Raw genomic sequence first — 72,089 nt, forward strand, 5'->3', positions numbered from 1 at the left:
TAGCATACCTTTTATCTTTAGGCCCGAAGCACCAGAGACAGTGAAATCATTGGTCGAGAAGGTCCAGTAGGCGTTGGCCAGCAAGGGGTGGTCCGAGCCCCGTCTGGGTTAATAATGGGTTTACCAGCAACAGCTACACCTGCACCTGCAAGTAAAGGTACACAACCCTTGAAATTTGTATTTTCAACAATCCAATCCTTTCTTATATGTCGTTTTTTTTTTTTCATCATGCATTTGCCTCCCATTCTTTTTGCCTCACTTGCAGATGTGCAAGGTATTTCATGGGACGGACCAACAGACGTTAGGTCGGTCACTGAATCGTTTGCAGAGGAAGAGCCTCTGTACGCGGTTCCGAGGAAGGAACCCAAATTTACCATTGATGACTTCACACTGCATAAGATGCTTGGGAAAGGCAGCTTTGGCAAGGTACTGGATTTAAGATTTTAAAAAAAGGCAAATCAGATAAACAGCAAAGCAGACAGCACAAAGAGTAAATACATCAAAAGAACAGTACAGAAATGTTGGCTTCACATAGTTCTTGCTGTACTGTATTCCTTGTTGTCAATCTTACGTTACAAAATGTACTTATAAATGTACAAACAGGAAACATAAATGCATGTTTGCCAATTCATAATAAGAGATGTATTGAGAAAATGTGCACCATTTGTCAACTTTTAAGATGGAAGAACAGTGACATAACACCACAAGGTTCCACATGAAGATAAAATCAGAAAGGTATCGGTTATGGGCAAGGGCAACAAAAAAAGAGATACAGCAGTCAAGAGAATGACTAGATATTTCCAGCATTAATACAAAATTACTTATAGTCACAATGTGTTTTTCATACTTGTAGTAAGTGTTCGAAAACACCTTTAGGAAAAGAGCTTTTTCCTTTAGTTTGTCATCAAAGCATGTTTTAGTCACTCTCACAAGCATGAGGCCACCAGCACATTGTGAGGCTTGTGGTCACACTTGTTTGTGCAGCCAGTTTCCACAGAAAACCTCCAACTTCACGTCATTTTCATGTCAGTGGTAGCAAGGGGTTTGCATGAGAAGCAGCATGAGAGGGGGGGGTTTAGAAAATGGGTGGGCAGCATGCAAAGAGAATATATAAGTACCAAATTGCAACGGTTTTTAGATATACTTGCTGTTTTTCCAGGTGTTTTTGGCCGAGTTGAAAAAGAGTGGGCAGTTTTTCGCAGTGAAGGCCCTGAAGAAGGACGTGGTTCTGATGGACGACGATGTCGAGTGTACCATGGTGGAGAGGAGGGTCCTCTCCTTGGCTTGGGAAAACCCCTTCCTCACGCACCTTTATTGCACCTTCCAGACCAAGGTTAAAACTGTATACACTGTAATACAAATCAGCAGTGTTCACTTAAACTCTCCTTAGCAAACTCCAATGAACTTTGTTCATTTTTGTGTCCAGGAGAATCTGTTCTTTGTCATGGAGTATCTGAACGGAGGCGATCTCATGTTTCACATCCAGACCTCCCACAAGTTTGACGTGCACAGATCCACGTACGTATATACACATTTTAGAAGAGGCAATGACTCTTATTTGTCAAACTATTGAATATAAGAATGCCATGCCAATAGTTAGGGCTCTAGTTTCATGGTAGTATGGGGTGGTGGAAAAACCAGGGGCAGTATGTGCATAGCTGGTGGTCAATGGTGGGGCTAATTTTAAAATTCAGCTGTTAAACTTCATCTGAGTTTAATATAACTTAATCTGCTAAATTTTAGCTCATCATTTATATCCATCAGCCTCCAGATAAACATAGTATTTATCTTAAGGAAAAGGTGCTCATTACGCCGTATAGCATCTAATTTCATTAAAGGGTTTATTCAACCCACTCCAATTCCATGTGCATAAAAACAAGCCTAAACATTAAATGTGTTATTGATTATGCTTAATATATTTTTAATGAAGGCATTTTATTCAGCAGCATGGCATCAAAAGTTTTAACGTACTTTAGATAAACTGTAGCTTTTTACTGTTAGAGTATAATAACAGTCACGAGTATCATGTGTTTTTCCTTTTTTGCTATTAAAGTCTGATGAGTCACCAAGTGAGCATCTTTGTTGACTCAGTTTCCATATCTGCAGTGGCTTCTGCTGCTCTGTTCTTCAATTTTAACTTCCAATACAAATAAAGAAAAGAAGATTATTTGAGTAACTAAGCAATCCACTTTCCTCCTGTCCTCGAAGTTACTCCCCGGTGGGAGACAATCGGTGGAGATGAAGGCGATAAACAAGCAGGAGGAAAGAAGTCAGTAACATTCATCCATTCAATTCATTTTATTCTCTTCCTCTTTGTGTCTTCCTGCAGCTTTTATGCAGCTGAGATCATCTGTGGGCTTCAGTTTCTGCACTCCAAAGGCATCATTTACAGGTACGAGTCGCAGCCTGAATGAGACACGGGGGTTGAATTGATGATAAACAAAGAAACACCCATTTGCCAAACTGGAAACAGCTTTTCTCTCTTTCCTCTCTTTCTTGTGTTTGTCTTCCTGTTCCTCTGTAGGGATCTGAAGCTGGATAATGTGCTGTTGGACTCCGAGGGCCATATAAAGATAGCAGATTTTGGCATGTGTAAGGAGAACATGCAGCTCGACTTGCGGACCTCCACTTTCTGTGGGACACCTGACTACATCGCCCCTGAGGTGACCTGCACATTATAATTGAAACAGACATTTTTATTTATACAACATTGTAGACTAAAGGATAAATCAACACAAAATCAAACAGGGTAGAAACATGCTGCTGCACTAATGTCTATGGCCGCAAAACAGTGATGTCACAGCAGCTATTTTACCTTTGACAGGTGACGGAAAACACCTGGTGTATGAGCTACAAAACCGTTTTGTTGTTAGGGCCATATGATAGATACCTGCGGCATAAAGAAAACACTTCCCCGAGTAGCTCACTTACACATTTAACAGGTTTATCATGTTTAACTCAAGTTATAGCCTTAGGAAAGTTCCATGTAATAACTCTGCACAATAGACCTTTTTGTTATGTCATGGTAGGAAAAAAACAGGTGTACATAATAACATGACTGTTGGCTACAGTGCCTAAGAAAGCCATGCCAATGAGACATCATGGAGAGTACACAGGACATAAAGAAATGTATTCATCATTCATTTTATTAATTACACCTGTATGCCCATCATGCCAAATATTCTGCTGTAGTAGAAGTATAACAGAGAATCCGTCCGATGTTATCGAATAAGCGGATCACGGTGCATCAAGAACATGTGTTGGACACTAATTAAATCGTTTTTAAAGTTTCTGTTCATTACTAACAAAGAAAGATAATTTCCGGTACAGCACTACAGTTTCACACCTGTATAAAGAGATACATAGATCAGACTATTTAGGAAAGGTGTATGTTTTCACGTCCTATAGATATCAACTACAAACTTACTACAAAGCCATCACATACACTTCTGAAATAAAACCAGGAACAGGTACCTTGTAAATGAAGGTAAAATCGAGGTGGGTGGCTCGATCACAGAATCCGAAAATTAACTTTAGCAAGACACTGAAACCCAAATTCCTCCTGACTGGCGTGTATGTTGGAGAAAAACAATGCAAGCCGCTGTGCACAAAAGTTAAATGGTTGTAATGTCCTTTAACATAATGCTACGTCGGCATTAATGTCACATGACTGTAGAGCTGAGGCTGACAGGAATTCAATACTTTGTTGTAGAAGTAGTTATAAATCACACTCCACAGAGCAGATGTTGAGATGTTTCAGTTTCAGACTTTTACCTTGGCACACTTTGACTTGTCAAAACAGGAAAAGGAAAAGGTGTGACTCATAACATTAACAATGGTTTCATTTCATTAATCGGCCCAGTCAGACACCTAAAGGAAGCACAGCCATCAATAATGCACCTGTGCTTTTCCTGCTTTGATGAGTCAAAATATCTGCTTTGTCTCAAACTTCCAGCCCTAAACTCAAGTTGCTCAAGATACCTTAAGGAAAGAAAAACCTACATGTTATTTTGCAAATTTCATTGAGAAAGCAGCGATTACAACCCGATTTATCTGAGTCAGATTTAGAAAACTCCTATAAAGACTGAATGTTTAACAGTATCCGTTTGTGTGTCTGTTTGTCAGATCCTTCTAGGTCAGAAGTACAACAGCTCGGTGGACTGGTGGTCGTTCGGCGTGCTGCTGTACGAGATGCTGATCGGTCAGTCTCCGTTCCACGGCCGAGACGAAGAGGAGCTGTTTCAGTCCATACGAACCGACAACCCCGTTTATCCCCGCTGGCTGACCAAAGATGCCAGAGACATCCTGATCAAGGTTGGTCGGTTACTGTGTTTAGTAGGGGTTTTAGAGGTACTAAACTGGTTAATTATTTCTCTAATTCAGTTTTTTGGGGGGGATAACCTAACTGGTCACTAAGTAAGTCTAATGATGAATATGTTTGAAGTTACAATGGAATTTCTGATTGTTAAATCAGAAATTCCATCAAGAAAATCAGCTATACGAAAAAAACTATGGAAGAGTTTTGTTCAATGTGATAATGTCCATAAATCAACACCATTTTGTATTATTTGAGGACTTTACATGCAATTAAGAAGTGTGTGTGTATATACAATTTCAACAGCTGTAATTTACACTGTACAACAAAACAGGGTACACTTTTAAGTATAGAATTTTTAAAATAATATGGCAATGTGGCATTTTAACTTCATGTCTGTATTTACTGTATATTTTCAGCTTTGAGCTACATCCCCTGTATGAAAGGTGCCTTATAAATATTTTTTACTAGTAATATTATTATTATTCAGAAACTCAAACATCAACTAAAACAAAAACCAAAGGAAAAGGTTGTTTGTTTTTTACCTGCTATACTTTATCGGCAGCTGTGCACTAAAAAATCCACTAACAATGGTGTCAAATTTCAAAAGAAACCAAGATTTTGCCGACCGATAAACACCAAAAGCCTGTTTATTGCTTGTAACTGGTGACTCTTAACACTTTGGTTAACTTTGGTTCTGGTGTCATTTTTTGTGTACTGCAGCTGTTTGTTAGAGAGCCTGAGGAACGACTAGGAGTGAAGGGAAACATCAGGCAGCACAGTTTCTTCAGCAGCACCGACTGGGAGGCCTTGGAACAACGGGAGGTGGCGCCGCCCTTCAGGCCAACCTTAGTGAGTACAGCAGGGTCTCAGACTAATCCAGACACATAAGACATACTCACACAAGACGTGCCTATCTTAAGTTTCATCCTAAGTGATTATGCAATCTACTTAAAAATATCTAAAAAAAATGTTATACTTGGTTAAAGGTGGAGAAGATGGAGTTAATGATTGATAAAAAAAAAACAAAAGAAAAACATGCATTAAAGTGTGACGGAGACAGACTGGAGGACCACCAACCTTTACAGGCCTCTGCTACACTAGAAAGACGAGGAAATAAATTATATCATGAAACTAATGTAAAGTATAAATGCTATTTGCAGTATTTAAAGTGGGAAGCAGCAAATTAAATACCATGAAAAACTCTTTTTATAATATGATCCTGCTGTGCCCTCTTCAAAAGGAATTACACTTGATAAAAACAATATGCTTCGTCTGCCACCTTAATAGATTTTTTCAATATTTGGATAGCAGGATCATACTAAATTGTGGATAACTGTTCTTGTGGAGGATAATAAGGAGTTGACAGTAGAAACAGGTCTAGAAAGGAGCTGGATAAGTGTGATGAAAAAGCAAACACACCATCCCAGCTCATACTGAGAGGTTTCTCTGAGATTCAAGTAAAGTAACTCAAACCATAACTGAAGTCGTTTGAAGTTACAAAAATGTTTTGTTTAGAAAGTGAAATATTCATTGAGTCATGTTCCAGTAAAACCAAAGTCACAATCTAAACACAGGTAAAGGTACTCTATTAATGTGTCATTTCATTACCCATTCTGCAAATTTTAACCAAAATCATCTGACTTGACTTATCGTGACAGTCGAGCCTTTCATCTAATTATGAACATGTGAAAATGGCAAGTTGACTTCTTGGTACTGCCATAAAATTATCTTCATGGTGGACGTGAAGAAGTGCAACAACACACCAACACTACATCTAAGGATTATTTTAGTATCAGTTGTCCTTTTGGGTCACAATTGACGCAGCGTGGTTTGACTGTTTGTAAGGCATACATAAATAATCACCCAATTCTGTGTTAGACCTTTTTGGCCAACTTCATTCCAACTTATTACCACAGGTTTTACACGTGTTCTTAGAAATTACAGTCAATATATAGTCAATAGGCCTCATTTAAATTAAACTATACCACTTTTTTGAGTAAATGCCTGTTGCCGTCAAAATTGATGGGAAGATAACAGTGTTACCCTTGCTCTTTTGTTTGGTCTATGAAATCTCAGAAAATGGTAAAAAAAATTCTCAAAGATATTTTGTCATAGAAGACAAAATAAACTAGAAAAAAAATGTAATTTAAGAGGCTGGACTCAGGAGTAAGCACTTAATTTCATAAAAATAAAAAACGTAATCACTCAAAATGATTGATTATAAAAAATACTTGGCTCTACAACACACAATCTGTAGGACAGTGTTTAAGTTTAACAGCTTATGAGACTTACAGATCAGTGTTGTGTTGCTTTAATAAGTTAAACATTTTCTACTCTATCCTCGCAGACGTCGCCCAGTGACTGCAGCAACTTCGACAAGGAGTTCATTAACGAGAAGCCGCGGCTGTCGTGTGCCGACCGGACGCTCATCAACAGCGTCGACCAGACGATGTTCAGAAACTTCTCTTTCGTTAACCCGGGAATGGCTCGCATCACTGTGCGCTGACCAGCTGACCGACAACCTACTACCTACAAAAAGACAAGCCGCTCAGTCACAACCAGCACTTAAACTGAACAAACTAACTGCAGAGACTTTAAACCGTGAATGTTGCAGCAAAACTCAACTGTATCTGATCATTTTAATAATAACCACTAAGGGAGGTGTCCTGGGTGAAACGCACATACTGTATAAAGTAAACTGAGATGGGATATTTGTTGCATGGATTTTCTGGATCTCTCCATTTTCAACTTATAAAGTAAGTAAAACACACACACAAAAAAATCAGCCAGATAACAAAACAACAAGAAAAAAACCTATAATTATAATGCCTCAGAGATTGCTATGTAGTAAGAGGCATAAACGTTTCTAATTTCGTGTAAAACATAATTCAGATAATTCTCTCAGTTGAAAAGTATGTAATTTTACTATAGAAATGTCCCCCTTTTCAGTATTCAACCCCCGTTAACTTGGCTTTGTGCTTTTCAGGATGTATTTGTGATAGAAAATGTGCTCGTAATGAATTTAATGGTGCCTCATAATACTTTATGAAGTTGATTTCTTCAAGTAAAGCAAACACTGGATTTACCTGAAGCCAAATTAGATGTTTTATTTTCCGCCTCTCTTATTCCACAGTATATTGAGTGTTTGGGTACAGATGTTAACAATGTATTTCTTTTAATGTAAATAACTGTAATCTGTTGATAATATTGCACTGTTTGAATAGATCTATTAATGTGTAGCAAAAGGCCAATTACAAGGTTTTTTTTTGTTTACGTGTGTTTTCTTACTGTACCTCAGGAGTTTTATTGAACATGTCATTTAGATCCGTGCATATTGTAAGTTTTATTGTTCTCTCCATTGTGAATCATGTACAATAAAATAAGTGTTTGGGTTTTTTTTACACAGTTGTCAATGTTTTTTTTCACAATAACACAAAACTTGAGTAGTATTAGTCACCAGGTATAATAAAAGAGTGAAAGTGGAGGCGTGGACCGACAACCGAACCATCTCCGTTTTTCCACTTGTTGCCATTTATGGTAGATTTTTCCAAAGCTAAAGAAATTTACTAAGAAAAGCAGAAAAATGTGTCAAACTGTTTCGTTATGTAAGCACAAAAAAAACAACTCAACTTTTTACAACTGTCAGCGCAATCATGAAACCAAACATCATGGTAAAACCTGCAAATGGGGGAAAATAAAAAAATAAACAGGTTTTCACATGTCTTAAAAAGGTACTTCATCAAATTAATGCAAGAATCCTGCAAACATTTTAATAATGACCAAACACAAATACAGATACTGTACTTTAGATATAACGGTGCTCTCCAAATATGAAAAGTCACTACAGTTAACACATCTCTATCATGTCATGGTATATTATGTCATACCACCCAACTTGACATTTAAAGATTCAAATTAACTTTTTATTATTCAGTCTACAATCACTCAAACTGCACTAACTACAGCTGCAATGATTAGTTGATCAATGGAAAATTAATCACCAACTATACAGATAATCGATTAATCATTTAAATTCTCAAAATCACTGATTCCAGTTTCATAAATGTGAATGTTTTCTGATTTCTTTAGTCTTCGAAGACAGTAAACTGGATATATTTGGGTTTTGGACTGTTGATCAGGACGAAAGTAGACATTTGAAGATGTCACTCAGGGCTTTGGGAAACAGTTATTAACATTTTTCACAATTTTCTGACTTTTTTTCCACTTTCATTTCTCTTTTTACATTCAAATTAACTTTGTATTATTCAGGCTACAATCACTCAAATTGTACTAACTACAGCTGCAATGATAAGTTGATCAGTAGAAAATTAACAGTAAACTGGATGTCTTTGGGTTTTAGACTGTTGGTCGGGTCAAAACTAGACATTTGAGGACATTTTGAGGACCAAACAACTAACCGATCAAGATCAAGAAAATAAAATAGATAGAATAGATTATTTTAAAAAACACTTTACATTCATAAACTAGGAAAAACAGCAGTTATCTGAAGAATGATGGAAGTATAAAATTGTTATCTTACTATTTGAGGTCGTCACTCTGGGCTTTTGGAAACAGCGATCAACATTTTCTGACTTTTTTTCCACCTTCATTTATTCAGATAAGTTTCTCTTTTACACCCTGATCATATTTAAATCTGGAAGCTGCCCAGTACAACCAGTCTGATCTGCTAGCCAGTGGCCACTGAGCAGTTGGTGTTGGTGGTGGTAGTATAACTAGGGAGGAAGGGTTACCCCACCCAGATTTATCCTGACGAACCAACAGGATCGAACCTTTATGCCAATGTTTCCCCTTTATAGACCAAACAACTAATCAGTTAATCAAGAGAATCATCAACAGACTTATCAATCATGATAATAATCTTTAGCTGCAGCTGTATTGACTAATAAACTGAAACTAATGCTGAACTGGACTGAAAGAGAAAGCTTATTGAACATGACAAATACAGGAAACAGAAACAATTCACTTTAAATCTTGCTCGAACACAACTTGTTAAGGGTGTTACAGTAAAAGAAACTAAAGGAGAGCACTTCCAAGAAACTGTGTGTTACTCAAACTTCTTTTAAAGCAAAGTTGAAGAGTATTTGTGATGAAATGCAACAGGAATCTGGTTATTATCTGTGAGGGGAGCAAAATTAATATGCTGGTGACAGTAGCAATTTATAATCCAAAAAACTGTACTATAGATGATTAACTACACATAAAACAGTTTCTTTTAATGGTGTTTTCTTTATTTGGACTGTGGTAGTGCCCTCAGTTGACATGTTCCTAGTAATAAAAGATGATTTGGTATCATTTCCTTTAACATGACCTCAGTCACCTCCCCCCCCCCCCCCCACACACACACACACATATATATATTAAAAGGAACTGCTATTTCAAATGAAACTAGCAAATGTGTCATACAAAATTGTGGTGGTACGATGAGTAACAGTGTGATACATGTTGAAATAACAAGCATGTCATTTTTCCACAGATCTGTAACCAGGGGTCAACCACCTCTTAAATTATTTTTTTTCTCCAGTGCATTTCAAATTTTCTATTAAAGAATAACAAAATGAGAACAAACACAAAGCAATAAACCTGAACAATCATTTTGTTAATTAACATAACATAGTGGTGACAAATATTTCAATAAGGTTGTAATAAATCATTGTGACAGGTGTAAAAAACTTAATTAAACATTTACACAATCTCCATTCAGAACAATAACAGGCTAAATGTGAATACTACCATGAGTTATTTATATTATCCATCTCTACATGTTAGGAAACCTTATTTCCAACTATAGCTCCAACCACCAATTGTTTTCATTAACAATTAATCTGTTGTTCTCAAGTAATCAATTAATTTACTCTCCTGTTTCATCTGTCTTATCCTGTTTTAGCTTATTTTTATTTCAAATTGAACACTTTACCACAACATTTTTAATTTTTAAATGTCTTTTTATATTGCTTTTACATTCTGTCTCAATGCATTTTATGTTTTGCGTAAAGCAGTTTAAATTGCCTTTGACAATTTCAGTTTAAAAAAGTCTCAAAACAATTAATCATGTGTCATTTAAAAAAGCTGCCCGTTAAGTTACTGTCAATTGACTAATTCATATTAATCCATATCAGTTTACAGCCATATTCAGCCAGTTGCATTAGACTAAATTTGAAAATATGAGGATTTGTAGCTCTCAATTTACCACATTTCAGTTAATAAATCAAGGTATAAACCCAAGATAAAACCTTAAATGCCTTGTTATGTCCCAACACGCAGTACACAACCCAAAAACATTCAATGTACTATCATAAGGGACAAAAGGACAAAAAAAAGTCACATGTAAGAACCTGGATAGTGACATTGTTTTAGTGTTTTATGATGGCTACCGGAAGTGACATTTCCCTCGTTTTTTCTATTTATTTTTTTTAATTTCCTGGCGCTTCTTTATCGTTTTGTATTGTGCAAGAAAAAACATCTAAACGGTAATATTTTAATTGTATATTAACTATCATATATTTTATTAGTTAATACTGTGCATCAATGTGCAATATAATGTATATTTGTAAATATCTTAATCTGTCTCTCTTATCTTCTTCTTCTTTCCTTTTTAAAAACATTGCATATTTCACTACCTTAACCTGCGTCCTCATATAGGGGCATTACATTTTGGGTTTTGTTGGACCTTATACTTTATTCTGCTTAACTTTGACCTGTTGTCCTAGTCTGTTAACGCCTTTTGTGCCACCTAGTGGTAGAAAAAAACAAAACAAAACATGAATCAGAATTTTTAGCAATAGCAACAAGCTATACTCATTTGAGGACATTGGGACTTCATTATTGTTCGTGCAAAGAGAAAGTGTAAATGTAAGGAAACAGTTTTATACACGGGTGATTTGTGTTTTACAGTAAAATAAACCCAATGTCTCCCATATGCAGACTTTTTCTTTTTTTGCCAAAAACTACTTCCTGTTCGAAGACATGTCCTACTAATCGCAAATAGCTAGGAGAAATTAAAAATGTATACCAAACAAAAGCTCAGGTCTAAGGAGGTTAAACTCTTAAAGATGCAGTGTGTAGAATTTAATGGCATCTAGCCTAAGGGACTTGGCAGAAATTGAATATATATATATTGAATATATATATTCATGTTTTAATTAGTGTATAATCATCTGAAAATAAGAATCATTTTGTTTTGTTGTATGAACTCTCTATATCTTTATCTATTAATCCCAATACAAAATGCCCCTTCTATGGAGCCTGCAATGTTTCTGCAGTAGCCCAGAACAGGCAAACATAACACTGAGTCTAGAGAGGGTCTTCATGTTTTTAATGAGTTTTACGGCCACCACAGGTTCTCCTACTTGCTTGAAAGGGAAGGGTGATGGAGAGGGGTATTCAGTCATCTCTAGATGCCACTAAACACTTAATCCTACACACAAACCTTTAAATCTTGAATGTAATAACCAGAATGAATTGTTCATGCGTTTTTTGCCCAGTTTTGGTGGTGTTCTTGTATGGTTTTTTTTTTTTTTTGCCTTTAATCAGGGATAGTGGAAACAGAGAGGAAGTAAAGGAAGAAATGCTATCTTTGGCTCAACAATAACAGCTGCAACTCTGAAAACAAGCTAAATGTTTTTTTATTATACAGCCCAAAAAATGTTGTATTCCAGCTGCATAGAAGAGTTTTTCAGATCTCTGGAAATGGCTTGTTGTCAAATAACCTGCTTGGTTTTTTAATGTTTGACCAGTATTTTTGAGGGGAAAAAAATAATTTTAATGTTTTGTGATTTAAATGCAGTGATAATAGCAAAATCTCAAAAGTAGAAACAATGACTCAACAATGAGAGGTACAAAGTCTGTTTAAATATGGTCAGACATGTCTTTAAATGTTTAAAAATGGTCATAAACTCTGCTTTCTGAAAAGTTCCCTTTGCTACATCTGTGCCGGAAGCAGATGTTGTGCCGCAGCTGCTACATGTTTTCACTAAGAGCTGGTTGTTGTTTCTCCAGGCCAAGACTTGACTGACCATACAGCCAAGTGAGACTCAGCAGCTGAGTAGTAAATCTCCCAGTAGTAAGAAACCACTTTTGTACTAATTATAAATGCTGGGAATCAACCTTAAATAAGTTCTCAGATGGGGGGGAACTACCCTTCCAAATGCTGTGCAGGTCTATAATTTTTTTGTTTACAGTTCATTTACACAGTATTCATAACTAAATGATCAAAAACACAAAAAGATCTGCACTCCATTCACACATACTTCATTATTTATCGAGACATTACATTCCTCGTGTTAAACAGTACATTTGCAAACAAAGATTACACATACAGGAGTGGTTTTTTTTAACTGTTAGACAAAACAAAAACATTTTAAGTGCTTCAGGACACAGGTTTTAAGAATGGGCCAGTTTTCTCGGCACACACTACCTTCATTTGCAAAAATTCTTAGGCATCTGTTGTTTCTCGTGTTATTTTTTTTATATATATACACTTGGCATAGAAACAACTGGATGGCTATTGTGTAATCTCATATAGGAACGTTACTTCATTATGTGAATAAATGTGGTCCTTGAACCCAGATGGAGACATTTGTCCAGAACAGAATCTCTTTATGTTTCAGTCCTGTTTTTCATCATCACAAACCACCATAGAAGAAATACAGATGCTGTAACTTAGTGTCTCACCCAAGACACTTTGTAGAGTCTGTAAAATATGGTTCAGCTTCACATCTGAGGTCTTTTTTTTTTAATAGTAGACCCATTATGGTCAAGAAGGACCTGCATATGCCACTATAAAGGGCTTGATACTGTAATAATGTGTTTTTCCTGTGTCCAACTCCCCCGTTGTACAGTCACATAGTACCCATGCAGCCGAAACTCTACACCAAACAAACCACAAGTCATTTCCTTTACTAGAAATGCCTTCTCGATGATCACTCGTAGTGTCTTCAGTGGCTTGTGTATTTCAGGATGACCCTTTTCTTAGGTGAATCACAATTTTAACATTCAAACCGTGATAGCCAGTAAATTCCCAAACATAACTTTATATTTCTAGAAGTCTGAATCTAATTCAAATACTATACAAGTTATTTCCTCAATACGCAGGAGGCAACACGGTGTAATTACATAATGATTTTTCATATCATGTAACATCTTTGTGTTTCCAGCAGCAGTTTTTTATCGCCTCCCAGTGGTGCCAGCAGCACTACTACGATTGAGGTTGCGACTCAGCTGGGGAAAGTGTACTGTGGGTGTTCTGGACGTGGGGCCGTAGAGGCCGAGGTTTCTGGCTGCCGCCGATTTCCTGGGCTGCTTTACAGAAGGGAAGGGGGAGTAGATTTGCTGTTTAGACGTGGAGGTGGACGGGAACGCCGGTGTGGACGGGGAGGAGGAAATACGGGATCCAGACGATGAGGCGACGGAGGAGAGTGAACCCATGGAGGGGGATGAGGTTTTGTAAAAGGTGGAAGAGGTGGGGGTGGATAAATTGGACAAACCATTCACCGATAGGGATGATGGGAGGCGGGATGTGGAGTGTGGGGTAGGGGTGGAGGGTGGTGTAGGGGACGAGGTGCAGGACAGATCAACAGAAGCTGATGTAGGGACCGGGGACAGGGACGGACTCGGAGTGGAAGGTGAGGAAGAAGGGATGCAGGAGCTGGAGAAGGGGTGAGGTGGATGGAGAGTGATGGAGGGAGACTGTCTGTCAGAGTCGGTGTTTCTTTCTGAACCAGAGGAGTCGGACTCTTTGTGTCTGTTTGAGGACGGTGGTGGAGGAAGAAGAGGGACGACAGGTGCAGGTTTAGACTCAGGTGGTGTGGGTTGTGTATCTAGGTTTGTGTTGCTGGAGGAGGTCTGGTCTAATTCGCAGTCAAGATCCAGGGAGCCCAGTCGCACCACTACGTCTCCAACTTCTGCTTCTTTTGTCACATCTTCAACCTGTGGAGCCTTTTCACATACCGACCCTGTACCAGAGGGATCAGGAGATGGAGGTACAGAGGAGTCATACTGTTCTTCAGCCCCTTCTTTCTCCTCCTCATCATCTCCCTCTTCTTCCTCAATCTTCATGTTTGTTTCATCCACTGATCCTTTTTCTCCTTCCTCCTCCTTGTCCTCATCCTCGTCCTCCTCTTCCCTTTCCTCTGAATCTCCAAATCCCAGCTGTTCTCGGGCCCTGGCCACATTCCTCCGATGAACCCGGACATGAGCGCGCCAGGGTGACCCTGTGCCTCCTCCAGAGCTCCCTGGAGATCCGCTGCTGTTAGAGCCACAGCGCTGCCTGCATGGGGAGCCTTGAGTCTGGGACAGAGAAGTGAGTTGGGCTCCTGGCAGTGTGGACGTGCTTGTGGATGTTGGCCTGGAGCCCCAGGGACCTTCACACTGTTTCCGACCCAGAAGGAGATGGTTGATCACTGTGCTGGAGGAATTGAGTTGGGAGGCCATGACACGGGTTGCAGGGCACTTGTCTGGAGGAAAGGTGAGAGGTGAGGGGAGAGACACAAAAACAAGTTGAAACATGCTCACAAAAAGGTGCAACTGTAAAGTCCCTCCCAACTCCTTTACAGTCAAGATGGTGGCAAAGTTAAGAAAAAGAGGGATTTAATAATCTTGTGTCATGTTTAACTTTAGTAGACAACATTTATGTAACAGGTGTGGAATTAATCTGCAGATGATTCGGTTCAAGATGACCAAACTTTTGAATGTGTGAGTTTTTGAGCCACTATAAAGGCCAAAATGTGTTCATGTGGCCTGCAACAGAAGAGTCAGCAATAGATTACAGTATAAAATACTGAATTTTTCAATAATATAATATGAATTGCTGCAACCACAAGAGGTTCTTGAGCATACAGTCATGAATATGCACAAAAATATGTTTGGCTGAAAGGTCCAGTAGTATGCAAAATTAGTAACGTACACACACGGACACACAGTTTCATATCATTATCTCCTTTCTCAGTTTCATGATGATATGAATCTGAGAAAAATAGGCTAAAAGTCACATTTGAGAAGGTGTAAACAATAACTAGTTGGTATATTTCTTGATCTAGATTATCTACTGTAAGAGAAATTAACCTATATTTCAAAATGTTCAGATTACTTTCCCGTTGAATGACAAATTGATTAACTTTACCAGCACTTAGTTTATCACAGAAATTGCCAAAAGTGAGAAGTGAGAACCTCCATTGAACACCAGAGGGCATTCAGAGTGTCTGGATTTATTCATCAGGCCTCTGACAGAATGAGACAGCATTTGGGCAACCGACTACTGCATACTTTCTTTTTCTCTGAAAAGTATTATATAATATATACAGTAGAGGTATTTGGGCCTTTCCCCAATGTCAAGAGACCAAGTTGATGTAAACATGTCTTTATGAAAGCTGATTATTGGGTTTAGAGGGTATGTTTTTCTATGGTGATTAGTGTGGATAGAGTGTATGTACAGATGTTTGAATCTGAAGGGGGAAAAGATCAAACCGGCATTTAATACTGTTATACAAGCCTCACAAATCATATGTCAGAATAAAATATTAGAAGTGACACATAGAATTAGAGGATGCAAATGAAGGTTAGTGATGGAATGAATCAGAAAAAAACTCCTGTTTTTCTGAAGAAATATGAATCATTTGCAAAGCTGAAACCAATTGGAGACACCTGTCACTGAATATATCATCAGCACTGTGAATACATCTTATTGCAATTAAGCATAAGTCTGTAGGTGCATTAAAAACAAATAGGCAATTGTAAATATCATTGTAAAAATCATGATAAATATATAAATGGTTGAATTGCTTTTAGGGTGATGGTATACAGTCGCAACCAGACTTTTTTGGCATTATTAAGTAGTAAAAAAGTTGTTTTATACATCTAGTTGATTTATAATTTATTTACTTGCCATCACAAAGCACTTTAAGTGAGAAGCTACTTTTTCTTTAACCTTTTCTTTCACAAAAGCATCAATCACATTTACAGTTTTTATCTTATGTACTGAAGTGAAAGGTGACTCCAAAAAGGTATTCAGACTTTAACTTTGCAATTACCACCTGCACCATAACAAAACCATCACCAGTTGCCCCATCTTAAGTATCCATTATACCATCCATTTTGTTTCTTGTTAAAAAATTAAAAATGAAAGCAGAACCCGTTTCAGAAATGATCTCAAAACACCAGGCAGAGGCTATAGCACTTCATTCATTTGGCGACTGTCTGATAGAGCTAATGGTTTGTTAGGCTTCTTCTGTTTGCTCAGAACAACACTGCAGCTATCTTTGCAGTTTTACTAAATGAGTGATGCATGCATACACCTTCCAGCATTTTGAGGGCATGATATGCATTCAAAGTTGGAACAACCATAACATATTTACAGTTTATTGTTCTAAAATCTGGAAAGAAGTCAACATTTTTGAGCTAGAAGTTCCCTCACCAGATTTCTAATGCCTTTCCCCCACAAAAGGGTTTTTAATTTATCAAGAGAATAATCTCAATGCTTAAATTAGTTTGTTATAAGGATGGGAGAGGTTGTTTTTTTTAATGACATAAAATACCGCTGTTAAAATCTCAATAATGACTTTTTAAGCTGTACAATGCTAGTTACAGTATGTGCTTATATCAACTGTGTGTGGTTGATTGCAAAATGGGTTTTTTCTTAATTTATCATGAATCCAGTTGGAAATCTGCTTTGGGAACCTCTGGTAGATATAAGTCACAGCTCAAGTCTACAAAAAGATATTATGATACAGCTTTTGTTCAAGCACCAATGAATCATTAGAGACCCTCAAATCAGGCCCAGAACACCCAGTTTCAAAAGCCCTGCAGGTTCAACACCAGTACCGTCAGTTTGATGGTCAGAAACATCGCTGTGTTTGTTGGAAAGCTCCTGAAGAACTCCTGGACTTGTGGCCACTTCAGGTCCAGGTCCTACGAGTCACACATTGACGTCAAACACCTTGTGCATGTGTGTATCTGTGCCTATTCCTTTTACTGTTTTCTTCACAAATTTGCTTTTTCTTTGTTTTTGTTTGCTCTCCTGCTTCTTAAAAGGAACAATCCACTGTTTTAATCACAGAAGAAGTACAACCTTACCGGCTTTCTGGGTCTAAATACAAATTTGGATACAAACTGCTGCTGCCAGCAAACAGAATACCAGTAAAATCAAAGTATAATCAAGTGAAAGCACATATTTCTTGTGGCTGTGGTATCTATAAATTCCCAAAAACTGAGTGGGAGCTCACATAACACAGCCTGTGGGTTTCATTCTGTAAATGTATGATCTATTTATTTTATTTCTATTAATAGAGCTAAAACAATACAGGTTTCTGAAGGACAATATCTCTAAATTAAATGTAATTTTGTTCCTACAAAAACAATAGTGTGAGGATATTTCCTGTAAAGCCACTTTGAACAAATTATTATTAAGCTATAATTATTATAAAGTTATTTTTAATTGTATTATTTCTTATATTAATCTCCTCCTACCTGTGCGTATGTAGAGTTGCATAGCCTGTTGCTGCTGCCGTCTCTTGATGCGAGTGTATTGCTTCTTCAGCGCATGGATGTCTGTGCTCATTCTCTCCATCATCATGCTGTTGATGGCCGCTTGATGCTCCGCCCTGGCACCTCCTCCTGCGCTTCCTCCACCTCCTCCACTTCCTTGCCCAACAGCACCCACCGCTCCTGGACTCAGCTCTGCGATGTTGCCCGTCTCTGATCGCTGGTCTGGAGGTAGGAAGAAGAAACACGGGGTCTCAGACAATGTGACACGAGATGTTTAAGATCTCCATTGAAAATCTATAGTTTTTTTTTTTTTTTTCTCAACAAAATGACACTAATATCAGAGGAAATGCAAGGTATTAAATATATACTAAAGCATAAAAATAGTTGAGAATTAAAGCGTTAATAAAGAGAAATACAGCAATACATTTTTTAAGTCTCTCAAGTCTTTTTGCTTGTCCCATAACTGCAATGTTTACTTTAAATTCACACAGAGAAAACAAAATGATTCAAAGGATTAGACTCGAGGGCTTTGGTTTAACATAAATAAATAAATAAATAAAAAAGGGTGACATCCTCCTCAGCATTAAACACAAATCTGACTAAATCCAGTGTGACTTTTTCGGGTCTTCATAAGCTTCTTTTCTTACTTATTTGCTCACCCAGTTTTTTTTGCTTTTATCTTCTTTAACCAAAAATCAGCTCAAGACATAAAGTCAAGCCACATAAAACAACAAGTTTTTTGATGCCATCCAAAGAAAATGATAAAAGAATTGTGTTAGTCTTTGTTGTATGTTGTTTTTTTTTAAACATGAATATCATGTTGGCTCTGAATGAAACCTGCCCAGGAGACTTCCAGTCAGTCCCTCCTGTTAATTGCACTATCTACGTTACGCTTTTACACCAAAGCAGCTTTTGAATATAAGATTAAAAAAACGAACTTTGCTGTCAACATACAGTTTTGATTTTTATGCTTCACTTCAGTTAACATTCCTCTTTGATTTTCTTGATAAAAAAGGTCAATTATCTTTCCATCATCTTCCTGCTTTTGTGCTGCAAACCAACACAATAAAAACACTGCACTGTAGATGACTGTAGCAGCTGGTGGTTTAGTTTGTTTACTGTAATTACACTGGTGTCTCAGAATGACTGCGGTAAAGATTTATTGATGTTCGTTTGCCACCCACAGCACTTAAGAATGAGCGTTGTTTCGCTTTTGAACTAGGTCAAGTCAGCTGTAATGAGATCTACTTACGAGGTTAAACAGAGCAGTCGGTTTTTTAGCTGAAGTTTTCATTTTAGATCTTAACCAATGTTTTTTTATCCAAATCCCTCAGGCTGCGTGCAGTTGTTTTAAAGATTGGGCGAGTCGTTAAAAGATGAGGAAGCAGGGATTTGTCTGGAGGAAACAGATCAGAGACGGTTTGTACTTGGGAGTCAAATTGAGGGCAGAACACGAGGATTTGGGGCAGTAGTTTGTCTGGCGCCACTTGGCTACCGGCCCAGTACCTTCTCCAGTGGCTGCCACTGAAATCCCTGTGTGGTGTTATGGGTGGCTGCACTGACCTTTGAGATGTTTTTGGTATCTGTGCAGCTCGGGGGCCAGCAAGCCACCCAGTGGCCCCAAACAGCCGAGCGCCGTCACCACCGAGTCTTCATCATCCATGTCGGCATCGTCGTCGCTCTCCCAGCCGCCCAGACCACCACTGAAAAAGAACAGGGTCATTATCAGCATCATCACCTACTCTATACTGAAAGCTACAGTGCTGCTGATGAAATGTAATACAATCTCGAAGTGTGGGACAAACCTTCCATTGGATTTGACTGAGGTAGGGAACGGAGTGATGTTGTAGGTGTATTTCTCTCTCAGCTCGGCCAGCTGGGGAAAAGGAAACACTGCCATGGAGTAAACCTCCTGACAGACAATGAGAAATGTCAGTTAATAATGTGACGTTGACGGGGGGAAAAAAGGCAGGACTCAACTGGGAGGGCAGTACAGCACCCACACAGTCTACTGTATAGCACACACAGTTAGTGTAAAGACTAGCGTTAATCTTTACAAAAGGTGGCGGTTGAAAGCATTTTTTGATTTAATGACTAAATTATTACCTTTGTGAGATGAATGTGAAGTTTATTGTAAATACTTTCTATGTCATCACTCAAAAACTGACATTAGTGGAGCAGAGCAGCAGTAATAAACCACACGAGCTGAAGAAAATAACTCAGTCTGCTCAGTCTGTTTCACCTTAAAAACAACCCTGCGCCCGCTCTGTGTCTTGGACAACGATATCGATCCCGTAACTAACGGCGCTAAGATGCTTTCAAATTCATTAATTCATTAATTAAGGCTTCAGACTATTCATCTTATCTGCCAGTTAATTGTTATATTGCATTTCAGTGGATTAAGAACAGAAAAAACTCTATCTATCTTATCATAGTCCCCTTGAATTAAATTATAAGTTGCCAAAATGATTCCCACCACTATAAAAATAGTTAAGTGGTTTTATTTTTGCACTGATCTAACCTGCATGAGTTCAACAGGATCAATGAGGTTGCGCTCCAGCATCTCCTGAGTGAGACAACCCATCGTGCTGTAAAAGTCATCCGCCGTCTGGCAATACTCAATCCGCCTGGATAGAGACAGAAGAGAAAGGCAGGTACCAGTTAAAGGAAATCCAGACAGAAGATAGATAGAAAGAATAGAAAAAGAATAGCAAGAAATAAAGCACAATATAGATATTCTCATTTGGTTTGCTAATAATGTAGCATTTTCCAGATTTTCAGTGATATATATGATAATACACACCAGTATTATAACACATTTCCATAAAACTATGAGATTGTTTAACAAAATCTCTACACGTTAAATCCTAATTTATGTAAACAACGGCCGACTCACTCTCCAAGTCTCTCCCAGATGGCGAGGGCGGCCCGAAACAGCACCTCCGACCCCTCAAAGAAAACCGAGTCCCAGATCTTCAGCACGGTGGCTGCCGGCAAGCAGGTGGCGAACATGGTGAGAAACCACTGCATAGTGAACACGTTGGTCAGTGGAGGCTCGTAGCTGCCTGAGAGAAGCAGACGCGCGTTATTTGTAATATTAGGTGAGTGATTTGTTCGTTCACTACTACAAAATATTGGAAACAGAGGAGACATATTCAAGCAACAAGTTTAATATGCAGATCATTTTACAGATAATGCTATTTTCTTAAACTTGTGACTATATTTTCACCAGCATCATTTAACAGTTAAAGCAACATCATTCATACCAGGCTGCAACACTTTATCCAACTAAATCATTCACAGAGATTCATACCTCCAGCCTCTCTGTTGGCAGCTTTCTGGAGGTGGTGGAGGTGCTGTGATAGCCTGGGCAGCTTCAGACGCAGCACATCCCTGAACACTGCCATGTCCACTGATGGAGAAGGAGACAGTGTAAAGTATAAAGTGGGATGTCTGCTGGTAACGTGGTTAGAGATTTAACAGATTTACCGTAATTGTAGTCATTATGTGACTGTAATTAACACTTACTCTAAATGAAAGAAAGTCAGTCATTCATGTATTTAGACTAGATCTTTTACTACAAACAGACAACAACTTTTTTCTTTTTTTGCACAAAATTGTGTAACTTGCAGTTCAGTTCAGGGCTGAAGCTGTCTTTTACTTTTTCAGGACAGTCTTCAAGCTCAAAATGCATCAGCTTTTGTGTGTGTGTGTGTGTGTCACTGTGTTTACCTGACAACGCTCGAAGGTTGTTGGCAAAATAACTCTCGGGCAGCACTTTGTCAATCAGATAGATCATCACCTGAATACATAAGAGAGGCAATGAGAGGCAGCACAGAAACAAGTGTATGATATAAAAATTATATAAAGCTCCCTATTTTTCATACAATATGTAATGAAATTTAAGCATGCTGTGATGTTGTTTTATAAATCTGCATTCACCACCACAGTGTTAATATCATTACTGTGTGTGTGTGTGTGTGTGTGTGTGTGTGTGTGTGTGTGTGTGTGTGTGTGTGTGTGTGTGTGTGTGTGTGTGTGTGTGTGTGTGTGTGTGTGTGTGTGTGTGTGTGTACCTTAAGTGCATCGCTCTCATTGCCCTCTGTAACTTCCAGTATGAGAGCAGCCAGGACATTAAATCCTTGGCAGTAGCCCACAGCTTTATTCCAGCGGGCATATGCAAGCAGCACTCTCTTCAACACCACCCGGTCCTGCTCCCCCTCCTGGCCGCAGTAAGAACTGCAGCCCGTCCTGTGCAGGTCCTGAGATGGAGGAAAAAGTACAATATGGATTTATTGCAGGATAAATCAATTATCACTGGATGCATTGAGGAAAGAGACAGAGATAGGATGACAACTGGACTTTGCTGTGTTAATGGAAACAGGCATTACTCTGAATCATAGAGAAATAAAAAAAAAGATCTGGTGTTTCCATGATGCAGCCACCGAGCGCTCTGACGCACAGTCATAAGCAAACATCCTCCTCCGGACACTAATCTTAACGGTCGCATCAAATGTAATCACAGCAGCTTTCGAGGCACAAGCTGTACTTTGTTAGGAGAATATGTTCAAATGTACTCAGTAGGAAAGCATCACTGATGACTCTGTGATGAATCTCTAATATCTTTTGGGAGGTTTTCTAGCTCAAAACAACAAAAACAGACACTCGGGGAAAGTAATCTTCACTCACACACATAAAAGCTTTTCCCAAACTATCATATTCATCGTCATTATATTCAGAATCAATCATATTCACAGATAAGGACCATGAATTATGGCTAAAAGCTCCCAAAACATAGTAAGTTAGTAGTAAGATAGCAAGAGTTTTTAAAAAAAATACGGGTTCTTAGATCAAGAATGAACTTTCGCACTCAAACAAAAAATCTTTCTGACTCTTAGACATGAATCTACTGTCCCCAAATTTACAATTTTACTGATAATTGATCTTTACTTCGCTTACAATCTACATAATGAAAAACCTCTTCAAAAAAATCCTACATACATCAAGAAAAGCATAACCTTTCACACCCATGATGGAAGTATTATAGTCTGTAAATGGCATTCATGTCTATAAGAATATATAAACTGGTTTACTGCTAAACTTCCATCAGTTTTGAGAAAAATGTGTGTATATATATTATTATTTAAACAGTTTAAATAGAGAGATTTACCATCCTTTAATGGCCATGAAGACCTAGAACATAATTCTGCCTTAAAACACTGAAAACAGTACTTATTTTGTATTAAAGTGGTTTCAAAATGTTGGATATCATCTGTTAAGTTCCAAAAAACACTTCTAAAGGACAAGGCAGTATCATCCTATATGGATTGCAGTATTATTTCTAATGGAAACCTAGATATTTGGAGTAATGCCGTGTATTGGTGACCTTGAACAGTCGCTATATAAAGATTCAGAGACAATCATGCTGTGTCTGTCTCCCATAGCTGTGGGGTTTTTTCTATCTACATGCTATGTAAAAACGCTGAGGCTTCAGTATTGAGTAGCAAACCACTGAATCAGGATTTTCAGTTTAAGAAAAAAAAGAAAAAGAAAAAAGAGAAAAGCTCCCCCCAACATAAAAATACAATCTGGTTACCTTGACGATTTGGATGCCAAGAGAGTCATCGTCTGGGTTGCTGCGCTCGTTAAAAGCAAAACGAAGCGTCTTCTCCCAGTCGATGGAGATACTGTGGAGGTACTGGTCTGCTAGTGTTAGCCACACCTGCAGAAACAATAACAGATAGACAAAGAGCTGAATTAATATTAGAAATGGTCACAACATCCATCGTTTTACTTGCTTTCCCAACTGAGTCATACACGAACAAATATTTAAACTTTCCTCTTTTCACCATTAAGAATATTCTCATGTTTCTCTCTCTCCTGCTAGAGGCCCTTTGTTCAAGAGTGATTCATTTTGTTTTGTCGAGTTCACAGAAGAGACAAGATTTCATTGTTCATCTCCTCTGCTGACAAGATGAATGTAATCACTACCATTTCCCCCTCCACTCTCTCATCCCCGAGAGATAAAGTGAAGATGCGTGATGAATCGAGCGTTGTAGACAAACTGCCTCTACATATTGTTCTTTTATACGATGACGTCTCTCTCTTTCTCTCTCTCTCAAGACTGTAAAACGCTGCTTTCTGTTTGACAATAATGAAAAAAAAACATGCTTTTCTTGTAATAGGACATCTGGGTCATCACTTTATTTCACTAAATCCCCCGTGGGTTCAAAAACAGACACAAACAGAGAAGATAAATGCAAAAGGGCCTTATTTATCAACGTGTGTTTTTCATATGGAAGATATTTCAAGCCCCGAATAAACGGAAAATCCAACGGTTGTGGCTCATAGTTCACACATGTTGACAAAAAAATACAATTACAAGGCTGCATTGGGAAGCTAAATTTAGTGGTATCTCATAGGAACAATGAAGCAGTTTATTACCAGCAGCTGTGAGAAAGAGATAATTGTCCCAACATTACAATACAAGTTATAGTTAGTTTAAGTGACGTACCCTTTTCCTCCATTCTTTCGGGATCCCAGTAGGGAGTCGGGCCACTGCTTTAAGGGCATCGTACCACTGCAGGAGAGAAAACACAAACAATGTTTAATTTACAACTTTAATTAACCAGATTACTTCTTCTCAGGCCGTAGATGTCTTGTAAAACAGTGACTTTGCAGCACAATAATAATAAATCTACATTAGTTAAGGCAAAGCAAGTTTATTTGTATAGCATTTCAACAACAAGACAATTCAAAGTGCTTTCGAAAACAGGATATAATAACCACACATGGCAAAATAAAAGAATTTCTCATTTAAATATGATTAAAAGTGTTACATTGGAAATAAAATTAAGCAAAAATAGAATAAGACCGATAAAACCTGGAGAATAAAAAAGTTACAGTGCAGTGTGAGATATCAACCCTGACATTTTTGATTTAATAAAAAGCAATTGCTAAGAGAAAAGTCTTCTGTTATTGACTACATTGAGATTTCAGGATTTAATATTGATGACTGAAGCCAAGCATTGACTTTTAATTGTTCTTCCTTGGCTACAAAAACATGTTTCAGCTACATGTTTGTTTAATTGAATAAAACATTAAAACCGACTAAATCCAGGAAAACTACAGCCTATAGAAGCTTAAAGTTTTTCTCTCTACCAAAAGGTTGCAGCATATTTTCAGAGAGCTCACCTGTTGGAATCCGTTCTTTCCCAGCGATGGTTCAATGGTAAATTTCAGTCTTGTGTCAACACCTGAAAACCAACAGAGACACTTGGTTAGACTATACAGTTAGTCTTGAATAAGTTATTGAACTGGTGATACTGAAGTTTGAGGCCATGTATGAAATAATTCATATGTAAAGTACACGTGGTTGTCAGTGGTTTACAGCAGGTCAGTCCAGCTTCAACTAATGCAGTCTAATGCAACAGCCTTTCAATAAATCCCACCTTGATAAACATTTTAAAGAAACCTTTTTTGTTGAAACTGGTTTAGAGAAGTGATTATTCAACTTTATGGTTGCTTTTAAGGCAATCATTTTGGGTTGTTTGCGGTTTGTGGTGCTGTTAAATTGATATAAATGGGATCAATATCTCTCTTTCTCATTAAACAAAAAGGTTAAACTGACAACTGGGTGTAACTGTGAAGCAATAAAGACAAAGATAGGGAGAAGATATTGTTATAGTGTCACAACTGTTAACGTAAATAAAGCTAAATTGAGTAATTTCAGGTTATCATCAGGCTCAGTTTCTTCTCAGAACAGACTCAAAAAGCTTTATCTGAACAAATATAATGATTGAATAAAATAGCAGCCAGTGACACGGAAGACTAAATGCAACAGACGGGAATTAATGACACCAAATTAATCATTTACGATTCATAATCATGAGGTGGACAAAAACCACGGAGCAAAACCACCGACAGGGTTCAAAAGTAAACAAATTAATCTTTATATTGAGGACAAATCCAAAGTCCAGGAGGCTTAATGTGTATACAAAATTAAATTAAGCAATTTTATGTAGATAACTATTATAAAAGAAATCAAATTAATTTCATTTTCTCAACCGGAACAACATCCTCCCCAGTTAGAGATCCCTTCCCAACATGTTTCTAATGGAACAAATGGGGGATAGTACAAACATATATCCCAAAGTTAATCTGCTGTATAATATTTCAGCAAACTTACTTAAATCTTCCAAAACTACAGTCTTTTTTTAGTATAAAGTACATCTTTATGAATCCTGTTTGAGCTGCGATGGAGGAATAGTACCAAAAAGCGTCAATTTCATACCAAAAGTACAGCAACTTTGGCAGATACTCACTTGATTTGGCCTTGATTAAATTTAAGATTAAGTGAGGGCTATGTATATTTAGACAAAACGAGGACAGTGGAGCTTGTCCCTAATCTGTTACTGTTCATGTAAAGTATCACTCTGCATGTCTAATTAAAAGTATGAACAGGAGGAATGATCACAAAGAACAAAAACTAGTTTCAGGGATCATATGAGCACCTGATTCTCGAGAACTATAGGTCAAGTACTCCCATAACTACTGTAATAACTAGATACTTCTCAAAAACAGTATAAATATGGAGGCTAAACTTGCAAACTTTCCTAGTCGAAAAAACTGGCTTCACATATTCAAAATCGGACATTAAAAAATCCAATACTATCAATCAATGAGAGCTTATGCCCACTACAATAAAAAAATAAACCTTTGCATAACTTCTTATACAACTTATTTTCTAGAATAAATACTATAAAACACAATATTTAAGACTACTGTTGTAATAAATGGACATAAACGTATGCAGGTAATCGGAGCTTCGCGGAAGAGTCGCTGTCCACCTCTGTGGTGCTGAATCCGCGTTTCTCGGTAAAAAAAAAAAAAGGAAAAAGGGAAAATAGGAAAAAAAGAAAAGAAATCGGTAAAATCTCCCTGAAAGAAACACACACAAACTTCTTCCTTCAGAGCATATTTAGCAGAGTATAGCTTTCCACCAGAAGACCAAACGGAAATGAAATTCTGATCTGAAGTTAAGAGGGGAAAGTCGTTTCGGCTCAGGGCCAACAGCACGGCCGATTCTTCCTCCCTGAATCACGCAGCGTCTCTGGAGGATTTATCGGCCTCTTGAAACCCGAACGCTTAAAGTCATTTTCTATTAATATTAAAGTCAAACTCATTATAGATAAAGATAGATGTTTAACCTGAATGGTCCACCTCTGTTGTTTTGTCCTGCGCCATTGCTTTTCCCCCCTCCTCCTCTCAGAGCTTTGGGGAGAGGATTAACACGGAAAAACCCTCCTCCTACTTCCCTGTCACAGATTAGTGCAACACGACTGACACTGTATGTGTGTTTAACTAAGGTCTGAAACACCCCTGGAGCACAGAAACTATACTCATTATGAGGGGGGAAACGTTATTTGTCAGGAGAGGAAAATGCCAGAGGGGAAAAGGAGAGAAAGAAAGATAATGACAAAGGAAGCAAGAGGAAGAAAAGGTGGGAGTCAAAAGTGGTAAATTTGAGATGAAAGACTTCGGAGAAGCAACCAATGCAATAAAAACACAAATATATACAGAAATAACTTCAGAAAAACTTCGATTTGTGCTTTTTTCCCCCCTTACCAGAGGCTCAAATATCTTCAGTTTCAAGAAAATCAGGGCAACTTAACTTGTTCTCTCCACCACATATTAACAGGATTATAGCTTTGTTGAATGTTAATAGAGAAGTTTTAGTGCTTCACCTTAATAGAAAGCCCATTAGAAAAGAAGAGGAGGAGGATGTTTCTAGTATTTAAACAGCATTCAGCAGCAGAGAAACACCACAATAACTAGGTCTGGGTATCAGTACTCGAAATAAATCAATACCAAGTAATATCGAAGCATCTCCCATCAAACGATACCTGCAATCGATCCTTTTTGCACCCATAGCTAGAAAATATGACTATTTTGCCTCCTCAGTGGTAATGCAAGCACACATTCATTGCACATTCATGACATGAGTATACGTCTATGCAGTGTGTATGTGGTGTACGCTGTGACCCACATCCTGATTTTGAGCATTTTTGTATTTAATAAATATTAATAATTTGAAGACTTTCAAAATGGATTTGTGTAAAAAAAAAAAAAATGAAATCATTTAGATGTGGAGGAGTGGTATAGGTAATAGGTATTGATAGGTATTGAATGAATTACTCAATTGGTATTGGTATCACTTTAAAAAAGGTACTTGGATTGGTACTGGTATCGTAATTTTTTAAATGATACCCAGCTCAATAATAACACATCTAACCAGTTAAACATAAGTAGACTAAATATGAAACAGGCGTTCTCTGTCAGGAGTTTTTTTTAAAGGATTTACTCATGAATTTACAGCTTTGGTGTTTAGTAATCTGGTGTAACTGTTTTAATGTATGTATCTGACAGTAAATAAGGTGAAACACACAGTTCAACCATTTCACCTAAGAGGAGGGTGATCAAATATAGACGCAAAGCACGGACTGTGATGAAAACAGCAGCAAACAAAGGGCGACAAACAGCACTGATGTGTGTTTAAAAACTGTGATTTCCATATGAGACTCATGAGGCATAAAAACTGCTGCCAACGAACATCTAACCTACATACCGAGTGCAACAGGGTGTCCTCAAAATGTCTGTGTGAAGAACTGAAGCGATGAATGATGTCTGACAAGATGTTATCTGGCAGGTATGATACAATTTTCGATGTATGACATCTAACTGGGCGCTCTGCATGCCCCTGTGATTTGATTTTGGAGTCTGTGAAGGTCAGGTTGGTTATTCAGTCAGGGGCCTTTGTTCCTGCTGGTGACTTATGTACAGCTCAGAGCAAATGAAACATTGTGGGGCACATGAGTAATATAGCACAAGAGAGTCATTTATCAGCTACAATTTCAATTGCCTACAGGCTAATAATATGTTATAGTGTATTATTTCCCCTTATTTTACATATCTGTCAGCTTATATTGAGGTTTAAATGGTTTAAAAACACTACTGTTGTGTGTGGTGATATCCAAAGTACGCCTATCATACACACTGTTTGATAATATGATATAAAATAGTATAATAATCTAATCAGTTTGCATGTGATCATTACATCATGCCAGTTTAAAAGTATAACAATCAGGCTGACTTAAGAAAAGGGAAAAGGAAAGTATTTGGGCTTACAATACAGTTGTCTTTAAAAGTTTTCATTATCGATTACTCTGCAGATTATTTTCTCAATAAATCAATTATTTAATTAACTGTATGTATATTAATATATATGTAGGCCTATATGACAAAGGAAGTAGTAGATTGTCACATTTGAGAAGCTCTTGTTGCTGGTTTTACTGCCAATTGACTGATTAATCTTTGCAAGAATTTTTTTGACGTTTTCATCATTGATTCATCTAAAAAAAAAAAATGGATTAGTGTATGCAATAAATACCCCTCAGAGGACATGGTAATAAGTCTAAAAATGTTAAGGTGGTTAATTAACTTCCATATATGATAAACATGAAAACAGTACATTGTTAGATTTGAGAAGCTCTTGCTGCTATTTTTTTTTTCTGTTAATCGACTAATTAATTAATCGATGCGAGAGAAAATGTGCAAAACGTGCCTATAATAAAGCCACATTTATACAGTATAAAGCCCAAATGCACTCTCAATGTTAGGCTACCACTTTGTTTGCAGTATATTTTAGCCTCTATGATTCAGCCCCTTTCTCCCCCCTGCAGACCTATTACTAAACGTCCCATCCGGACATGAGTGTGCTTTTTTTTGGGGGGGGGGGGGGGGGGGGGGGCGTCACCTGGCTCTAAGGTGCAGAGCAGCCGGGGTGCACTCCTGGAGATCCCGTTTCTTTTCTTCAGGACGTTGCTGATGATGTTACCGACCCCTCCCGACCCCTGCTGCCGCTGCTTCAAGCCCGCCCTCGGCCTCCTCCCGGCGGCGGGGATCCTCTCTTGCCTCATGGAGAATCAAAAAATCCGTTCAAGCCCCCCTCCTCCCTCTCCTTCTCTGTTCAATCAGCTTATCATTTGGTCCGATTTTTAAAAACAGCTTTCCTTTCCTTCACGTCGGAAACGCAGCTGCTCCTTTCGTCCACAAGATGTTAAAAAAACAATCGATTAAACTGATGTCCGTGTTTCAAATCGCTTCCAATGAAAGCTTCCGATTTATCTCAAGAAAACGACATCCATCACTCAAAACCGCACACACAACACCACTCAATTATGTTGCAGAAATCATTTTTTTAAAAAGCTGATTAATTGAAGAGAAAATAATGCTTCTCTGCTGCTTGTAGCCGGTTTGCGCTACTGATGCTGAACACCTCCTCATCCTCCTCCGGTTTGGCGTCAGCAGGAGGGAGGTGCAAGGATGGAGGGATGCGGTAGGATGGGGAGGCACGTGGGGAGGAGATAGAGATGAGGTAATGGTGGAGTGGAGAGGGAACAGGGGTGGATGTTTTTTGTTCTCTTAACTCATTAAGTGGTTGCTCGGCTAATAAAAAACAACACAATTAAGATGTATAAATAGACTGCTGGAGGCTTTATGAAAAATCACACTGACTGAATGGACTTCAAGACACAGATCCACACATTTTTTAACAATTTACTCAAAATATACTAGAAGTTCAGTATGATAGTCTTCTCATAGGAACACATGTTTAAGGAGAGGTGGAGACCGGTAGAAATCATGCATATACTGGGCTCATTACTTATGTGTAAGGTAATAATCAGGCTTGGCTTTAAACACAGCTTTCCTAACTTTTAAAACAAAATGTAACAAATACATAGATATTAATTCACTGAATTGTTGTCACCCAAAAGAGAGAGTGATTTCAATTGCCATTCTGATTTTTAGCTGATTCTTTCTTTACGTCCTTTCTTTCTCAGATAAGCACTTACACAATCATTTCTGTAACTTTTCAAAATGTCGACTATTTAAAAATCTTTAGCTGCTTTGCTTTTGCTTCTTGAAATTGGACGTGCTCACCATGGTTGTTCCTCTTTTGAACTTACTAGTGTTACAAATAGTGAGCTTTGTGTCTTCTTCACTCACGCTGAAGAATGGAGAAAAAGAGGAGGAAGAAGAGGAAGAAGAGGAGGGAGCTCTGGTTTTGTTACCCTGGGTCTATGGGACTGTGGGAAGTTGAGTTTCTTAAGGACTCCTTTTGTTAGAGTCTTGAAACATGTGGTCAGCTGGTGAGACCCAACCCATACAACAACGTGTGTGTGTGTGTGTGTGTGTGTGTGTGTGTGTGTGTGTGTGTGTGTGTGTGTGTGTGTGTGTGTGTGTGTGTGTGTGTGTGTGTGTGTGTGTGTGTGTGTGTGTGTGTGTGTGTGTGTCTGTGTGTGTGTTTCAGATCCACAAGGAACGTTTCAAGATCGACATGCCTCACAGGTTCAAAGTCTACAACTACAAAAGCCCCACCTTCTGTGAACACTTCTGTGTGAGGCTGTACTGTCTGTGTCACAGCTGCCTTTGTGTACACAACATGAACCATCATGCGACATGTGTGTAAATATGACCAGCAAATAAATCTGATTACATGACACCGGTCATGGCCGATCAGATGAAAACATGTTGGATTTGTTCGGTCACCGATACCTCCAGCTATTTGAGTCAGTCATCAAACCATTATCAGATGTCAGCATCCATATCTGTAATATTTGTATGTTTAAAAACTAAAATTAAACACATTATCTCAAAATCACAATTTATTTATTGTCTCAAGATCATTCATTAAACTGAATCTTGTGATGAACAAATCTTTTCAAACTAAATTCAACTTTTTTTACTTATTTAAATGTTAGAAATGTAATACCTGAAATCTTCAACTCACTGCTGAGTCACCATACGAGTCTTCAGAGGACTCAAATGTTTGTATAAACAAGGTGACGCATCTTTTAACACAGTGCAACACAAACAAGTCTATATTTAGTTTTTATAACTCCTCCTGGGATTCAAACAAACTCTTACCTTTAAAAAAAAAAAAAAAACATTTTCTAAAAGCTGTGAGTTAACCTTTGGCCTGCAAAATACTGTAAACATGAAAAGGAAACACTGATTTTGCTGAATCAAATACTGAGAAATTAGTGCAGAGAAATACACAGTAGTCAAATAAATGACGTTTGCAGTGTAAGTGATGCATGACATTATGATTCAGTCTCACAGGTGCAGTAAGTGCTTCCTGAATGGAAAAGTCATCTAGTCTTAATGGTGTTTGGAATCAATATCAGCAAACAGCCTCGATGATAACAATTTTAAAAAAAAGGTCTTGATCATAGAGTGCCTCAACTAGTAATGTATCATGGTAAAATACTTGACACTAGATGTTCATAATTGTCTCTAAAGTATGAACTTATTTCTTTCACTTTGGGCTACAGAGATCTGTTGATGCAGCTACAATACCTCTGATAGACACAGAGGTCAATAAAAGATCATCTAAATCCTGAATGAAGCCTGAAAGCAACAGCTTAGAAGCATTTTTGATTAAATTGCTCAATCTACACTAAAAAGGTTCAAATTTTTCCAAGTTAGTCTTAAAACAAAAGAACATAGGGACTGATTTTGCTCTCAGTAATTGTTCTTCTTCGCTGGCTGTTTGCTATGATCCCTCAAGGAGTCACCAGCAGGGGGCGCCTTGTTCAAACAGCTCTGCAGACATCATGTTTGGTTGTGGTCAAGTTTATAGTTTAGCTATTTGGCTGACCAGTTGTAAACATGAAAAATGATAATATATTAAAAATTATCATGTTTCCACTGTACTATGTAGTAAGAAAAATGTGCCTAGTCTATATTAAAAAATGCTGCTTTACTTTAAACAAATCATGTAGTCAGCCTAATAGCCTGAGAAATAAATCATTAGAAGCTTCTTATAAAAACATCTAGTACAATAACAGTAAACAAACTATGACGAATTGTACAGCTCTTGCAAAAAACAAACTCGAGACAATTATCTATTTTTCTTCCACTGCCAAAACGAAATGGAACAGATCTCAAATTCCCGACCTGAAATGTGTTGCTCGACCAAGGTGTCTGAAGCGCTTCATCTCCACCTTTCAGTGAAAATGAATGACTGCCGACTGGTTTAAGAAGTCTGAGTTGGACAAAATAACAAAATATCCTTGAAATCTGCATATTCCTTTAGTGCCAAATTCCCCTCTTTGTGTTCGGATCCGGCTCAACAAGGAAACACAAAGGAAGAATTTCACACTAAAAAGCTTGGTAAGATACTTCCTCTGAAGCCTTGTGTTATGTTCAGTTTACCTTAAGTAGTTTGATTTTTTGTTTGTTTGCTTTAAACAGAACGAGGATGGTGAATTTTGTCCAACATTTCTTTCAATGTACATTTGGTTACAAGTTAGTATTGTTTTAAAGCATGTACACATCCTTTAATTGATCTTTTCTGTTTAATTTGACTAACACTTTATCCAAAGTAACTGTTATATTGAATATTGAATAATTAAAAAAAAAAAAAAAGAAATGTGTTCCTTTTTGGCCAAATAAAGACATCATCATTCATGCCTTGTGGTCATTTGCAAAGCCAAAATCATGACGAGAAAATGTTAGCATCACTCAGACCTTAAGTAACATTGTGTTTATATTGGAAGCAGCTTAGCTAATTAAAATCATTGATTAATGTCACTAGCCAGGTGGAGATTGTAGTTATATACTAAACTATAGTGACAAGCAGTTTGGTCATTGTAGTTTTTAACATCAGTCGTGTTTGCTCTGCAGTGCTGTACTCACGTTCAGTATGGCATGCTGGCTATACTGGGAATAATGGTACAACCTGGCTGTAAACCAGTGTGCCTGATAACAACACTACAGCGTGTGTATCATATTTACACCCTACCTCCTTCAGAGACGTCACGCTGCATGTTGACAAAAGAAGAACAGCGTCAAAGTTACAAATAAGAGTGAAATGATAACACAAAGTATGTTGAACTTTGTTGGATCTTTGCTCATTTTTACTCACATCTAGAAAAACAAACAAACAGCTGTAATAGAAACTGAACCACTTAGTGACTAGAGCGATAATCAATTCTGTAATGCAGGAATAAAAGGATAATTATGAGGAGAAGTTAATTTCAGACATTCCTATATTATTCTCATTACAGATATCTATAAAGTCTGTGTGCTGATGAGTGAAAATATTAAATATATATGAGTTATATATATTAAATGAATCAATTTCTAAATATATTAATGTTGGACTCAGCTGAACTCTAGAAGAATTAAAACAGCAAAGTTCCTGCTTCATATATCTAGTCACGATATTACAATTTATGTATATATTATTCTTGGATGAGCTTTAATCCATAATCTTTTCCCTTGAAAAAAAAAGATCTTAATAGGCCAAAAGGTCTCTTACATAACACAGTCAACAATACAGTAATTATTTTAGGGGTAAGTTTTTGGAGTAGAAGGTCAGAGAGAGCTTGAGCCTCGCTTGTACTCTATTATGTAAATGTGAGAGTTATTTTCATACAACATGTGATAACCAGAACAAACACTACTAGTACTATACAGTGTACAAGCATACAAACTGACTGAGCTTCTGTAAAAGTGATGTCATGCTGTACTTTTTCTCCTGTTTGGAAATTATTTGACAATACATTACACAGAATTATTTGGCTGATCATGCCAAATATTTGTAGAAAAATCACATGAAAACATAAACCTACAATAAATGAGACATCTATACTGCACCAGTAGTCACCTTCTTCACTTTTTTGGGGCTAAAATGCAAAGACAGCAATTACCGAACATCACAGAATACCAAAATTAGATTTCAAGGGAACAAAATTTACCTAATGGAAATATTAGTTTGTTTAAGAGCCAGTTTTGCTTCAATAAACAACATGAAAGTGTTGCTAAGATTTATTGCAGGTGGTTTGACAGCAGCTGAAGCTGTGTCTCCTGCAATGTCTTCACATGCAATCAAAACTAGGGCTCTCTGACTAATGATTATTATCTCTATTAGTCAATTAATGTCAGAAATTAGTTTAAAAATAATGCCTATTATCATCAAATGTCTTGTTTTGTTCAATCAACAATGCAAAAATCTAAAAATATTCTGTTTTATTATCATGTTTGACACAGAAATGTATCAAATCTTCACAAATGAAAAGCTGAAACCAGCAACAATTTGGCATTTTTCCTTCAAAAAAAGACTAAAATTGTTGTTTGATTATGAAAAATAGTTGGCAACTTATTTTCTGTCCATCAATTAATCGACTAATTGTTCCAGCTTGTTAAAAGAGAGAAAACATATGATAACAAATACATTTTTGAGTAAGAAAAAGTCTATGTTTTGCATGTATTTAATATGAAATTACTTGGACCAATAGGCAAGTACAGGCTTTGTAATTAAAGCGTTTTTAACTGGAAATCACACCAATGTCTGACCTCACAGTATTTACAGTCTCTCCAGTATGATTCCCACAGCATCTGTGACTCCTGTTAACATATTCATGCTGTAAAACTTTCTCCTTAAAGCCACGCTTTGTTCACTATCAAAGCAAGAAAAAAATATTCTTACGTCTTTTTTGCGACACAGCCTGAAGGCACGCCGTGATAATGTCGTAGTTCTTCTGCAGTTTGTTGCAGAGTCGGTCTCGTCTCTTCAGCTGGCGAAGCAGCTTAGCCGACTGCAGGCCTGTGCGGTATTTGACCTCCTGGATGATTGAATGCAGCTCCTCCGGGGCTAGAAGAGGGCAAACACACAGAAATACTGGGGTTTAAAATCGGGGTTACCATGGCAACGGCGCAAATTTCCGCAGGTTCTCAGACCATCTACCACAACATCTTATAACCCAGCTGTGTATTTAAAGGGTTTTCAATCCAGTTGCAAGGAGAATATTAGAGAACAAGTTAGATATACTGAACTTTCCCATTTACCAGCACCTGAACGCATCACATTCTCTTTTTCCTTTAAAAAAAAGTCTAAAAGAAACTAATAAACATTTATTAGAAGGCAAAAAACAACCCATTATTAAACATTTCTCCCTCCTACATCATTTTAGATTAAAAACACACTGATGTACATTATATATTCATGTCTGTTTAAAATATTATCTTTTTTAAAGCTGAGCAAAGTTGATCATAACACACACAAAGTATATTTTGGATTTAGCTTTTGTTGTTTGTACTTCTTTATTAGATAAGAATATCTCGGTCATTAGTCTGTTTCCAAGCTGCAGGCAAAGAGGAAATGAAAACCAGAACACTGCCCCACATAAACACAAACCCACCACCGCCTCACATTTAGACACAAAAATATGATTTTTAAAGCTGAAAGTGACACAGATCTGAGAACACAGAGTTTCTGTTCTCCTTTTTGTTGTGTTTGATGCTGTTAATCATGTACAAAGTGAAAGTATAGTGATGCTGTTTCCTGGGATTAATTTAATTAATGAAGCAATGATTCAAACTTTAAAGCAGAGGAGGGAAAAAAGCTTCACAGTGAATCTTTCCTCTCTTTTGATTCCATTATCATTGAAATAAATGGTCAAAAATATAATCAATTATGTATTTTTTAATAATTAGTTAATGCCTTGGTTCTTGTATCAAGTAAAAGTACCAAATATTTGCTCTTTACACCTTGATGATTTTCTCCATTTATTCATATTTTTTGTAAATTAAATACATTGGAGTTCATTTGAATGAAGAAAAATAGATAAGAATATATAAATGAATCAGTGTGAAACGTGCATGTGCATGTATCATTCATTTTATTAAACATATGGATGAAATATGAATCAATAATGACAATAACCAGTTGCAGCTCTAAAAAACATGATTTTGATCTTTATCTATATTGCATCTCTACACAATACCAGCTCTAGATTATTAGAGTATTTATGATGATTTTCAACCACATAGCAGCTCCAGGTGGCAGCAACTCTAGACAGTAGCAGCTCCAGACTATTACAGTAATTATGATGATTTTTATCTATATTACAGCTCCAGACAGTAGCAGCTCTAGACTTTTTGATTAATTATGGTGATATTTATCTATATTCCCACCAAAAATCAAGTTTAAGTTGACTATTTATTTTACACCTCATTCACAGAGGGGTCAAAGGTCAGAGCCACTTTATATTTTGCCAAAAAGGAACCAAAACATCTCCATTTCCCAGAAGCAGGAAAGGCTTTTGGGAAAAGCCGACATTATTAAGTTGTTCTTTAAGTCTTTATCACTGCACTTCCAGACCCGACAGCTCAGGAACTCTCTTCCTGAGCTTCCTGATTGTCGGCCCCTCCGCATTGTTTAACTTGACCGAGCCTCATATGTGTGGACACAGGGGGCCCGGCTCGGTTTACCGTAGGATTCCTCTTAAACAGAGGAAACAATGGTGGCGTGGCGCTCACAGCAGCCGGCATGCCATTTAAGACTCTGCGGCAACACACACTTAAGAGCAGTAAATGAGCTGTCAACACACTTATCAGCTCTGTGTGTGTGTGTGTGTGTGGGGGGGTCTGAATCATGTGGTCAGTTGTGAAACTAGCCGCCATGCCAGTGTAGCTTCTTCTGATGTACGATTACAGTGAAGTCTTGTACGAGTGCTGGCGACATATCTTGATAAACATATGAGTTAAGAAGCCACATTCCTTTAGTTACAGACTCAGTTTATTGAAAGCATCAAATGAACTGTGGAGCGTTCGAGTTCAACAAGCAAATCAAGCCTGCAGAGTATTAAAAGTATTATGTTTACAGCGGTGAGATAATAATCTTTGTCAGTCTGGATCTCAGGTTATTAAATTTCCTTCCTTGTGTTTGCTCTCAGTTTCTAATCTGACTAAAGCTGCAATGATTAATCACGAAATCAATAGAAGTCGACTATTAAATGTTTCGCCAGCTGTTTTGATGATTAATTAATCATTTTGAGTTTCTGCAAAATTGGCTGATTCCAGATCCTTAAATATGATTTTGTTTTTGGTTTCTTTACTCTTTTATGACAGTATTAAATATCTTTTGAGTTGCTGACTTTTGGAAATGATTGAAAGATGTTCTGATGATCAGCAGTTCTCACAAGAGTAAAAAGTGTGACAACCAACCCCGGTCTCTACTGTAACATTTATTTTGGCATAATATCAAATATTCCAGTTAATGTTTTCTACAGCAGGTGGATTCTTTAAAGCTAAGAAGTGAACTGCCTTTAATCAATAATCAATATGCTACACATCACCTAAGACCAACAATGAGATCTACAAAGGCTCCTTTGTACAGAGTGTTACCAATATAATGAACTAATAGCACTAAACTAACCTCACACTGAGAGATTTAATGACAGAAGTTGTATCAAACACTGCAGATGTCAGTATAATTGTATGCTGTATAAACTCTGGATGTGACGATAAAGTTTAATCAACATTATTCTATCGTTGTGTATAGATATTCACAATAAATATATAGATTTATCCACTGTTAAAGTAATTAGATTACCAAAAAGTACTCAGTTATTAGACCGTATGTATTTAGAGCTGCTATGATTAATCATTTAGTTGCCAACAATTAAACTGTTTGGATAATTGATTAATCTTTCCTTCTTTTTTTTAAAGAATAAAATACTAATTATCTGGTGAATATTTTATGGTTTCTTTCATCTTCTGTGACGGTAAACTGAATATATTTGGGTTGTGGACTGTTGGTCGAGACAAAAGAAGACATTTTAACACATCTGTGGGTAACAATGACTGACATTTTTCACCAATTTCTGGCACTTTATGCACCTAACAACTAATCAAGTAATTAAGAAATAGCCTGATAATTGACAATAGTTGCAGCCATAGTTTATTGCAGGTACATTGTATTACACTGCAACTCTACTCTCTATCCCTCATTGAAAGATCCAGACTCAATCAACGATCCACATCTTTCACCATTTTCTCAAACTACTAAAAGATAAATTGAAGAATCAACAGATTAATCAATAATGAAAATAATTATTAGTTGCAGCCCTAAAATATGGGTAAAAAAACAAAAACTACTTAATTAAGAACAATAGCAATTAGGTGTTTACCCATACTTACACTAAATCAACTTGTCAGGTTTGTTGACAAAGCTTAAGTGTGTTTTTTGTGTGTTTTCCCTTATCCCTTCATCATATCCAAATACAGGGTGTTTATGTTTGGTGTAATGATTATGAAGCCCTCTGAGGAAAATGTAAAACAGGTGATTATAAACTAAAGAAGATTAGGGCATTACTTAATTTATATATTAGGAAATGAAGAGCTACACTAAGAATAATCAATACTTAAATCAACTTGGCAGGCTTGTTGACAAAGTTTACGTTTTAACTTTAGGCACTTTAGGAAAGCGGGTTTAAAAAACTGATTACTTTAAAAGTTATGCATTAGGAAATGAAGAGCTGCAGTTGAACAATAGCAATCTGATGTGTACCCATCCTTATACTAAATCAACTTTGCAGGTTTGCTGACAAAGTTTGAGGGTTTTTTGGGGTACCAAATGAAATCTGATTTGATGACAGAATTTAAGGGTTTTTGGGGAGTTTTCCTTAACTCATCCAAATAGATGGTGTTTAATATTGATTGCAATGATTGTAAAGACCGTATATGCAAATTGTAGAGTATTTATAATAATGACTTGACTTAAATTGGCCATATGCATTGTGTAGATGTCACAGGACCTTAAAAAAAACCACCCCCACTATCATATCCCTCACCTTTTTGGGCCAGGTAGTTCATCTGATGTCTCCTTGTGTGCTTCTCCTGGAGCTCCAGGAGGAAGCCGGAGCCGCTGTTACTGCGGCCCAAGAAGGCATCAGACCCGGAGGCTTCAGTGGAGCTATCCCAGCTGTCCACATTCCTCCTGCTGCCTCCGCTGTACGTCTCATACAGCTCCACCAGGAGACAGTCAACTATGGAGCTCCTCTGAGCCCTCAGCCCATCTGCATAGAGCTCAGAGTCACTGTTGTTGTTGTTGTTCTTTTGGAAGGTGGTAGCAGCTACGTCACCGCGCTCCCACTGTGCCAGAGGTGGTGACGTGTCAGTGGGTGACTCTGCGGGGCTCGACCACTGCTGAAACCCGGAGAAATCATCCAGGAGGGAAGCGGCAGAAGCGACGAAACATCCGTCTTCGGAGATCACGCCACCGCTACCGACTTCAACTTCAAAAAGTTCACTCCCGTTTAAATTAATTTCCGTCGCCATTTTTTTCTAAATCAGTAAGACTTTCTTCTACGGTTGAGCCTCCTCCATTTTTTCTTTTCTTTTTTTTTTTTTTTTTTTTTACAACATAACCAAAGTTTTCCTAACGCGTCTAGAGTTCCAGCTGGAGCGCTCCATTCCTCTCCTCTAAAAAAAACAGGTGGAGATCCGTCTGACAGCCCTTATGTTCCTTCCTGAATGCTCCCCCCTCACCACCATCAACCCCCCCCCCTTCGCCAGGACTCAACAATGGTTCAGCCCACTCTGCTAAACTTCTTCAACGGCTGCTCAAAACTTTCTCTCAGGTCTGTCCGCGCGTCAGGTGAAGGCGGATTGACCAATCACAGACAGGAGCTAAAAACTACAGCGACCAATCAGCGTCCTTCTTTTTCCCCCACTCTAGATCACGTCGTTCGGTGTAAGGCCATTCATTAAAAGCTGGATGTAGCTAAAGTATTGCAATAAAAGTACATACGTATTATGAGTGATGTAGTTAAAGTATTGCAGTAAAATACATGAGTATTATGAAGATGATGTACTTAAAGTATTGCAGTAAAAGTACTGCAGTATTATGAGTGATGTAGTTAAAGTGTTACAGTAAAAGTACATAAGTATTATGAGCTTGATGTAGTTAAAGTATTGCAGTAATGATTCATATTTTTATATGTGCAACTGTACAAGTTTGACCTAAATAATGAATTCGAGCATGTTGTATGTCGGACCATAAAATAGTGATTGTGAATGTGAATTAATCAAACATCAAAGATGGATTAATCAACTGGTTAATGACTGGTGGGGAATTTATGACTGTGAATCGATGCAGAGACTAATTATGAGTAAGTATATGAACAGTATGTAAGGGTTAAAGCACATTAAAGCACACTGAAACAACAACAGGACTTACTCATGTGACCGAACTTGTTTCTCTAATAAAGTCCGGCCAATGCAAAATGAAATGAAACATTAAGCCTCAGGAGACCACCTCCGCATGAGGACACCATCATTAAAAAAAAGTGACAGACCAGTCATTCTCATCTTCTACAGCTGTAGCAAACCTACTAGCAAACCTATCTGGAGCTGTAGACAAAACACTATCAGTGGGTTCACACTCCCCTGAGCTGGCACACAGAACCAGGGTCAGATCTACCATATGGGCAATCTGGGCAAGTGCCCAGGGGCCCTTGAGCAGAAAGGGGCGCTTTATTTATTTATTTATTTATTCATTCATTCATTTTCCAAACCACGTATCCTCTCTGGAGGGTTGCGGGGGCGCTGGAGCCAATCCCAGCTGTCATTGGGCAAGAGGCAGCATACTTTATTTATGATTATAAAAATATGACACAAGGGTTGACTCAATCTCTTGATGTTGATAATTATGGTCACTGTCGAAAATCTAGTATGTCCAAAACAAAATATATGGAGTCACACAGTTTCCACCCAACAGCAGCGTTATCTAATCAGAATAAAATATAAGTTGTTTGGGGGGGGGACATGAGCTTTGGTGCTTTTGTCAACAATAAAAGTGTCAGAAACATGGATCACATCTGATTGCAGATGGTGGTAAAATTATTTTAACCCTTACATAATGTTCTGGGTCAAATTTGATCCGTATCTATTGACATGTCTTTTTTGTTAAATGAATAGTTAATAGTTTTAATAAGATAGTAGTTATAAGGATGTATTTTTATGATGTAGCAGTGAAGACTGATGGCTCTAATGGTTATACAATAAACCCCACAGCTCCATAAAGATCTTGTTAGTTTCAGATTCAATAAAATACATTAAAATCATTATTGCTATGTTATATTTTCATGTCTTAGGTAAAATAGGACATGATATTGTATGTTTTTTTTCTCCAAAAAATACACTTTCTCTGCTCTCTGAAACATTAATCACCCATTTATTGATCAGTCTGATCGACTATTGATGCTTTCCAAACAGATCTGTGGTTCAAAAATTTGGTATAGACACTTTTTATAAGGGGAACATACTGCAAATTATGGTTTTAATGGTTGGACAATAAACCCCACAGTTCCATAAAGTTATTTTAAGTTTCAGTTTCAATAAAATACATTAAAATACGTATTGCTGTGTTATATTTTCATGATATTGTGTGATAGTATATGTTTTTTCTCCAAAAATTAGTGGTGTAAAATCTAAAAAATACACTTTCTCTGCTCTCTGAAACATTAATCAAGGTTTAATCACACATTTATTGATCAGTCTGATCTACTATTGATGCTTTCTAAAAAAAATGTTATGTTGTTCCCCTTTATGAGGGGAACATACTATAAATGTGTAGATATGAACAGTATGTAAGGGTTAAATATATACTCTTTTTTTTTGAAGGCATACAATTAAAAATAGCATGGTGGAAAAAGACAGTAACATCCCCATTTCCTTACCTTTATTATTATTATTATTATTATTATTATTAGAGCTTTTTTCCCTCTATATTAATCATGTGGAGGGTTTTGCTTTTGATCAGCTGACCAGAGGAGGAACATGTGACCAGGAAACAGGAAGTGTTGTCTCAGAAACAGAAACAGGGCCGAGTCTTGTTGTTTTTTTTCTTCTTCTTCTCAAAGAGGAGAGACAACACTAACAACACTTCACCCTGTCTGAAGACGCACAGAAAGAGAGAGAAGAGACGTGCAGCTCGTTGTTGTTCGTGACTAAATGATGAAAATGGTTTTAAATCGCTGGTTTTTGTCGACTTTGTTGATGTGCGTCACTTTGTGCAGCAGCAGCGGTGTGTTTGCTGCATCATACCGGAGACCTAACATTGTTTTGATCCTCACAGACGACCTGGACATCGCTATTGGAGGTCTAGTAAGTACATTTTTATTAAATATTATGTTTTTATTGCGCATGTTTGACTATTAAGAAGCTTATCTGTGAGTCATGGTAGAGGAGAGGTGTGTTTAATTGGTCTAAACTTGACATTTAATCCAAATAAATCAATTACATCTTTATAAATCGTATCTTATTGTTTGCAGAAGAGATTTTGTCAATGTAATTTCTTTATTATTAGTGATTAGCAATACAAATAATGGTTAATTTGCATTTTTACAGCTGTGAATGTGTTCTTTTTACATTAATCACATACGTTTAATTGGTCTAAACTTGACATTTAGTCCAATTAAATCATTATAAATTGTTTAAATAGCCTTCTTATTGTTTGAAGAAGAGATTTTGTCTTTATTGTTAGTAATAAGCAATACAAATAATGGTTAATTTGCATTTTTAGAACTGTGAGTGTGTAATTTTTTTTACAGTAATCACATCCATTTAATATGCTTATTATTACCAACATTGTTGAAACTGAACAGTACTCTACACCTTAAGGTTGATATAATAATAATAATAATAATAATAATAATAATAATAATAATAATAATAATAAACTTCATTTATGCAACACAATTAAAAAAAACAAATTACAAAGTGCTTTACATGGTTGAAACATTTATGTATTACAATAAGGCAATAAAATAACCTTAATATTGGGTTATTGGGTTAATATTATAGGTTTCTTTCATGGTGTTTTGTATTACCTGCTGTCAGTGGTGGAAAGTAACTAACTACTTACTCGAGTACTGTACTGATGGAAATTTATGACTATTTCCATTTGATGCTACTTTATATTTACACTCTACCACATTTCAGAGGGAAATATTGTACTTTCTACGATTTGACACAAAAGATAATATAACAAAGTCTCTAAAGTCCCTCTAAACTTCTCACATGGTTTCTTTTGATGTCTTACAAAAAGCAGTGTGTCAAATTTCAGATGTCTATGAGTTGTTAACAGCTCCACCAAATAGTGATTTTCCCCTCCAAACTTCTCACATGGTTTCATTTCAATAAATGTTCAAATGATCCAATATTTCAGCAAAAATCAAAGATTAGAGACAAAGTCCAAAGACTGAAAACACATTTGTGTATCAGATGTTTTTTCTTCTTTCCTCTCCCATTAATCATCTCATCACCCCTCACATGTATCTGCTGACCCTTTGGAGGGGCCCCACCCCTAGGTTGGGAGCCACTGGACTAAACTAGCTAACTGTATATAAAGTAGTGTAAACTAGCTCCACCTCCAGCAGCTACAACAGTAACATGCTGATCTAACACTGATGCTTCACTATTAATAATCTAATGATGTCATATATAATAATATATCAGTCAGAGGGACCAAACCACTACTTTTACTGTAATACTGCATACTACATCATTCATAATACTGCAGTACTTTTACTGTAATACTGCATACTACATCACTTATAATACTGCAGTACTTTTACTGTAATACTGCAGTACTTTTATTGTAATACTGCATACTACATCACTTATAATACTGCAGTACTTTTACTGTAATACTGCAGTACTTTTACTGTAATACTGCATACTACATCACTCATAATACTGCAGTACTTTTACTGTAATACTGCATACTACATCACTCATAATACTTAAGTACTTTTAAGTTAAGCAGGATTTGTTTTACATTGTTTTGGTACTTTTACTTAAAAGATTTGGTTACTTCTTCCACCACTGCTGATAAAGCTGACTGCTCACATTCCTGGTTGGACACATCATTTCAACATCTCACCGAGTCAGCAGCCCTTATCATGTGTTGTAACCTGCTGCCACTGTTTTCAGCAGACTCTCTCCCTCCTTCTAAAAAAAAAAATCCTTATGTGAAAACAAAACTGTGATGCAAATAACAGACAGACATGCTGGTAGTGGATGAAACATTTATAACTCTACAACAGTCTGACAGGTCTTTTCATACATGGACTAATATTAGACATCAGCCTAATATACTCTCTGCTGCCTGTTTATTGGATACACTGAGTTAAGTTTGTCCCTCATTGATTGTTCTACTTGATAAAGTAGAACAAACATATCACAGTGTTTCAGTTCAATATCAACACAAACAGCCTCCAAAAATCACCTTGAAGTTGGCTCAAGACCTCCTTGAAACAGTTTAAACAATGTCTAGAGATTATAACCTTCTTGATAATAGGAATTACTGCAGGGCGATTAAACTATGCTGCATTATTTCAAGTTAGTAAACTGGCAGCTGAGTGTTAGTTCTTAATGTTTTTAATGTGCTTAATGCACAGCCCCCACATACCTCAAATTTATATGGTCAAAAACAGTGATTTAGCTTTTAAACTTTTGATGTTTACCAAAGGCATTTTTTTTAGAGATTTAAGAATCTGTGTAGTATTAACCTCTAAACTTCGAAATATATAGCCAAATCCCTTTTTATCATGAGACCCTACAATTCATAGAAGATGTTAATGAATGGGTTCACATATATTATGTCATGCTGATAATGTCAGTTTTATTCGTCCATATTTTGAGATATTTGTCATTACAACACTAAATAAAATGGAGGTGAATAGAAACACATGTTTGCTGCTTACAGGATAGAAAATTGACATCAATTTCATACACAAACAATGTCTCAGTTACTCTTTATAATCCTCAGATTTAACTGATAACAGTTTACATTGGTTCATTGGTTTTCTACCAGAGAAATAATTGCAATAAGACCAATAAAGAACTGAACCGATGTCTATAAAATGTTTCTATACAACAAATTTATGTCAAATCTGTCTTTTCTTTTTTTTTTTCCAGAATCCACTAAACAAGACCAAAAAGCTTATTGGTGATGCAGGGATATCATTCACAAACGCAGTAAGTATCATCAGTTTGATCCATCATCTCATCTCACTGTTATTGATCTTATTGTATCTAATCAGAGGTCAATTAGTGTCTGAAAAGGAGATTATGGATGAATGTAAGGCCGGGAAATATGGATAAAATCAAATATCACTGTTAATTATTTTCATATTGTCCAAACCTAGATGGATGTATCTTGATGCCAGATCTACTTTTACTGTGTCTCATCCTTTATTAATGACTTTCTCTCTCCTTCCTCCTCCAGTTTGTGGCCAGCCCGCTGTGCTGCCCCAGTCGAGCCAGCATCCTGACGGGGAAATACCCCCACAACCACCACGTCATCAACAACACCTTAGAGGGAAACTGTAGCAGTAAGGCCTGGCAGAAGAGCGAGGAGGCCACTACCTTCCCCGCTCTGCTACACACCTACGCTGGATATCAGACCTTCTTCGCTGGGAAGTACCTCAACCAGGTGAGGACTCCTTATATATATATATATATATATATTATTTTTTTTTTGCCTTTTTAATGGTTTATATCAACTATTACATGTCTTTTCTGCTGGGAAATGTCTTAAATGATCAGAATAGGTGATAATTGTAGAAGATATAAAGAACAACTGTGATCTTATTTGTTTTAGAGCTGCAACAATTAGTCAATCAGCAGAAAATTACTATTAAAATGACTATTTTGTAAGTCAATCAATCAAATTTACTGGGATTTATTGTACATGATCCTTTTTTTACATTGATACCTGCTGTTGATTCATAGAGTCACGTAGAGCATTTGATCATCTATAAAAAGGGAAAACTTCAGCTTTTATTATATTTAAGGTCAGATTTTTCCCACAGGCTGCTGTTTGCCATCACTGCATTGAAACACTCAGTTCTGTTTATATCTGATAATTACTGCTCAAAGGAGTTTGACTTCCTGTTGTTCATTAAACGTCTCCTGAACGTGTTTATCAGCTCGTGTAGAGGAATTAGGATGTTGTCTGAGAATAAGGGATAAAAGATGAAGGAGCAGAGATTTGCTCTGAGTCACAACACAGCACTTTAAATTTTATGGAGAGGAAATTGTTAAACTATGTGTAAAAGAATAAAAGCATGACAAAAGAAAGACGTTCAGTGCAGGATTTTTTTTTTTTTAAATATGGCTGATTTTCAGTCTGATTTAGATTTTAACTTTCGGTCTCTTCAGGTGTTTTTTTTAATAAAACAGTCATAAGATGTTTTGTCATGAGATTCATTGACCTGCTGAAGTCCAAGTTGCTTTTTCCCCTCATGATTTAACAGATGGTCAAATGGCGAACCGGGTCATCTGTCCTGTTTATTGGTCTGTTAGATTACCATGAAATTTTATAGCCACATCAATGTCCCCTATGGATGAATTGTAGTAATTTTGGATGATGCCCCTGACCTTTAATCTAGCGCCATCATCAGGATAAAATGTGCGTAAGTTAGTCCAACTCACAGAGCTAAATTCAGTCTGAAAGCTTTGTAATATTAACAATAATAATAGTTATAATAATACATTTTACCTGTAAAGCATCAAATCAATATAAAAGACAGATAAAAACATAAAACATCATAGAATAATAATTTAAAGACAACAGTTCTACTAAAAATACATGTAGAAAGTCCTTTTTTTAAAGCTTTCAGTAGTATGTGGTGCCTTTTAGAATAAACTATCTGATCTAATGATTATTTTAAATATCAATTAATCTAAACCTTGAAAAGTACTTTCTTTGATGGAAAATGTCGATCACTGTTTCCCACAACTTAAAAATACTCTGTTTACTGCAAAGAAACCAGAATATATTCACATTTAATAAGCTGGAACAAGAGAATTTTTGTTTTTTTTTCTCTTTAAAATGCCTTAAAATTATTAATCGATTATCAAAATAGTTGCAAAATAATCAACTTAATCATTGCAGTTCTAATCTGGAATATCAGGAAACAACTATTTTGCACAATTTTATAAGGAAACAAAGTACTGTGTTTAATTTTCTAACATGGTTTTATTTACTGTTTTCATAATCTGGGAATCATTAAAGCTTAATTTCATCTTTTTTGTGTGTTTATGATACTAAATAATTAGCATTCGACTTGTTTATGTGTTTCAGTATGGGCACGCCGAGGCAGGCGGAGTGGAGCATGTTCCTCCAGGCTGGAACTACTGGGTCGCACTGGTAAGACTGGGAAAATGTATATATATTTTTTTTTAACCTCTCAAAGTTGCTCCGAGGCTCCGGTCGGACGCTAACAGGCCAGTTTAACGGCTCAATCAAGCTTCAGCTGTCAAACTAGTTCTGATACTGAAAAGCCTGACATGGAGAGGGAAACAAAGCTTGACATTAATGTGGTTTAAAGGGAGTTAAAGCTACAAAACACACAAATCAAACACCAGACATTCCTTCTACATCCTGTAAACGACTTTTAATGTGGATTTATATTAAACTAATTATCTCTGGAAGACCATTAACATCTCTTTTTTCCCCTCATTCTCATCCTTTTTGCACATGGACAGTCTCCCATAATGGGCTAAATGTTATAAGTCATAATCCTTTTCAGTATTAAAACTATGCTATCATATAGAAAACCTTTCAAATATGAGCAGAATTTCATTAAAATCACCTGTATGAGCCATTTTCTGCATATTATCCATATTTATGTTGTATATTAATGTTTGTGGGTGCGGTTTTAGCCCACTAACATCTCTGTGAGGAATTTAATTTTAATGTTCTCATAATGCTGCTTCAGGCTCAGTTTACCATCATAGATCTCTGTGAAGTCGATGCGACTCATAAATTCAGCCTGGTTTACAGACGTTATTACACAGAGGTCACTTCCAGGATACGGGCCCGGTTTATCTTTGCCGTCGCTCGCTGAGTAAACAAACATGTCACAAAACTGGTCTCATGACCTGACGGCTTATCACAACACAGACGGCGGCTCGTGCAGTTCATGTGGTTTCTGTGCAGTTTGCTTTGTTTGAAGAGACTTTCACTTCTTGAGATTACACGTGTCACCGTCTCTCGCCTTCTCTCAGTTTCTTTATTTTAAGTAAAGCTGCTTCTGAGGCGAGTTGGACACCGTGTCTAACAGCTACCATGATGCAAGATTTGAAAGCTTATCTTGGATCATGTGTCGGATCATGAGACCGCAACATATTTTGATCTGCATTTGCTTAAAGAAACTGAATGAATTAGAACTAGAGTGCTGGAAAAGCAGAATATAATCATAAAAAACATCATGTCCTAGTGATACAAACATGAGTGAAACTGGTTTTATACAACAAAAGGAAAGTGCAGTAATGTCGCAAAGAGGATGAATCTTTAAATGCTGATCGCTGTAAGATCTCTAGCTTTACAGGCCAGGACTTCATAGTCCAGGACTTTCAGATGTGTGTCAGTAGGTCACTTTTTAAAGCAAAAATTAAGTGTTTTAAATTAGATCATCCTCCTGGTTTTACTTTAGAGCTGAAACAGTGATTCCATTCATTAGTTAAATCATCAGATAGTCATCTTTAAATGCAAACATGCACAAAAAAAATCACTGGTTTCAGCTTCTCAAAGGTTTATATCTGCCAGTTTTCTATCGTACATTTAATATTTTTGTGTTTTGGACAGTTGCTCGGACAAAATGGACAATTTCAGTATTAAGTTTGAGTAAAATCCCCTCCTGGTACAACCCCCTCATTTATAAATGAAATATTTTGTTGTGTTGTGCACATGATGAATAAAAGTTGTGTTTTTTTTTCTTCCAGGAGAAAAACTCTAAATACTACAACTACACTCTGTCAGTGAACGGGAAGGCTCAGAAACACGGAGCCGAGTACAGCAAAGATTACCTGACAGACGTACTGGTGAGATGTTATTAATGTTTGAGTGCTCTGTTTATTTTTATTACTCATGACATTTTGAAGTCATGCTGTCTTGAGTTTATTTGCAGGTCCATAAGGTTTTTTTCTATTTTGTATTACAATGAAAATTAAATTGCATTCTCTCTCTCTCTCTCTCTCTCTCTCTCTCTCTCGCTCTCTCTCTCTCTCTCCCTCTCTCCCTCTCTCAGGCCAACATGTCTCTAGACTTCCTCCAGTATAAATCCAACTACCAGCCGTTCTTTATGATGGTTTCCACGCCGGCGCCTCATTCCCCGTGGACGGCAGCTCCTCAGTACCAGGACCGCTTCAACACCACCAAGGCGCCCAGAGATCCCAACTTCAACATCCACGGAAAGGTAAGAACACCTCTTCACTCAGAGCGATGAAAAAAAGTTCTCACACTGTTGATTACTTATTTATTTCTTAACTTTCTTTCTCTCCTCAGGACAAACACTGGTTGATCCGACAGGCTAAAACACCCATGACTAACTCGTCCATTCAGTTTCTGGATGACGCTTTCAAGAAGCGGTTAGTCTGCTCTCCTCCTCACCTTCCTCTTCCTCTTTCTTTCTTTCTTCCTTTAACTCCTTTGCATTCGATCTTCCTCTCTATCATCTTGTGATTCTTTCTCTTGACTCTTCCTCCTCTTCATCTTCCTTAAGGTGCTTTTATTCATCCAAAAGTATTACCTACTTTTTATTAAGTTAACACTCTTCTCTGCAAGCAAACAAGCTATTGTGTCTAATAATTATTATACCTTTATATTTATTATTATTACCATACCTTATATTTTAAAGCCACATCTCAGTGTAATACCTTACCTGATGATATGAGGAGCTGCAGTTCCTTCACTATATTTAAAACCAAATTAAAAAGCTTCTCAGCTCTGTAACTAATGACTCTACTCTGTATAGCTTTGTATTTTTTGTGTGTTTTTAGCTTTGTATTATATGTTATTATGCTGCTATATGTTTTAATATTGACCTACTGAAGGGACTGCAGGTGAAAATTGATGAAAATAACACTGCACAGTCCCAATAAATTAATAACTACTACTGTGGCGTATGCTAAATGTTTTTATATGTAGTTGGAGGACTCTGCTGTCAGTGGACGACCTGGTGGAGAAAATAGTGAAGAGGTTGGAAGTCAGAGGTGAACTGGACAATACCTACATCTTCTTCACCTCTGATAACGGTTACCACACAGGTATGTCACTGTGTATAAATATAAACATGTTTTTGTGTCAGTAAGGAGAGAGTATATTTTACCTGGTAGTCTTAATTAGGAAGCAAGTAACATAAAAACCTTGTTTGCAAGATGAAATAAAATTCAGTTTAAGAACATGTGATGTTGATATTTTTAAAGGATTTATGGGTCACTGAGGCTAATTTAGAGCTTCAAATGTTCATTTTCTGTTATTAAATTAACTAATTTAGATGATTTGCCGCCGTGTTTGAGGTTTGAGCTCCTCCAGTGTCTCAGTTTTCTCTTCATCTTCTCCTTGACTGTCTTTCAGGTCAGTTTTCTCTTCCTCTGGATAAACGGCAGCTGTATGAGTTTGACATCAGAGTTCCTCTCATGGTCAGAGGACCGAACATCAAACCCAACCAGACCACCCAGGTACAAACACAAAATCACACACCGTTTATTTAATTAAACCAAAATATATTTTTCTTATTCATTTTTCTTATCAGGTTATTTAGCTGTCAGTGTCATGTAATTTGTACAATGTATGCTCATAATTTTATATTCCTAGGACACTGACACTCTAATCTATCTATTCATATACAGATTGTGTTGAAATTATCTTTAGTTTAAATTGTCCTGATAGTAGATAGGTTTGTGTCTCAATCCATCCTAACACATCTCTTCATGTAATCAGATGCTGGTGGCGAACGTGGACCTCGGCCCGACCATCCTGGACATCGCCGGTTACAACGTCAACAAGACGCAGATGGACGGCATGTCCTTCCTGCCTGTCATGGTGAGGCTGCTACGCTAATGTTTTTCTTCTTTTTTCAGTATCTGACTAACACAAAGCAGACAGCTCATTACCATCATTTTAATGTCAATACAAGGACAGAAAGATGAAGTCTAGAGTTGATTCACTGTCGACTGTCAAGGTTTTATATTAATATGCATTTATCAGGAGTCGGTACAACACATTAACCCTTATCTCCTTTAGAAAGACATAAAAATGAGCCCTTAATACAGCTGATTGGAAGATTTCCCAATTGATAAAACCTTGAAGCTCTTCTGGAAACCTTGACAAATTTCTTTCTAGCTATTCACCAATATTATAAAAAATAAATAAATAAATAAAGTCACTGTACAGGCTTAAATCCCATCACCGAAGCTGAACTTGTAGTGGTGAAGTCGAGGAAAAGATGAATGAAAATTATGATAAATAAATCACATTTTTGATGCGCTTGTATGTGTGTGTCTGTCACCAGGAGGGAAACATTAACAGCACCAGCTGGAGAACAGACATCCTGGTGGAGTATGAAGGAGAGGGAAGCAACGTGTCCGACCCCGCCTGCCCTCTACTGGGACCCGGAGTGTCGGTGAGAAACTGGAAAAATACTCACAAACCTTTCTGAACTCGCATGTTTCAGGGATAACGTCAGGAAAGTCAAAGTTTAGGACAGATGAGTGTGTGAGCTAGTAGAAAAAACAACTGTTATATCTGTCTCTTTCCCTTTTGCATTTCTTCTTCAGGAGTGTTTCCCAGACTGTGTGTGCGAGGACTCGTACAACAACACCTACGCCTGTGTGCGCACCGTCGCCCCCTCTGCTAACCTGCAGTACTGCGAGTTTGATGATAACGAGGTACAGAAACCTTTTTTTTTTTAAATTGCTTCTATTACTTTTCACCAAATTATTTTGACTAAAAGATTAGAAATTAGTCACCTGTGATGACAAAAAAGGAAAAACAATTAGGGTTTCATTGTGCTTTAAGTAATTATATAACTTAAATCTTCTTTAAGTTTTTTTTTTGGCCACTAGGGGGCAGCAGAAACAAGTCATCACCTTTTTAGTTGCACTTGTTGGCACACAGTTGCTTATTTCCTTTCATTTTTCCCCCTCTAGGTGTTTGTTGAAGTCTACAACGTGACAGCGGACCCCTTCCAGCTCACAAACATCGCTAAGACCATCGACCAGGAAGTTTTGGAGAAGATGAACCATCGGCTGATGATGCTGCAGTCCTGCTCCGGACAGTCGTGTCGGACACCCGGCGTGTACGACCCAAGGTGAGTTATCTATCTTTATTTATATGGCGCCAAATCACAACACAGTCATCATCAACAGAAAGTCATCTCAAGGCACTTTGCACATAGAGCAGGTTTAGACTGTACTCTTTAATTTAATTCAAAGAGAGCAAACATTCCCACATGAGCAACACTTGGCAACAGCAGTAAGGAAAAAAATCCTCTTTAACGGGAAAAGCTCAGGCAGAACCGGGCTCTAGGTGTGCGGCCATCTGCCTCGACCGGAGAGAAAGAGAGAGAGAGAGAAAGTAGAAATAAAGAGACAAGGGAGAGAGGAGAAAGAGATGCCGTGTCCAGCTTTTTAATATTTGAGTAGCTGTTATTGTGCTTACAGATTTTCATGTAAAACCTGCTTTAAAATAACTATTTATCGACTTCAGTCTCTCCGTCACACACACATTAATGATCTGTCCTGTTTTCCTCAGGTATAAATTTGACCCTCGACAGATGTTTCCCCACCACAGCCACAGCTGGCGGCTCAGCAGACTCAGAAAAACGACGAAATAAGAAGAAAAAGAACAGATGACGGACGAGGAGAGGACGGAGGAAAGAAGGGCTGTATTGTATTTTGTATTCAGCCTTTCCTGCTGTTGTTGCCTTGTTTTTCGGGCCTCCTGAACCAGTCTCTCTTGTAGATGGATGGAGAAGGGATCGAGGGGGATCGTGTTTTGGGAATAGGTGGGGTTGCCATGGAGACAGGAGGCCTCTGTGGGTGTAGCGCCCACCTTTTTTTTTTTTTTTTTAAAAACCTTCCAGTTTTTTGGCTGCTGTTTAGTGATTTTGTGCAGGGATGCCAAATTATCATTAAGGATGGATTTACGATAGTAAGCCATTGATTTTAAATGTGCATTGAATGTCTGTTCGGTCAGTTGTGATGTCCGTTTAAAAGTCCTGGAAAAAAATGTGACATAAGTTTGATCCAGTTCATGTAAATTAAAGCCTGTTTCTCTGTTGAACATCATATCAATGATCCAAACAGTGGCTAGTTACTTCTTTAAATACATCGAGGCTGATCGGTCTTTGCTGCATTTGGATCGTCCTCAATTAACATTTTCATTATCAGAAGTAAAGTAATGAAACCCAAATTCAGGGCTGACACTAACTTTCATCAACTTTTATCAATAAGCAATTGATTATTTCTGCAACTAAACTCCCAAAGCATGGCCTTCAATTTAGGGCTTAAACTAACGATTATTTTAATTATTAATTAGTCTGTAGATTGTCTCATTTAGTTGATTAGTTGTTTGGTTTATAAAATGTCTGAAATTGGTAAAAAAAAAAAAAAAATCATGATTTTTGTTTCCCAAAGATGCAACTTTAAGTGTAAAATATTCAGTTTACTCTCACAGAGGACTAAAGAAAGCAGGAAATGCTCACATTTAAAGTAGTTGGAAACAGAGAATTTGGACATTTTATTTCTTTAGAAAAAGACTAAAAACAACTAACTATCAAAATAGTTGACGGCCAATTAAGATGAATTGTTGCAGCTGTAGTTAAAAAAAAAATTAAATAGTCAAAAAATCTGTTTTTTTTATACTAAATACTACTAAATGAAGCAAAATGTATAACTATTTTAGCCATAATGAACTGGCAAACAGTGGACCAGGTTAGTATAACTTACATGTCACTTAAAAGGCGACACCTACAGAAAGCTGATAAACAGGCAGTCCAACAGACAGACGGTACAATTATCTGTTAAACTAGTGCCTAAAAATGTTCCCAAAATGTTAAAATCTTGCACGGGAGTTAAAGAAACTATCACGTGATCTGATGGCGGCTTTAGAGCAAACGCTGACAGATCTTAAGGAGAATTTGGACGTTTTCAGGATATATTTCGATCCTCTGAAAATGTAGAAATAGAAATAATAAACGGCCGCTTTTGTTTGAGTTCTGGGACTTGAAGGTGGCGGCAGGTCGTCCGTGAAAAACCTCCATCCATCCATCCAAGTTAAATTTACAGATCTGATTTAACGGCTCATTACTGATGCTGCAGACAGACTCTCACATCTGTGTCTCCAGCATCAGATCAATGATTGAGACTGAGCAGCATAAAAAAAGCTCCTTTTTCATTCATAAAACTCAAACTAATATTACCTTTTTTTGTTTTTGGGTCATCTTATTGATTTTTTCTGAATTTTATCAGTGTGATAATAGAAGTTACATGTCAGTTTAATGGACATCTACGTTAGACATCTTTTCATTTCATAATTTATTATCTTATGAATCATTTAGAGTGTTTTCACTATCATCTTTGTGTTTGTTTTTTCATTGAGCCAAAAAGTTTTAACAATATAGTGATTCAGTAGAGTTGGACTATCTAACAAGAAAAAAGGCTAAACGTAGAAGTCAATTTTTTAATAACTTAAAATTCATTTTCCTAACCTGACTCGTCAAATGTGGATTGAATCTTTAAAAGAAAAATACTCTATTTTAAAATCAGTCAACATGAAAAAGGAAAATAATCAACAGTATTTTATATATTTTGTCATATTAAGCTTTTTTTCATCCAAACTGGAAGAGATTTTTTTCTTTCATCTATACAAAAACACTTTTCTTTCAATCTTTTACGTTGGTCTGCTGATATTTCTGTTGTTAAAATCAGTTAAAATCTGTTATTTCAGTGTTAATTCTGTTGGATTTTATGCAGGCTGATAACATTAAGATTACAGGAGTAGTTTAAGATTTTGGGAAACTATTTGATTTCATTGTTCAGAGTTAGATGAGAAAAAAATAATAACTCATGTTTGTCTGTTTAAAATGAAGCTACAGCTGATAGACTGTTACTTTTAAAGGAGCAGTTTGTAGACTTTAGTGGCATCTAGCTGAACAAACTTGGCAGAAATAGAATATATTTCTGCAATCTGCAAACTCACCACGAGATGTCACTAAATCCTCCAAATGTTATGTTAGTAGCTGTAAAGCTGTAGTTTCATTTTAAACAGACCGATATAATAGTGGTTTCAATCTTTTCAACTAAACTGAGGCACAGAAAGACAAAATGTTAAACTACTTTTTTTTAAAGCTGCCTAGAGCCAGAGCTGTGTGATATGACGATCTATATCATGTGACGATAGAAAAATGTCTGTTATTTCACACTTTTTACGGCAATATTTTTCTTCATTTGGAGGACAGTTTGTGTTCTTCAGGCATGGTTCGGATGCATGAAAAAGTATGAAAAATCCATGTGGTCATTTATATAAACTATTAATTCATTACATTTACAGATAATGTGCTATATCATGACATGTTTCATTATCTGGATATAACACAACCTGCTTCCGGATACTGTATGAGATTTTTAGTCATATCACAGAGTCCTACCTGGAGCCGACATTTTATGCTGATATTCTTTTTTCTTTTTTTTAAAAAACTTTTAAAAGATCAAATATTTGCAGATTTTTTAACATCTAACCTAAGATCTGGACGTGAAGACTTTGGTGCCATCTCGAGCTCAAGTATCAACCCCGAAATAATCAGTGACGTTCAGAAAGTCTCTGTTGAGTTAAACCTGCACGACATTTATTAGAAATGACTGACGCTGCGTCCGAAATCACACACTACACACTATACATTACACACTAAATACCTGATACATGTGCTAACCTTTAACATACTTTAGTGTGAATAAGCAGTAGTATGTATCTTTTCTGATGTCACTTCCTGAGAGCCTCCTTGCCGACTGGAGACATGCAACCATAGTAACGTGTGTGCAATATTTATCCCAGCGTTGGGTCCGACGCTTGCATACTGTAATATTTCCCCTGGAATAGCTTGAAAGTCACATATTAGTGGTTTTGGACATAATAAAAACTCTCATTCAGTTAGTGAGGGATTTCGGACGCAGCCTGAATCTTTTTTTGAGTTTATTTTAACAGTATTCTTTTTTTTCTTCTTTTAAAATTACTGACAAATCAACGACAGCGAACATGTTATTACATCTGTTCCACTGCTACTGTAGTAGTCGTTATTCTTGGATCATACAGCTCTTTCTTTCTTCCTCTGGTGTCCGAGTCGCGACTGGACTGAATTTAAAGCTTCATGTGCGAACACTGAGATTAAAAAGTCCTGTGGGTCACACATAAAAGAAAACAAAAAAACAACAAGAGAGAGAGAGAGATACCACAGGACTTTAAAAAATAATGCACCATGTGATTATTTCTTCCTCTTTTAAAAGAAAAAAAAAAAGAAAAATCAATCACGTTGTTCCAATTCACTGATGCACTTTCCAATCTGTCAGAACTGTTTTGTTGTTTTGGCACCCTCAGTTTATTTTCAGAGTAGTTTTGATGATGATGATTATGTATTTTTGGCTTGTGTTTTTGTCCAAATAAAAATATTCTCAAGATATAAGAAAGTCTGATTTAATTTGATTTCACAAACTCTGAACAAGCAGGTACTTTATTGAGTTTATAGTGTTTTAAAAAGTTTTGTTTTCTGGTTTCAATTTCAAATAAATTGCTTTAGAAAAGCCCTAACATATCCTAAAGTAGGGCACAAAATTAGCACCAACCACATGCTGGTAAAATGTGAAAGTAGCTCATTAGTTGTATCACTAATTAGCCAAAAGACATTGTTAATCTATTGAGTGGCTGGTCAGATTTGAACATTTACTAACAATTTGGCTCGTAGAAAACTTCCTAAAAACTATTTAATTGTGTTAGATTTGACACATTTTAAGGTTCTTTAAAGGTAATTTTAAGATAAGCTTTTTATGAGATTTAATGAATCTTTTCAGCAACAAAATTTGACCATTTGATAGCTTGTAAAATCCAAATCTGCCTTTATACCTTCCTCAGAATCAGCTGTTGTCTTAAGTCTCATCATACATATTGATCTCTTCTGCATTACAAATCAGCAAATTATCTCCTAAAAATCAAATTCAGAGTCAAAACTGAAGTTTAAAACACACAATCTATAGAAAACAACTCACAATAGGTCACAATGAAATATGAATTTAATACAAATATATTCATTCACAAACATCACTTCCTACAATAACAGTGTTGACAGTGTACATTCATATAATTTAATCTAAAACTCATGTTTCAGAGGTTCATTTAAAATTGGATTAAAAGAATCAGTTTAATTAGAGCTCAGGTGTTAGTAGCAGCCTATTAAAACTGAATTAACACGTTAAAAAAATCACTGATCTTGTGTAATTTTAGCAGTAAAGTTGATGGATTCAGTGTTTCTTTTACAGCTCTTTGCAGTCATTTAGTTATTTATCACCTCCTCAGTTCAAGTTTCTGTTTAATTTATGCTGAAAATGTGGCTTTATTTTGAGTGTAAATTAAATTAAAAGCTACAGTTGTGCAGAGAAGGAGTGTTGGATTGCTTAATGTTAAACTTCACTAATTTTCTATCATACTTTAAAGTATTTTGAGGGGATATAATAGAGTTAAACTCACATTTCTAGTTTATCATTTGAGCAGATAGAGACTTTTTCCTTTAGGTTATCATAGCTGCTCATTTCAACTCTCCTGGTTCACTAGTGTTTGACAGGAGGAACCACAGATGCCCACCTGTCGCTCCAGAGGTGAACATCAAGTGAAAAACATCCAGAAACTGTCCAGAAATTTAAAAACTGTACATTTAGTTTTCAGTCATCAGCTCTCCCAGCTGTCGAGGACGGGCAGGAACGGCAGGTCGGTGCTGCCCAGGTAGGTTCTCCCTCGGTGCTGGAAGACGTCGCTGATGGCCCACGTTAGCCGGCCTTCGGGGTCATGCAGCGTTCCCACGAGCTCGCCATCAGATCCAAGCTCCAGGACCAGAGCGTAGCGCGGAAGCATGAGGTTGTAAGAGCTCAGAGGAATCACCTGGAAACACAAAAGAACGGACAATTAATAATTATACATTTAGCTCTAAAAAATGATCAATGCTATAGTATTCTACTTATCTATTAAATGAAAGACATTAATTTGGATATTTTTAAGCTTTTGCACCATGAAAATAAACAATTTAAAGCATAAAAAGGATGTTTCAAAACAAGGTTTTGATATATTAGTTATAATTCATATGATTTGATTATATTGGAGTCTGTCAAATGGCAAATATTTAGCATGTCCTATACTAGCATTATTTGTCTCATTACAGATAATATAGACAATGTGGAAACTATTAAAAGCACACATTATGATGCTTTAGATTTTTTAATGTTTTTTCTCTTACCTTATCGATTCAAATTCAAATTACCTTTATTATTACTCTATTACTCTTGTTGCGTTATATTCAGTTAGGTCTGTTTGAGGATGAATATAATGTCATCACACATTGGGAGGAAGTGAGAGCTTTTATGGTGAAGATACAGGACGTGTTGTTGCTGTCGTTGTGCATTATGTGTGCTCAGAAATGTCTGTCACCAATAGATTTGTTGTCAAGTAACTTTAAAAGGTTTTCTTCCTGACATATAACAGTTTCAACACTACTGAAGTAATGTCTGGTTTTATTTTGAGACTGTGTGATTACATCTTTTACATATTTGTTAGATACTGCACTGCACATTTGCTGGCACTTTTTGCACACCGAGTATTTTTTAGTATTATTAAAATTATTAAAATATATACTTATATTTTTAGTAATACGTTTTTAGTTTTTCCAATGAATAGTTCGAGATGTGTTTCTGTGTGATGTACATGTGTCTGTCTTGAGTGTGGATGTGTAGTAAACGAAGGATCAATAATCTATCTATGTATCTAAAAACAGTCTTGATATGAAGGATGAAAAGTCTCAAAAGTCTGATAATTAATTTTCATACCTTATTAAAAAAACAATGGAAACCAACAGCTGTGTGAAATATAAAACACTATAAAAAGCAGCAGTAATTAAGGTTGTAAAAACTAGTGTGGTTGATAAATATATATTTTATTATATGTTATAATATTTTACATTTTTGCAATAAAATATTCTACTTAGAGACACGTTTTCATACTTTGGGCTGATGTTTTCACTTTTCTATTAATGGGGGTTTTTCTGCAGATGAACTGGAGTCACTGGTCCGCAGCTCATTTAACATTTTAAGAGACCTTTCTTTGTCCGGCACAGAGTTCACTGGGAGTTTAATCCTAACACACACACACACACACACACACACACACACACACACACACACACACACACACACACACACACACACACACACACACACACACACACACACACACACACACACACACACACACACACACACACACACACACACACACACACACACACACACACACACACACCACTGCAGATGGATATGACAAAAATCTTTAAGTGTGTGTGCTTGCATTTATCTTTCTATCCTTGAGGGAGACAACCAGGACATTTTGACCAATCATCACAACTTCAAAGAGCAATTTGAGGGTTAAGACCCTTGGCTATAAGGTTAAGGTTATAATTACATTTAGACATTTAATTGTGATGGTTAAGTTTGGAGTAAGGGAATGCATTATGCCAATTGGTGTCCTCACAAGGCTACAAAGACAAGTGTATGTGTGTGTGTGTGTGTGTGTGTGTGTGGGTGTGTGTGTGTGTGTGTGTGTGTGTGTGTTAGTAAAGGGTCCTGCCCCTGTCCTGTGAAATTTCACACTATGTAGTCTCTCACAGGCCGAAACAAAGCTTGTTATTCTCCGCCGAGCGACAGACCAAACAAACCGGAAATCACACGCTGTTCCACAAGGAGCAAAATGCATCATGGGAAAGTAGATTTGTTTATTAAGCACTGATAAAAAAAATTTAAAAAAGGACTCTGCTGCACGGCCTTAAAATTTTATTTGAATATCAGGATGTGGAGTGTGATAGGGTGACATTTGTTTGCACTGGTTGTATTATATTCAGTTGGGTCTGTTTAAGAGTGAAAATAATGTCAGCACACATCGGGAGGAAGGGAGAGCTTTAAAGAAGAGATGGGATGTGTCGTTGTGCATTAAGTGTGCTCAGAAATGGCTGAACCAATAAGAGTCGTTGTCAAGTAACTTTAAAAGGGTTTAAATACAGTTTAAATACAGCTTGACAACAATAAAAACAGTCTTGATATGAAAGGATAAAGTCTCAAAAGTCTGCTAATTGGTTTTCATGCCTAATTAAAATCAATGGAAACCAACATCTGTGGATAAAAATACAGAATATAAAATATACAACACTATGAAAATGTTTGGCAGTAATGATTAAGTGTGTAAATGCTGGTGTGTTTGTTTGTTTTTTTTTCTTTGACTCAAGTTTTTTAATAAAATATTCTACTTAGAGATACTTTTTCATACTCATAACATCATTTCAGGTAGTAAGCGTCCTTATTTTCTGCACTGCTCATCCCAGTTTCTCCTGAGATCACTTCAATCAACTGGAAGTTTTGGAAACATTTAGAAAAATAATGTGATTTATAATCCTCTCAACATAACGGAGTCAGTTTGGGATTACATGAAGACACTAAATAATGATTTCATTGAGGTTTCTTCTGTTTACTGAGCTTTGTATGAAGTTAATTGATAAATAAAAACTATTCATATCATTACATTTTTAAAAACATCATCACTTCTTTAGTTTTAGTGCCAAAAACTTTTGTATATACATGTTTGTTTAGTTTTAATTAAATCTTCAAACACAGATGATCCACTTTTATACTCTAATAACATTGTTTCAGGTAGTGAGATATTCAATAATGTGATAAAGATCCTCTGAGTGAAACTCACCTTGGCCAGAAAGCGTTTGACCGCCGGGTACGGGGCAATCATGTCCAGAAAGGGAGGCATGAACTTCCGAAATCGAGGCGTTGTTACGCCAACCAGGAATGTCCCGTGGTCACTAAGGCGAATGTTGTCAGGGTAACCGATCATGTTGTCCATGACGATCTCTTTGGTACCGGCCTTGGGGCCTTTGAGCCAATATCTGAGAGGAGACATTGTCGGCTTGATGTTTGTTCTCTGAGTCACTGATGGCTATCTTATCGTGTGTGTGTGTGTGTGTGTGTGTGTGTGTGTGTGTGTGTGCGCGTGTGTGCGTGTGTGCGCGTGTGTGTGTGTCTACCTCAGTATGCGTCCGATGCTCGTCTCCGCCACCAGCAGGAAGTGCTCGTCAGGCGACAGGACGATGCCGTTGGGCATGTAGAGAGAATCCAGCAGGACATTCACACTTCCTGTCTGAGGATCGTAGGACAGCAGACGGCCGAGGCTGTTCAGCTCGATCACCTGAAACATCCGACAGTTTAGCCTATTATTACAGCTTTTTATTATGCTTTAATTCAGTTTAGCTTGATTTAAAACTGCTGAGCTCATAATTTTTTCCTCCATTATAACTGAACTCCATTCGCTGAGGAAGACAAAGGTTTTATTTAGTTTAGATCAGAGTAATTACAAACAAATTAGATCTACAAATGAGGAAAAGAAAATATAAATAAAGAAAATATAAAGATGCGTTTAATTTTTGTCATTTATGTATATTTGTTTTATCTTTTCAGTATAAACTGAGGTTTTTAATGTCCTGCTGTTATTTCTATAGTTTCACCTCCAACACTAATATATATATAATATTTGCAGTGAATATTTGTGATTTTCAGGAGCAGATGTGTGCAACAATTTGTTGAAATGAATGGATGTTTAGCATTTTCCTTTTTTTGGGAAAATCGAATGGATGGACGAGAAGAGCACTGAGTGTCCTTGTGTGTTTTGGAGGGTTGCAGTTACCAAGCAACGCTGAAAAAAAAAAGACTTAATGGACCCTGAATGCATCAGCCTTCCTTTGCCTGGTTATTTGTTAGAAGACTGAAGTGTTTTTTAGGATGGTCACACACCCGCTTCTTACTTCATTTCACCTCTTTTACTCGCTTCAATCTGAAAAGAGGTGATTAGAAGATTATTTTAAAGTTTCTACTTGGCACTGAACTGATCCGTATCTCTCTGCATCTCACCTCCAGTTTGACGTGTCTGCGTCCCCAGCGGCTGGAAGAGTCTGTGAAATAAATGATCCCAGTTTGGGGGGAAATCTCCAGGCCGTTTAAAAAGGCGAAGGGAACACCGTCAGCACCTGAGGACGGAGAAGAGAAACAAAGAAAAGACAGACAGAGAATGTATTTGCAAATTATTATAAATTTTGCTTCATGCATACCAACAAACACACATACTCTCTCTCTCTCTCTATTCACCTTGTGAATTAGGCAGCAGCAGAGTATTTTCTCCAGTTTTGGGGTTGACGCTGTGCAGCCCAAAGTAAGAGTCGGCGACAATCAGCTGACCGTGACGATCCAGACGAACTCCATGAGGACGACCGCACACAAGCTCATAATCTGTACTGCTGCCTGCAGACAAAAAAAGACAAATAATACTTTCTTTGTGCTTTCTGGCTACTGAACTTATTTTGTGACAAAACACTCAAAAACACTGATGATTATCTGCTGTAACACAATGAGAAAATGATGCAGTAGAGGACTAAAAACCATGAAAACATCTTGACTTAATCTACAGTATTTATAATGTCTTTAACATGGATTTAATGTTTTGACACATCAAAGAAAGTCTCTTATCCCCCTTCTAAAGCATGCTGTTCCCTCCAGTTTGCAGTCAAATAAGGAACTGGTTGAAGAAAGTGTAGACAAAAAAGGAGAGAGACAGAAGAGAAGAAAAAAGTTGCCTTATTTATGTTGCAACAGGCCAAGACTCCCTCTGAGTTATTAAGAAAAGAAATGTTTTGTAATGCAAAATGCTGAGACCAGCCTGCATCTTAACAAACTTCAGATACTTTATGCCACTTTTTATACTTTTTAATTTACTTTTCTCTACTTTATAATGAATTTGGGTTAAAGGGATAAGTTCTTTTTTATTTTTTTAATTAAACACAATACTCACATGCACATATGTAAATCAAAAGGACTAACTCTAGTTATTGGTTGCTGTAATTCTCCTGCTTGTCCAAACTGGCTACAGAAAAAAATGTCCCTTCCTAAAATTTCACTGTGAATGATTGGGGAGTTGTTTAAGGAGGACTGTGGCTTTTGTCTCCCCATTTCTAACGATGGAATAGCTTTAAAAAGGGATCTTTAAGGGTTGGTTTGAACCGGAGAAACAGCAAAAAGAAAACTCTTCTACATGTGCATGTGAGTATTAATGAAAAACACTTGAATAAAATGTAAAAGTACCCTTTAAATTTGAGCAAATTAGCTGTTGAAACATCATATCACCAAAACTAATAAGAGCTGGAATGCAAACTTCTTTCCAGCTATTCAACTTTTAAGAAAATTAACTACTCATTAAAAACTTCAGCGGTGTCAAGAGCAACAAAATACAGGCTGCAGTGTTGAAAAGGGGGAAAAAAACACACTGCAGTTTTTAGACGAAAAGCTAAAAATGTGTGCAGGAAAAGTGCCAGACGGGACAAGAGGAAGGATGCAGTCATCTCTGCGGAAACACAAGAAACACAGACCGCATTCTGGTAAATTCTGGCCCATGTGGGTGACGAGGGTGAGGCTGTCGTCAGGACCGATCCTCCACAACTTCCCGTCAACTGTTCCTGTGTAAACGTTACCTGAAAAAGAGAAATAAACACACTGTTCCAGATGTGTTGTAAGGATGAAAAAGCAACAGAAGAAGAATTTAAACCTTCACAGGACACTTTATAATACATTTTCCTGCACGTTTTTACAAAAGTATGGAAAAGAAAGTCACAAAGAAGAACTGAAAAACTACAAAAAGCAACCAGGTATCCAAGCAGATCAACTCAGGATCTTTAACACAGGCATCCATCAAAGGTCTGAACAAGACAAGAGGGTCAAAGGTCAAAAGTCCCAGACAAGATAACCTCAGAGTATCAATCACTTGTGTAACTCAGACACACGCTCACCCTCCTCATCGGCAGTGAAGGATTCTGGTCCGTGTAGTTTCCCAGCAAACAGTCTGCGGCCCTTCTGAAGTCGGGTGTTGGCAGCCAGTGGCCCCTCAAGGGCTGGAGGAGGGCCCTTCAGTCTGGAGGAAGAGATAAATCCAGAGATTAAATAACATGGAAAATAAAATGTGAACTTTTATGTATAGTTTATGTTCATCTTACAAAAAAACACTAACTGGGATAAATGTGGGGTTTTTTTGTGCAGCATGGGAGAGAGTAGAGCTGATCGGTAATAATTTTAGATCATCGATTAATTAACGAAATCCTCTGATTCCAGCATTTCAAATGTGACGATTTTTTCTGCTTTTCTCTGTTTTATATCATTATAAATAAAACATCTTTGGGTTTTGTGTCAGAAACAACGATATTTGAAGACACTGACTGTTTATTTCCCACCACTGTTTACTTATTATTTTACAGGAAAATAAATAATTTGTAGATTAAACAATGGAAATAATAGCTAGTTGCAGCGAGTTATTGTGTTTGTTTGAAAAGGGCTTGAATGTAACAGACGTTCACTCATATGTAAAAGTTCTGCATGTTTATGCAAATCAATTGGACATCCTCCAAATTTGCATGTAAAAGTTCTGCACTGCAGGTTTAAATGATAATTCGATTATCAAATTAGACACCAATTCATTTTCTATCAGTCAGCCTACTAAGTACAGTAGTCAAAAACACCAAATCAGACTGTATGTATGGATGTATATTTGGGTTTAATACTTACACGTGTGGTTTGGGGTCTATGGGAGAAGGCAGCAGGTAAACTCCGACAGCCACAGCGAGCAAAACCACTGATAACGATCTTTTACCCAACCTGACAACAACAAAAAACAGAGCTGGAAATGACAACAAAACACACAACATCACACTTTAACACACAGAGTTACCACGAAGTGTTACAGCCAGATGAAACGACATTTCGGGACTTCTGTATCGTGACCTATTTCTGAGTGAAACATGATAGATGGGTGGGACGTAACGTTGGAAGGAATTTGATTTAAATGTTGAAATGTGGACTTGTCTTAATGAATCTTAGCTCTTAGTTGACGGGTGGATGTCATGATAAAATTGGTTAAAACTGGTTGGTTCAAGTTTTACATGAGGAAAAAACATGATTAGATTTAGATATATAGGAACCCAAAGATGGATTTATTTGTATTTTTTGGCACATGTTGTTTAATGGGAGCACAATATGACAGGGGATGGGACCTAAAAGGGTTAGAAAGGCATTTTCCATTTAATCTTGACCTAGATATAAAAAGTTAAAGGCTTTTTAAAGTTGCCAAACACTCAGTTTTCTTGTGTTTGCAGCTTATTATCTAGTTAATAAGTCAACAGTGTTATGACACGTTGGCTGACGTGAACTTTGACCTGTGTGAGATGTTTTACAGTGTCAGACACAGTTACACAAAGGAAACAGTCTGATCGAATCAGGCTACACATCAATGTTTAAGTAAATAAATAAGATTATAAAGTGTTAACGTAGAGTTTCTTCACAGGATGCACATGTATGGAAATTCTTATAGAAACCTGTTCTTCCATTCACGTTATCACGCTATTCCCTTCAAATAAGTTGCCATATATAACTTTAAATCTCCTACAGACATGTTTTAAGACATATAATACTCTGCTTTGAATAATAATTTGTGTCTTCTATGGTTTTTTTCCACACAAAAGTTAAATAACATCATTAAGAAACAGCTTAAAGATCACATCTACTCCTTCTCAGTCATTAAAAAAGAAGCAGTATTGGTCTCCAAACCAGTTGCGATGTCAAATGTCATAAATTAAGCTTGCAGATACACAAAAACCAACAACTCAGATTTAAAACGAGCTCAGAGAAACTTTCCAATTTCACAAGATGAGCGTGAAAACAGACTTCTGGTGTGAAGCTGTGCACCATGACGGTCAAACATTTGGCGACAATGAGCCAAACACATTTTTACAGCTTTGTTATGCAATCCGATTTGACACATCTGGTGCCTCTGGACTGGGAACACTGGCACGTTGGCTCATATTCAACATAACATTTTGCCGGTTAATGTGCTGTGACTGCAGAGAGAGGAAAGGAGGGGAAACATATCCTGAGATTGTTCCCAGAGGGGCTTTAAACCAACATGTACAATGACCTAAACTGTTATTACTTCATCAGCTAAACATTGATTAATGCGTTGCTTGAGTCATGCTGACTAAGCTCTGCATGCAGAAAAATAACAGCGTCCAATGCAGAACTGTCATCAAAACCAGCATGTGCAAAAAGGTCATAATATATTTTACAGAGTCACAGGCAGTAAAGTCGATCAGGAAGAAGCAGGCATGGACTTCACTATTAAGCAAGGGGCCCCCAACTTAAAGCTGTAGTTAGGGGCCCCAGCTATAGACTTATTAGGATGTTTAGATATGGAAAATACTGAATTATGTTTCTACTTAAGGTCACTGTACCCAGAAATAAGTCTGCACCACCATGACATTCTGCTAGGGATGGGTATCAGTACTCTATACCTTTAAGATATTGATCGAAATAAATCGATACCAAAGTATTATCGGAACGTCTCCCGTCAAACGATACCTGCAATCGATCCTTTTTGCACCCAGAGCTAGAATATATGACTATTTATACTATTTAACACAAGTCTTCGATTTAATGCAACATGTGACTGGCCCACTGCCACAACAGCTACAACCCATCTGTGGTGGTGAATATGCAGTGACTTTGAGTTGAGGAACATTTTCTCATAGACTTCTATGTAATCTGACTAATATTTGACTAATATTTGGAGCCAGAGGAGTCGCCCCCTGCTGGCCATTATAGAGAATGCAGTTCACTTCATTTCAGACCTGCAGCCACCTGTTTTGGATTTTACTCACAAAATAAGTGAATTTAAGTACATTGTGCAGATAATATCTCTTTTTCACCTTTCATTTTTACACAAAACATTGAATGCATGACTTCTACTGTGTGGTTTTAATAGTTTTACTTCAGAAAACAGCTTTAAGTATTTATTTAACCAACATTCCCATTTAGATAAAGTGTGTAAAGAAACCAGGAGAGTTTGTCTGGGGCCCTAAAATGAGTGAATCCGCCTCTGGGAAGCAGGTATGGTCTTCTTATAACTATCCTTTCCGCCCACTGACTGATTACCTAAACCTGTGGCTGCAGCCTTCGGGTTTAATTTACTAAAATAACTACTGCTGCATACTTTAAATAGATGCAGAAACGTAAACTGACTGTAAAAGGTTTCTTAAATAAGTATTAAATTGATTTATGGCAGATTTGTGAAGGCGGTTTGGCGACACGAGAGTAACTTTAAATACTTCTAGCGTTTATACGAGTTGAAAAAGACACCAAAAATAAATGAAATATTCGACTTTGTGCGCATATGTTGTGAATAAATAAAGTGTCAAACTTACATTGTGGCGTTTTGAGTCTTAACGTCGCCTCTTCCCAGTTGAATCTGAGCGAAGGAGCAATGAATTGAAGCCGAAATTTAATTTTCCTAGGATGGCAAAGTCATAACTCGTCCGCCCGCTGCTTCTGATTGGCTAATACTCGTTGCTTGCGTTGATCCAATTGGCTAGAGCTGCGGTAAGCGTATCAGGGTCAGCCAATCAGAAGCAGAGGAGGGCGGGTTATGACTTCGCCATCCTAGGAAAGTAAATGTGAGTAGGACACAAAAAGAAGAGTGTCGGTAATTTAAACAGCACATCCGGTTATGATTTAAAATTAATACTCATGAAGTTTTCTGTAATACTTTAACTGTAATATTTTAACTACATCACTCATAATAGTTATGTACTTTTACTACAATACTTTAACTACATTTAGCTTGTGATACTTAAGTAGGCTACTTTCACTTAAATAGGAGTATTTTCATTACTGTATTGCTACTTTTACTTAAATAAAGGATCTAAATACTTTTATATAGTTACCAAACCTGAAGGGTCTTCAAAGAGACACTAGACTTCGCTAATGAGGGAAATACTTGTACTTTTGACTGACAGTATCTAAAATGAAAAGTCAGAATTGTGCATTGCTGTATCAACATTTACATCTGATCCCTGCACCTACTTCTGTCAGTGTTTGTATAACATAACCTCCAAGGGAATGAACCAGGTATCTGCATAATAATTATTTCTCTATTATATTAAACAAAACCCCAAACAATACAAAATTACGGTATCACAGAGTTGCAGGTAACAGTTAACTTTTTGCAGCGTGCTACCAGGCCATCATGACAAGATAAGTAACGCTTACATTTTTGGCAGCACACTCAAGCCACGGATGTTTTAGAGCTAAAAGTTAAAACTTCCAAAAACTCAAAGCTATAGTTGACGTAATGTGTGAGATAACGGCAAATAAGCTCCACATCGGCCCAGCCCTGGTTCATGCACAGTAAATTTAATATTGCATTGAACTCTGCCTGACTCAGTGTTTTTGTTTTGTTATATTTTATTTTAATTAAATTGTTTTAAATTGAAAATACATGTTGAGAAGAACCACAAGTTTCAACTGGCTCAACCTGAAGGGTTTTTCCTGCAACAAAAACAAGCAAATATTTAATATTTAGAAGCTGGAAGATAGAAGTAGGGAATATTTTGGCTTGAACTTTATCAATTAAAAAGACTCTAATTTAGTTCATATTTTACTAGAAATTCAAAATTTAGATGTTTTTAAGCTCAGATTTTGTCAAATGCCTTTAAATCTCAATGTAAAGAAAACACTCCCAGCTTCTACTTTGAAGGCAGCGTTCATTTTCTTCCTGCATTTTTCTGGCTAACTAACTGCAGGTTGACACACACAGAGAGTGTAGTGTGTGTGTGTGTGTGTGTGTGTGTGTGTGTGTGTGTGTGTGTGTGTGTGTGTGTGTGTGTGTGTGTGTGTGTGTGTGTGTGTGTGTGACATGAGGAGGAGGAGGAGGAGGGGTTTCCCAATTTACTGCCTTTGAGGTTGCATGAATTGGGGGTCAAACAGAGGACAAGAGGAGGGCTTGTTGCCAAAACTGTAACAGCAGCATTAGTATAAACACAATGTATACTGTATGCAGTGAGCTTTGAATGAAGACAATGCTTCGGGCTCAACTGCTTGTTAGTCTGCGTACTGGTGCTATTAATTAGGGTTAGGGTTAGGGGGATTTGTCTTTATGCTTTTAAAGTTCTAACGTGTTTTAAAGTCTCAAAGCAGATAATTTGTATGCACGATGAGGATTTTGGATATTTTAAGAGGTTGAAATAAGCTTTTTTTCCCCTAAAGTACTACTTTTATTTGATGAAACAAAGACAGAGAGGCAACTTTACATGTTGCTGACTGGCTGTCATTAAGAAATTAACATTTGTTGTAAGTTTCTTAGTTAATCAATGCATTTTTTTTGGTAAATAAGCTGTCAGAGTATAGTTAAAATTCAAGGTGACATCTACAGATATCTTGTTTTGTTTGGCGAACAGTTGTAACTCCCCAAAAATGTAATTTACTCGATGTGAAATAGAAAAAAGCAGCAAATATTCACATTTAAGAAGCTGGATCCAGTCATTTCTGGTCTTTTTTTGCATTAACATTTCTTTTCAACCAAAAAACCTTTCAGCTCTCCTTAAGTATAATAAACAGCATCATACTTCAACATCTAAAAAGGTCTCACACAATCAATAAATTAAAAGACACACAACACAGACACCTTTTTGTTTTTTTGCTTTTTTAATTTCACCTTTAATAGATGCGGCCCGCCTTGCGAGGAGGAAAGGCCACGTTTGGTAACGATTCAAAAGATAAACCTACAAAAATAAAACCTGCCGCAGTTTACTGTCTCCCCTACAACAAAGAGCAAAACATCCGATGATGATCTGAATCCTGCAGGTTTTTTCTTTTTTTTCTCAACTGCGTAGCTCCTCATTCTGCTGCTGTCAAAACTTTAGAAAAGGCACTGCTGAGTCCACAGCTGTCAGACCGAGCCGAGGGGCCAAAAATCCACCAAAAATGTCCCTACAATATGACTTCAATTAGTCAAAATCTCAAATAGACAGATTAGTGAATTTAAATGAGAGTTAATCTTCTCTGACTCTCCTTTTTATGCTTTCTTTTTGATTAAGGCCGTGTAATTTTGGTTTTTCAACTCAGTCTGAAATTGAAATTAAAACCTGTGACCTTTTTTTTTTAACAGAGTGTGTTTTTTTGCACTCAAAAGCTTACGAGGAACCAATCATGAATCTTGTGATATAAACCTGATGGGTCACACAGGGTGTTTACTGTCTATAGTCATAGTCAGTATCCTGCATACAACAAAAACAGCATTGTTGAAACAAAATAAAAATAAAATAAAATGAGTAAAACGGCAGAAGAGCTACACACACAGATCTTTGGCTTTTGAGTTTAACATTTACAGTATTTTGGCTGTTCAAACTAGACACAGAATCACATAAAAAATGATTTTAAGAGCCTTAAAACAGATGACATATAAGCTGAGATTTTGAGCAACTCATTCAGGAGCTGCTGAAAAAACAATCTCACCACCAGGGCCATTTAGTAGCTGTTTCTGGAGCTTTCAGTCGTATCATGAGTTGGTTTCTTCACTCACACTTGAACTTTACAACCTCTGCTTTTAAACTAACAGATTTTTTTTTAATCCTTAAAAGCGCTCAGAAAATTTTGAGATTGAGAAATTTGAAAACCTACACTACACTCCATTGTGCTGATGAAGATCATGCGATGTGATCGAAAGCTCCAGAGCAGCTGGTAATGCTCGCTATGAGGTAGTGACGGCTGTTTCCAAGCTCAAAAATGAACCAAATATCGCACAAAAAAATGATTTTAAGAGCCTAAAAACAGACGAAATATGGAAAACCTACACTTGCTTGTACTGATGAAGATCATGGGATATGATAGAAAGCTCCAGAACCGCTAGAAACGCTCTTTACAAGGTTGTGACAGCTGTTTTGAAGCAGCAACAGTAAATAAATTAGTGATTTTTGGGGGGAAAAACCACAAAAAAAGCAAACAAATACTGTATTCTTACATCAAGTATATAAATTAAGCTTTCATTTTTATATGATATGATGCTGACATGTGAAATTTATATTCACCGACAGCATTTAAATAATTTTAGGGATGCGAGAAAATTTGCATTGTTCAAACGTTTTACCTTAAATTTTGTTGGGCATCTTTGGGACTCCATACAGAGTAATCAGGCTGATCCTGTTAATTAGATAAAACTAAAACGTATAAAAGTTATTCTAGCTAAACAATATAATAAAATTATATTATAGGATGCAGTTCAGCCATAAAAAGGTCTACCTTCCCAGAGCTTTCAGCCACATCTCGTTATATAACAAGAAAACCATCTCCATGAAAAGTCCAACAGCTGATGAAGGCCATGAGATGCGCCTGAAAGCCC

At 37.0% G+C, this 72,089-nt stretch overlaps 4 protein-coding genes across 5 annotated transcripts in view; 2 read left to right on the plus strand and 2 right to left on the minus strand.

The window, feature by feature from the left end:
- The window catches only part of prkcq (protein kinase C, theta), a 26,991-nt gene extending 19,272 nt beyond the window's left edge, over positions 1 to 7,719 (plus strand). Inside the window, exons 10-18 of the mRNA XM_062443309.1 lie at positions 22 to 157; positions 266 to 426; positions 1,160 to 1,333; positions 1,427 to 1,518; positions 2,330 to 2,392; positions 2,525 to 2,663; positions 4,126 to 4,314; positions 5,039 to 5,167; positions 6,666 to 7,719. Of these exons, the coding sequence (XP_062299293.1) occupies positions 22 to 157; positions 266 to 426; positions 1,160 to 1,333; positions 1,427 to 1,518; positions 2,330 to 2,392; positions 2,525 to 2,663; positions 4,126 to 4,314; positions 5,039 to 5,167; positions 6,666 to 6,824 (1,242 nt within the window). The 3' untranslated portion in view covers positions 6,825 to 7,719. The remainder of the gene's footprint in view (positions 1 to 21; positions 158 to 265; positions 427 to 1,159; positions 1,334 to 1,426; positions 1,519 to 2,329; positions 2,393 to 2,524; positions 2,664 to 4,125; positions 4,315 to 5,038; positions 5,168 to 6,665) is intronic.
- Positions 7,720 to 12,121: 4,402 nt separating this feature from the next.
- tbc1d30 (TBC1 domain family, member 30) lies at positions 12,122 to 40,225 on the minus strand. 2 transcript variants are annotated; one of them, XM_062444022.1, is made up of 15 exons: positions 39,520 to 40,225; positions 35,373 to 35,537; positions 25,010 to 25,071; positions 24,330 to 24,395; positions 23,412 to 23,537; positions 21,892 to 22,077; positions 21,548 to 21,617; positions 21,129 to 21,227; positions 20,712 to 20,880; positions 20,337 to 20,442; positions 19,621 to 19,727; positions 19,379 to 19,518; positions 17,798 to 18,037; positions 17,153 to 17,239; positions 12,122 to 14,790 (listed from the first exon to the last, which is right to left on the minus strand). In XM_062444022.1, the coding sequence occupies exons 1-15, from the start codon at positions 40,004 to 40,006 to the stop codon at positions 13,502 to 13,504; spliced, it is 3,399 nt and encodes a 1,132-aa protein (XP_062300006.1). In that variant the 5' UTR covers positions 40,007 to 40,225; the 3' UTR covers positions 12,122 to 13,501. The 2 variants fall into 2 exon arrangements, with proteins under 2 accessions (XP_062300006.1, XP_062300007.1); XM_062444023.1 differs by lacking the exon at positions 17,153 to 17,239.
- Positions 40,226 to 42,560: 2,335 nt separating this feature from the next.
- gnsa (glucosamine (N-acetyl)-6-sulfatase a) lies at positions 42,561 to 57,199 on the plus strand. Its single transcript, XM_062443968.1, has 14 exons — positions 42,561 to 42,835; positions 45,653 to 45,712; positions 45,963 to 46,169; positions 47,823 to 47,888; positions 49,466 to 49,564; positions 49,771 to 49,938; positions 50,028 to 50,110; positions 50,670 to 50,788; positions 51,099 to 51,202; positions 51,465 to 51,566; positions 52,036 to 52,146; positions 52,301 to 52,411; positions 52,673 to 52,833; positions 53,277 to 57,199. Exons 1-14 carry the CDS (start codon positions 42,683 to 42,685, stop codon positions 53,356 to 53,358), a joined length of 1,626 nt encoding a protein of 541 aa, XP_062299952.1. The 5' UTR covers positions 42,561 to 42,682; the 3' UTR covers positions 53,359 to 57,199.
- A 655-nt stretch (positions 57,200 to 57,854) lies between these two features.
- Positions 57,855 to 68,146, minus strand: zgc:194209 (uncharacterized protein LOC570908 homolog). Its single transcript, XM_062444033.1, has 9 exons — positions 68,119 to 68,146; positions 65,432 to 65,521; positions 64,663 to 64,784; positions 64,246 to 64,347; positions 62,972 to 63,124; positions 62,738 to 62,853; positions 61,858 to 62,018; positions 61,524 to 61,719; positions 57,855 to 58,667 (listed from the first exon to the last, which is right to left on the minus strand). Coding segments are annotated over exons 1-9 (1,152 nt in total). The 5' UTR covers positions 68,121 to 68,146; the 3' UTR covers positions 57,855 to 58,457.
- Between the last annotated feature and the right edge of the window lie 3,943 nt (positions 68,147 to 72,089).

The sequence above is a fragment of the Scomber scombrus genome, chromosome 22 (assembly GCF_963691925.1).
Source record: "Scomber scombrus chromosome 22, fScoSco1.1, whole genome shotgun sequence".
In the NCBI taxonomy this organism is placed as follows: domain Eukaryota; kingdom Metazoa; phylum Chordata; class Actinopteri; order Scombriformes; family Scombridae; genus Scomber; species Scomber scombrus.

What these genes read in the sequence shown, in the direction of transcription:
- gnsa (XM_062443968.1), top strand. Translation starts at nt 42,683, where the DNA reads ATGATGAAAATGGTTTTAAATCGCTGGTTTTTGTCGACTTTGTTGATG. An exon ending in ACTTCAACATCCACGGAAAG is followed by an intron (nt 49,939 to 50,027) that starts GTAAGAACACCT and finishes TTCTCTCCTCAG; the next exon opens with GACAAACACTGGTTGATCCG. An exon ending in TGATAACGGTTACCACACAG is followed by an intron (nt 50,789 to 51,098) that starts GTATGTCACTGT and finishes ACTGTCTTTCAG; the next exon opens with GTCAGTTTTCTCTTCCTCTG.
- zgc:194209 (XM_062444033.1), bottom strand. An exon ending in CCAGAATTTACCAGAATGCG is followed by an intron (nt 63,125 to 64,245) that starts GTCTGTGTTTCT and finishes TTTTGTCTGCAG; the next exon opens with GCAGCAGTACAGATTATGAG. An exon ending in AGCATCGGACGCATACTGAG is followed by an intron (nt 61,720 to 61,857) that starts GTAGACACACAC and finishes GTCTCCTCTCAG; the next exon opens with ATATTGGCTCAAAGGCCCCA.
- tbc1d30 (XM_062444022.1), bottom strand. Translation starts at nt 40,006, where the DNA reads ATGGCGACGGAAATTAATTTAAACGGGAGTGAACTTTTTGAAGTTGAA. An exon ending in CGAAAGAATGGAGGAAAAGG is followed by an intron (nt 23,538 to 24,329) that starts GTACGTCACTTA and finishes TTGTTTCTGCAG; the next exon opens with GTGTGGCTAACACTAGCAGA. An exon ending in ATACCAAAAACATCTCAAAG is followed by an intron (nt 18,038 to 19,378) that starts GTCAGTGCAGCC and finishes TCCTACCTCCAG; the next exon opens with ACCAGCGATCAGAGACGGGC.